The following is a 72,089-nucleotide window of genomic DNA, read 5'->3' as shown; positions in this document are numbered from 1 at the left end:
TCTTTTCCCTGCCACCTTTTGGGTGTGTTGCCATTAAATGCCTTGGAATTGCATGCAGAGAACCCCTCTCGCCTCTCTGTCTCCAGTTCCTGCACAGACTGTGAGTGTGAGCGGCTGTTCGCAACCACTGACGTTGACTCTGGTGAGGGAAGACATGCAGACAATCAGTGTGATTGATAATGCAAGCTTCAGTTTATTGAAATCTAAGCTCTGCTTTTATATACTCAAATATGCATACTTGTCACTTCTCTATTGACGCTGGGTAAAAAGCTACATGTTGCGATTCGGGAAATCAGGGTTCTTCCTCATTTCTCATGGTCAGTACATCTTGTCAGCACGTCCTGCTTTTTATCTATAACAGGATTGTCAAGAACACTATGTCTGTGTCCTTGCTCTCCTTCTTTATTCTCATGATTTCTGTTCTCATGATTTCCTTTTGTTTGCAGCTTTAGCAAAAGGCTTGCAAAGGCCTGCTGATTTCTGCAGTTAGCAAGAGGCCTGCTTATGTCAAGCTAAAAAGGTGTTTGCTTGTACAGCTCTTCCAGGGACCCATGTCTCTGATCCTCCAACCATTCCTCGACAACCACCTGCGAAGGAGAGATCGTGTGCACGCGTAGGCACTGGGAGAGCGCTGCCTGAGCGGCCCACGAGGGACCCAGCAGGGACGAACGCGGCATCGACCCACCGAAACCTGCATTCAGTAGTGAGTGAATGAGCTTTTAGTTGCATTACTGTTGGGAGGCAGTGACCCTTCTCACTACTAATGTCATACTGGCTTGTGGGCAGAATGACATGGGGATGAACAGGAATACTGCTGGCAGTAATCGCTTGTTGTTGCTCTATCTTTACTTTCAGACATCTAGTCACCGAAGAGAGGGATAATATCCCATGGCACAGCTGATTTCTCACTTTATACAGACTGAGAGTGAAATTCATATAGAAACCTTTGATTGAAAACTTTATTTCTGTATGATGTGTAAATACTACATTATCACTTCACAATTGACGGGTGAGCAGAAAAATAAACATCTTTGTAATCATTTGTTTGTAATACAGGCAAATCTGTTCACATTATGAAAGGAATAAATTTTACCAGCTTCTGGGTATCTTTTTTTTTTTTTTCATTGTTTGTCACACTTCAGAATGGAATAAATCTGAAAGAACATCATAGAAAGGCAAAATACAAGTGCTGAATAGAAAAATTGGCAAGGAGTTAGGACTTGTCTATCATTTGTCATCCATCAGTTGCAGAGGAGGCATAGATGACTCTTGTTAGACTCCGAGATGGTTTGTATTGACAGAGTTTGTTGTGTTTAATTGCATTAAAACTTTCCATAAGACAATATATTTCAGCCTTGTGTACTCTGAGTTTTAGAAAATAGTTGTAGATAGAATTTCCTAGAAATAAATGATGCTGTGGGTTGATTGATACATATGAACCCAAAGCCCTCTAAGACTGTTTGGCAGCTAAAAAAGCCTCTAAGGAATCAAGGACAAGTGCAAGACTTTTCTTCTTAATAAATCTGTTCTCATGAGCCATGAATAATTCTGATACCTAGGACAATTTTTTCAGGACAGAGAGCATCATGTTTCAGTGTTTGATATGGTTACACTTTCATGTCATTTGTTCCTGTACATAGGAAATAGCTGTACTGTGTTGAGGGATCTGGTTTTAATACTGTCAGAATGCGTAATCAATGGAATTTTTAAATACTCTTTTTTTTTATAACTTGTGGGAAGTTATGCATAATGCAACATGTGAGAATACCTTTAGCACTGCTGCTAATGAAAATCCATTTTTTTGAAAATCTCAGGCATTAATGAATGCAGGAATGTGTTATTCCTTGCAGTCATTATTTTGAAGATTATCCCAGGTTATTAGATTTGATTAAAGGATTTTATGCTTGGCTTGCTTGAGAGCGGAGGATTAAGCAATAAGGAGCTTTCTCCTATGCTGTATCTTTGGGCTTATCATTTCATACTGCAGGGCTTTGATTACTTACCCAATTTTGTAAAACATACAGATTTTGTTAGTTTACAGCTTTTTAGATCAGTCAGAGCTATTAAGCCTGCTGGGTGATATCCTGCCTGACAAGCCCTATTATGGGCTAGGTTTGCTTCTGCTGGCTTGACCAATGTATGCCCTTTGTCAATACAGAGCACTCAGCCCTTGTGGGGATCCCAATCCCTCCTACAGGGACTTCAGTGTTCTTGGGGATTGAACTTGCCTCCCTGTTAGCAAATATCCAGAAAGTTTTGGGGATCAGAAGATTTTTTTTGACTTGTATGAAGGATGTGAGGTTCTTCAGCTTCATCCAGAGACAAGGACTGATACTAAGATGGTTCAGGGGATGCCTGTCTGGATTGTTTGTCTACTTTACTGTAGAACTATCCCTGATCTGCCTTTGCATAAGTGCAGGCTTCATCCAGTGCTTTCTTACGGGGGGTTTGGAGGGAAAGGTGAGGAATCCAGATGCTCATTTCACTGTTACAATGGTTTACAGACAAGAGGACAAATGTGTTTTCACTCTGTGGATGCTGCAGACAAAGGATATGTGTGTGTCTCTATGTCCTCTTTCTGAAGACAGTGCAGAGGTGGTCAGAAGATCACTGTGAATTACTCTCCTGAGGATAAAAACCCATTCTGCTCATGGTTCTGCCTCCCATGTACCAGGAGTTAGGGCTATAAGAGGTCTTCTCCACACCAGTGTGCCTGGCTGTTGTGCTATGTTTATGCTCACCCACAGCCTGTGCACTGGAGGTGTCCAGGTGGGAATGCTGTCACTCATATCCTCCAGCCAAACCTGCAGCAGTTTCAACAGATGTTCTGCTGAAGGTGTCTTTGTAGCCCAGTCTTCTCTGATACACTATCAAAGAGCAGGTCAAATTCAAGGGTGCGGGTTTGTGTTTTGGGTTGGTCTTCAATACCAGAAGATGCACGTCACGTTAATGTTGTCTTTGTTCATGGCAAAAGACTTTCCTTGTCCCTAAACAGCTGCCTGAAGGATACAGGTTGTGTTTCTCAAACACTCTCTTTTGCTGGTCCTTCCGCTCATTTCCAGTGTGGGATGAAGGACCTTGGTGTTTAGAACAAAACAAGACCTCTGACTTCTTCAACCCAACCTCCCACACAGAGACTTCACACAGAATGAGTCCAGCAGACTGCCTAGGCTGCTTTTTGATATTTAAAGACCCTGCATGTATATAGATTCCCCTGATGTTCTTTGAAATATGTGGGCTGGTGGTCACTTTAGTGTTAAACTTAAGTGTAGAGCAGCAGATAAATACAGCTTCTGAGCTTTCACAACCTCTAATGCATTAATTGTTACTGCCCCATCTGACTTGATGTTCCCACTTTGGTCTATGATTTTGATTTTTTTTTTTCCAGCTTTGACCTCTTTTCCATTATCAAAGAGCTGAAAAACAGACACCATTCTTTCACTTTTTATTCCCTGTGGTCAGTTCATAACTTATTCAGCATATTAATTGCATGTTACACCGTGCTTGGCTTATCTTTCTTCAAACAACTCATTTGCAGAGCTGCAGTTCAATCTGGTTCCAGTTCTCGTTAGAAAGAAATTAAACTTAGATTGAGCAGAAATCAGAGTCCATAGTTGTTAACCCATGGGAGTTCAGGGAAAGCTCTGGACTGAACAGCTTTTGTCAACTTTTAATGTGTAAGGTGGTCCAGGAGGTGATGAGACATGGAATTCGGTTATAGGAATGCCAGAGGAGAGGTATGAAAGGAAGCCAAGACATTTCTAATGCTGTTGACAGTGTAGATTCCTTTCCTTTCCTTACTTGCTGTTTCTTGCCAGGATCGTCCTTCTTCTTTACATCCTGTCCTTGGTAGAAGCATTTTGACAGGTGGGACAGTACAAGGGTGAATGTCTCAGAATAGTCTGCTGAGCTAATTTCCTCTCAGTTGTCCTTTTGCAAGTTTGGGAGGTGTGGACCTGGGCAACCTTAGGGAATAGGGACAAAATTCCAGTGACTAATAATTCAGAAACCCCTCCTGAATGAAACACAGCGTATTTGTTTTTGTTTTGGTGTTGTTTTTATCAATCAATTGAACTTACTAAAATGTGAACCATATTCAGACATTAAAAACCTCTCACCTAAATTAACTTTTGATAGAACCATTTTATTGGTGTTCTTAGACCTCCAACAAGGAGTAATGATGGTAAATCATTAATATATATGCTGCCATTTTAAAAATTAAATCTGTGCCCTGATATGTTTTACTGCTTTATAGCTATTATATGAAGCCCCTTGGGATGTTCTCATAAAAGGTGCCCCATAAATTTTATATAGCCTTGTACTGCATTATATTTTATTGCAATATTCCAGCTTTTCAAAAAACCTCCAAGGCATCGTTTTTTTTCCCTGCAGGCCTCCATGGGAGAAAGACATCAAAATTTGTGTTGGCAATTTCTAGTGAAAACACCTACCATTTGCAATTGTCATCTCTGTTCTCAGTGACATATTGCCTTCTGTCATTTTCGATGGAAAAAGCTTAGGTGTAAAAGATACAAATGGAGATGGATCTGTAGGAATGAGAGAGATCTATTTTGTATGTACTTCTTCTGTCTCTGATTACACACCAGTTGGTTTCTCTCTGCTTGTTTTACCCTCCTGCTGAGCTTTTACAGGCTTTCCTGCAGTTTAGCTACTTCTACAAAAACAGCCAGGGCCACATCCTATAGGGGAGGACAGAGGCAGATGCTAGGTGGGGTCCATATGCTCCCAACTCCTAATGATGGCCCCTGGGGGTAAGGAAATGAACCCTGAGGCAGCATCCAAGCATGGGGAGATTGCCCCATAACCCCTCTTGGTAGGAACAAAGAGAGAGATGCTGATTTTGTCAGCCCTCTGGAGACTTGTAGTCCCTACAAAGGAGAGAAGGAATGATCTCCTGGATGGTAGCCTGAAATTTAGTACTTGGGGTTAATTCCCATATATACCACAACACACTGTCCATGTATTGGCATATTAGAAGAGAGCAGGTTTTTAACATTATTTTGGAGGCCTAAAGATGCAAATCCTCTTGTGTGTGGAGATCTGAAATGCTCTGGGGTGCTTAAATGATTAAAAAATGGAGATGGGTGTGTGGAGAAGAGTCTGGGACAGCTGTCATCTCACTCTGAGTGTGCAGTGCCCAAGGCTGTGGTACCTGAAGAGAAGGGAAGGAGTCCTTCAGGAAAGCCACAGTGCTGTTCCTGCATTGCAGCAACAGCAGCTGCTCCATCTCCAAACTCCGGTGAGGAGGGATTGCAGAAACCCAGTGGCTCAAAATAGACTTTTGCAGGCATTGGGGAATACAGAGGAACTTCCTCAACACTGTGAATGTTCTTCAAAATCACATCAATTGTTTCTTAATGTGGAAATTATTTTCCTACTACTGCTTTTCTCAAGGATTGAAATTAGTCCTTGCTTGAATTGCTTTGGGGCACGCAGAAAGGAGGTACATTCCAGGTCTTTCAATTTCTTCAAGAGCCATCAATGCTTTTCCTTGAAGCCTTACTTGCAATGTTTCTCAGTTATCAAATAAAATGCTCTCCTAGATTCCAAGTTAAGATAAATACTTAAATCAGAATGCTTAAAGCAAATGATAATTTCAGAAAGGTCCCGTGAGTTTTCAGGCTCGTGATGTTTCTGAGCATTTGTCATCCTCTTCAGTTATTTTTGATGGGACCAGTGATGTGCCAACAAATTCTGCCCATCAGCAGATCTGACAGTACAGGATGTATCAGAGTTCTGCCTCTGAGCAAACTACTTGAGAACTAATGCCTCCTAAGCCGTGCCTTTTGAATGATGCATGTATCTTCTACCCCCTTTGACACCCACGTCATCTGTGATCTAATTCAAAGAGTGAACTAAAATGGGAAAAGGAAAGAAAATTTTGAAACATGGTCACTTGTAATTTTGCCTACTGAGTTTTCCCCTTGGGTTCTGGTTTTGCTCTTGTATTAGGTGTGCTGCTGGTCCTAATGCCTCTATAAACCCATTTACAATCTCACTCCTTGCTGTTTGATTCTGTTCATCATTATTATCCACCCTTGTCAGCAATTTTAATCACAGTGATGAAACCAGATTAGAACTATTTAAATATGCTAATATGGTGACAGGCAATTGAAGGGCTTCTTATAAATGACTCAAAATCAAACATAACTTCCTGTGCTTTGCTGCACCTTATTAGCTGTGATATTTCTGCTTGTCAAATATGTTATACTGCCTCTTACTTTCTTTGTGGTCTGATTTACCCTTTTGATTACTCTCAGTTTATTTCAAATTCTTCCCAAATTGCATTTGTGCATTTCTCTCCTCACCAAGGTGGGTGTAGCAGGTCCCCGGTTTGACACCGGGCAGAAACACCAATTAGAGTGTAGTGGTTTGGTTCAAAATACTCATTACTTATTTACCTTCTGTGAGATAAGAGTTAGGAGAAAGCAAAGCAGGCACAAAACTTAAGAGAATATAAAGAAGTTTATTAACAGAGCTAAAAGAAAGGAAAAAAAAATCAGACCGAACCTTCAGAACACTTCTCCTCCCCCCACCTTCCTCCCTTCTCCCACTGACAATGTAAAAAGACAACCCTTGAGATTTTCAGTCAGTTTACCACTTCTATAATAACCTTGTTCAGTTCACTTAGGGAGAGGAGTCTCTCTTGCTCATGCTATGGAGACATCTCCACAAGAAATTCTCTCATGGTTTCAATGTCACAGCGAGCCAGCCGCCCGGGTTGGTTCTCTGCTCATGTATGAGAGTCCCTTCCCCCAACTTACAGCTTTCCCCACAACTGCTTTCGAGGGTCCAATCTTGAGCTACTGGGGTACCATTTTAAGGTTGAGCTGTTCAGAAACAAAAGTTCTCTTCACCCATCTCTGGGAACATTTTCATCTCTAGGAATGGAGGCCCTCCCCCTTCCCTGGGAGCAAAAGGGTCCTCATGGTCCTCATCATCTTCATCTCTAGGAATAGAGGCCCTTCTCCTCCCCTGGGAGCAAAGAGGCCTCATCAAATTACAGCTACTGTCATTTGCTTATTTCTGCTCACAATTACAGTTTGAATACTCCATCCCATCCCCCCATGCTTTCATGAAATTACAACAGGTACTCTGATGTATCATAGTCCATCACCATAGCTTTACAACAGAATTTCAGCTTCTAAGCATCTCCTCTTTCATCTCCCTCAGGGTTTCAGCTCTTCCTTCTTCACTGACTTTGGTGTCTCTATGGTGTTTTCTTCACCTTCCCTCTTCCTCAGACTCGGAAGAGGATTAATGTCTGCAGGCTTCATCTGTTCTGGAGGAAACTTACAGCACTAAAAGGATTAATCTCACCCAGGCCCTGCAGCTGGAATTTCACTTATCGCCATTGGTCACATGAACTTTGCCAGGCAGCGGTGCAGCTTCAGCTGAATCTTTGGCTGCACTGGAGGCCTGCCTGCACGGAGCAGGGCTGCAGGGGCTGCCTGCACAGAGCAGGGCTGGGGTGGGCCGTAGATGGAACAGGGCCATGCCACGGCTGACCCGGCTGGGCCGAGCAGGGCCCGGCCCAGCCCCATTGGGACGCCTGCAGGCTGCCCCCACCCCACTACATGTCCGAAAGCTGGAATGCAAGAGAGCTTTCCCAGCCTCTGTTCGTTCTTAAATGTGGGTCACAGAGGCGTGTCAAGCTCTTTAAGTGGCTTAAAAAGTTGCCAATATTCAAACTAGCCAGTTGATAGGTTCTGTTAGGTCATAGAGGAAGCTGTAAGCACCTCTTTGCAAGAGAATCACTTCCGTAGCTATGCTAACCCATGACAGTGGGTTTGTAAAACTTCACCCTAAACTGCACCCAGTGGCAATGCACTGTAACCTACCAGCAAAGCAGGTGATCAGCCTGGAACAGTTAAACAATCACTGGAGGTCTTCAAAGACTGAGTCAAGGATTCTTCTCATCTGTTTTGCAGCTATGGAGGCTGGAGGTTTAAATGTAAGCTTTAGAAACCACTAACCAGCAGAACACAGGAATACAAAGGTATCACAGGATTGTCAAATCTGCTGGCGAGGGGCTTTCAGCTCTACATCAAGACACTTTCTGCATGTTAGGAAGAAGTTCTTTATTCAGAGGGTGAGACACTGGCACAGGTTGCCCAGAGAAGTTGTGGACACCTCATACCTGGAAGTGTTCAAGGCCAGGTTAGATGGGGCTTTGAGCCACCTGCTCTAGTGGAACGTGCTCCTGCCCATGGAATTAGATGATCTTTTGAGTCCCTTCCAGCCCAAACCATTCTATGATTCTATGATAGTTACAGGACTGAATTTATTGCCAAGCTTAATTTGGTCCACTAGAAGTATAACTTCATTTCATGTTTCTGACTAATCTAATTATGGTAGCAAAACATTGAGATTAGCAGTCTCCTGTGTAACCCTAAATGAAAAAGACAGCCTAGATCCCAGTAGAGATCCTGGTCTGTGTTATAATTCTGGCAGAGTGGGAGGGAGTGGGAATAGAAAAGCCGTGTGTCTGTTTTGTGGCTGAAGCAGAAATGCTTGTCCTACACAGACTGACATGGGAGGTAAAGACTTTGCTAGAGGATGGGGTCTCTAGACATCTTTCCTCAAAAGGAAAGACACTGTTTTTCCCCATGTTTACAAACCAAGTTAGTAAAGAAACTGATTGCAAATTTGTAACAGAAAATTTGAATATATTGATTTTTTTTTTGTAGGGGTGTATAGATTGCATGTTATTGAAACTAATTTGTGGCATTCTAGAGGGAAAGTTTTTCCAGATATTAAAAAAAAAAAGTAGGAAAACCTAATTTTAAGCATTATCTTTTTCTGAGATCTTCATGACCCTTGGTGTACTGAGCTATTCTTAACTCATGTGTGTGGCTGGGAGATGCATGTACAGGTGATTTGGGAGAGACTGAACGTTATAGCCAGCAGTGGTGAGATCTCAGCTGAGTGTTATAGACACATATCAGTGAGACATTTGAAGAAAATGCTGAGCAGTAATAGAGACTCTGAAAAATGAACTCCAGAAGGAGAGGACTAGAAAATGTGACCTGAGTCTTCAATTTACTGAAAATAAAGAAGATTAATTTTGCTGTGGCCTAGGAACTGGACAAGAAGTAGTGAGCTTAATTCTTCAAAGAAAGGGAGGTTCAGGTTGGAATGACACTGAAGTTAAGAAGAAGTCTTTTGGGAAGAGCTGTGGAGCAGTTTGGGAGATGTACAGTTTCCACCACTGGAGGTCTTTGAGAAGCACTCAGCTCGGCATTGCTTGGGATGATTAAGGCATGGCAAATCCTCACCTGGGACTTAGCTTATAGATCTGCTGGAGTCAATTGCTATTTACTGAATCAAAGGGAGTAATACGGAAGTATAAACCCCCAAAATGCCATGATAATTTATAATTTCAAATAAAATAATAAAAAAGTAGAATATTGTCCTGGGTTGCAGTGTATTCTATTACTATCCTCATGAGCTGTTGAAATCAGGTGGGGCAGTGTTTCCTTGCCTCCTCCCCCCAGACTATCTTTCTGTTAATTGCCCATCATTGTCCTGCCGCCTGACTCAGAGATAACTCCCTCCGGACTATCTTCTGTTAATGAGCCTAATCAACACTTGGCCTCATGACTCATTACCCCATTGTGAGATGCTCCACCCAGAGGGAGGAACCAAGCATCCCATCGTGGATATAATCTGAGATGCTGAACACCAGAGACAACCCTTCCCACTGGATTTCCAGAGGACAGGAGCTACACAGCCACCACTGGACCTGAGGAAGAGCAGACCCATTTTCTACAGGATCACCACTTCAGAGGACTGCGGCCACCATTCTACCAGACTGCTACCACCACCCTGACTAACAGGGTGTCAGGTTGTATCTTGAATCTGTCAGTTTGAACCAATGTTTTCTTTTAGATTTTCCTTTTCTTTAATTTCCCCATTAAATTGTTATTCTGACTTGGTGCCTCCCACTGGTTTGTTTTCAAACTAGTACAAATATCTAAAAGGCTAAAAACTCATCTACCAAATGAGTTCTCAATTCTAGACTCTGGATAAATGAATGCTAGATGTATCCCAAGCTAAATTTGGAAAGTGCTAGAGAGATTAAATCACACACATGTCATTCTTTTCAAAGCAGGATGTCATTTGCATGTTTTATATCAAATCAAACACTATTAAACTGCAGTGGTTTGTAAAGCCTGTCTTCACTCAGACAAAAAAGTCTCTTACTGTCATGTATTCCAAAATAAACTCCTTGAGAGTGAGCTGGGAGAGAGTGAGTGACCTTCAGCAGAAGAAGGACATAATGTGTTGAGGATACCTTGGGATGCCTTGTCTTGTTACATCACCACTGCAGGCAATGAAGAAAGCTTTTCAAGAGGTAACCAAAATCCAGCTCTTAGAGGGATTTACAGTCTAACATGATAAATCACGTTTGCTACCCAGGCATGGGAATAATCTTGATGTTATTTCTACTACATAGTCTTGATGTTATTTCTACTACTCATAAAATCAGAAGCTTGCTTTATGTAGGAGCAGGCATTAAAACTGGGCTAATAATTCTGCCCTGCCATGCATAAATATAGCAAAAATCTATATGTCCAAGAAAGCAAGATTTGCCTCTGAGTTTAAAAATCTAATGGAAATAAATCAGTGTATGTAAAACCAAGAGAGAAATGTAATTAATGCCTCTCAGTGCACTCTTCTCCAAATAAGAATCCCCTGGCAAAAACTATGCCTTCAAGCAACTGGGTAATGTAAAGTGTCACTTACAGCCATCACTAATGGAGCTCTCAGTACGTAAAATGATGAGCTCCCAGCCACAGGGTTTATTGAAGATGTTTAATAGTTCAAAGCACATAAACACAAGTTGAGCTGAACTTGCAGCTCGACTTTGCCAAGAGATCTGCAAAAGGAAGATTGAAATGGGTGACGGCAGAAAGCTGCTACCCTGGATCCTCTCACCCTCCCCAGCCAGGGCAAGGATCTTCTTTAGAGTCTGTTTTCTAGTGGTTGTCTATAATCTGTGATTGGAAGGGACAGATCTGAAATTAATTATGTGTTGTTGAGTGCTGAAATGTTGTTTTTCCTTTGCTGAATTATTGTTGTCTTGCTGAGTTGGGTCAGCCAGAGGTTTATTTCTTTTTGTCACACAGATTTATTCCACAGTATTCTGTGATTAGAGCAGTGGGGAAGGTGCATTTCAAAATCTGCCAGAAATCTTAATGTAAATGGACTTTAAAAACATCATGCCTTTTATCATCATTTTACTGAACTCCCCTGAAATTATCAACATCAGCTTTGAATTTTTCTACTTCATTTTCACCTATTGATGTTCCAACATGTAGCCTGAATAAAACAAATTGGCTTTTCTATTTTTCTTTTCTGTTCTTCTCATTTTGTACATCTCAAAAATTTATTGCTGGGGCCCAGCTATGAAATGTGGCCATTGATTTAAGTTCAGTTCCCTGAAAGACAGAAGGTGGTTGTGGTCTTAGAAGATTTGCTTCCCTGAGGTTTGGTTTCATATGTTGGAGGAAGCTCATCTATCTCTAGGAATGAACAGCACTAGCCACAACAGAGTCTTCAGGATTGTTTAAGTGAAGGTAAATACTAATAAAAAAAAAGCTAAGAAGAACATAATTACAGAGCTATTACTCAGCATCCACAATCAAGTACTTTCCCTGACATCATTGTTAACAGTGTTCAGCTAATCCTCTGGAAGAGTTTTTACTGCTTAAACTCAGTACAATTTATTTTCCATTTTCACTTCTATTTATCTGTTTTTATGATAATGAGTGCTTAATCCACCATTCATCACTGGTCTTACTATGATCCACTTTTGAACATTTCAATCTGATTATACCAGCTATGTAACTCAGGGAATTAGCACACCAAAGTGTGAACAGCAGGACATTATCTGGCTTTTTATTTTTGTGTGGGTAACAATTTTCAGGTGGTGTTTCTAAATTTTTTTAACAAAAATAAATGAAATGGCTGCTGAAGGGGAATGTAGGAGAAGGGAGGATTAGGCTTTAAGGTTAAAATGGGTTAATAACAGCCAGGAAGAGTAGTTTTGTGAGAGCTTATCAGCATCACTCCCTCCGTGGGTGTGAGAAGAAGCCTGGAAGGAGCCTGGATACTGCAACAATTCAGCTGGGGATGGCTCCACAGTGCTCTGGTGGTTCATTTTTACTGGTTCTGTATAAAACCACAGAATTAGGAGAAATGTCAGAAAATAAGATATGAGTAATGCTTTCAAAATTGATAAGCAACAGAAGAGACCAGACCTGTTTTTGATGCTACACCGACAATCCAAAGCCAATGTCTTGTTTTTTTCCAAGAAAACTAAGACCTGAAGGTTTGTGGTTGTTGGCCAAGGTAGTTGTATTTATGAGTCTTTGCAGGAAACTTGTATTGGGGAAGAGAAGTTGCTGCTGCCACAGCTTATTCCTTCCCCTTGAGCAGCACAGCAGCATTGTCACATGTGCAACACAACCACACTGCAAAGCTTTTGTCAGCACAGCTGTGGGTCACAAATCACAGCTTACCCTGCTACTGGGTGAAACAAGAATTGTAGCAACAGCTGGCGGCAAAGATCTCTGCTCCAGGCCCCATCCCTCAAAAAAAACCCTCTGGCTTTAGCAATTCTGGCAGGACAAGCAACCCAAACCTTTGCTTACACCAGCGTTGTTGCTCTTAAAAGTTGTTAGGTAACAACTAATTACAGAGCTATTTCATTATAAAGTTGCTCCATTAAGTTGTGCTGGGAACTAGTTTGCAAAGTTCCTTTGGACATAGGTGGGTCAGTTCTCACCAGGAGTTTTTGAACCTTGCCCAAACCTTTCTTTGTGGTTCATTCTTAATAGTGATATGTTATTGAGGCACCAAGCAACAGAGGTTTATGAAAATAGTATTGCACAATACAAGAACATCACAGGTTATTTATTACCCAGATAATATTAACAAGGTGAGAATAATTACTTGTTACACATGGAAATTAAAATAATGGCCTCTTCCCAGTAAAGCACTGTGGCTTCCTGCTGCACAATCATATCCTGCTTAGTTCAAATGCTGTAGGTGGTAAGGAGAAAACTGGGAGGGGTGCAAGTTGGGTGGAGTGTAGGGGCATGAGAGAAATAATAAGGAAATAGATCACCTTGTAGGCAGATTTATGTAGGAACTTTAGAGAAAAAGGTGGAAGGTCTGGAGTTGATCTATTAGAGAAGAATACCTGGATTCTACTCTTGGACTACCAGTAGGAGAGGAGATTTATAGACCTCTCTGGGCAATGTTCAAGACCGTTGCTTGTTGTGTGCCACTCAACCAGCTGTTTCCCCTGGCCATTCTATACTGAAATATGGGCCTGCTGAGAAGGTAATGGAGAGTGGCCAGAGAGGCTACAGAGAAGGTGGAGAGCAGCCTGGGTAAGGCTGATGTGAGTGTGGGTAATGGAAGAGGCAATAACTGGGTGCTGAGGTCTCGAGCTAGCTAATCAACACCTTTTTGTAAAGCTGAAATCTCTTCATTTTATAGGCAAGAGGAAAGAATCCTGCAAACTGATTAATCTTTCCAAAACGGGACTAAAAGCTCATACAAAGGCAGAATTATGTCCCAGCTCTTCTGCCACGAGCCATTGAACTTATAGTGAAATATGAAAGTGCCATTTTTGGCCAGATTGGATTAGTAAAACAACCACATCTATTAGCAAAACTTAAGGCACTGTGAGATATGGTTATCCTAGAGAAAAAAATGTGCTGCAATATAAAAGGTAGGTTCATTTGGCATTCTTGATACGTAAAGTCATTGAAACTGCTTTTGTTAGAACAGCACAGGGGGAGGGGGCTTATGAATAGGAACAAAAATTCTTTTTTGTTTATATTAACTATGAAGTGACTTAGGTATCATACAGAACACAGTTTTTCCTTCCTTTTCTTTTTCTTTCTTTCCATCCTTCTCAGTGAGTCTCTTCCTTCCTTGCGATGTTGAGATAAATAGGATGGAAAATAAATGTTAGGTGAAGGAACAACTTATATCCCAGCTTTGTCTCATTTAATTTTACAGTGACCATATCCCACCTGGGATAGAGGACACAGATACCTCAACTCAAATTTTTAGAGTAATTTGGTTGAAATTGAAAAAAAGAATTTAAAATAACACTATTACAATCTCATATTTTTACATAAACAGGAAAAAAGCATTTTCATCCCTGCATTAGAGATGGCTACCCAGCTCTGACTGAATTTACCACAGCAGGTGGCTTGCTGGGGCAGGGCAGGGAGAGCTGTCTTGAGCAGGTGGAAAGGCTGGGTCTGCCTGGAGAGCTCCATGGGGAGCCCCAGCAACAGCATTCCATGTCAACACATCACAATGGATCCTCAGATCAATACTGCTTTGGTTTGCATACGTGTAAGGCTGAATGATTAATTTAGCAAACAAATATAACAGAATGACAATTCCCTACTGGAGACTGTTAGAGGAGCAGCATGTTTCCCTTTCCAGTAAATCTGGAGGCTTGTGTGTGTTGTTACATCTTATTTTCAGAGAGTGCTGCTTGGGTGTCTGCTTGATCAGCTGAACAAGAGTTGATGGGAGAGGGACTCATGGTACTCACACATGAGGGATTGTGTGACCTCTCCAGTCTTGTATTTCCACTGGATAACAGAATGGGACAGGGGTGAGCATCTCAGTGCTCTGCCTGCTGAATCCTTCTCTGGATGGTCAGAAAATGGCCTTAGAAATTCCTGTGCCGTATTCATCCTTTGGGCTGATTTTCTTTTTTTTTGCACAGCTTTCAGCACATTAGTCATTGTTCAGCTGCCCCTTGAGATAGAGAGTCCAGAATTTTATGAGTATTTTATACTCCCCATTCTAAATGTGCTCTATATTTATAGTCTGAAATTCACAGAATCATAAAACAGTTTGGGTTGGAAGGGACTTTTAAAGCTCATGTCATGTAGTCCAACCTCCCTGCAATGAGCAGAGTTGTTTTCAAGTAGATGGGGAACCTCATCCAACCTGACCTTGAATGTTTCCAGGAATGGGGCATCCAGCACCTCTCTGGGCAACCTCTGCCAGTGTTTCACCACCCTCACTGTAAAAAATCTCTTCCTTAGCCTGAATCTATGCTCGTTTTATTTAAAACCATTACCCCTTGTTCTATTACAACAGGCCCTGCTAGTAAGTTTCTCTCTATCTTTCATGTAGCCCCTTTAGGTACTGGAAGGTGCTCTAAGGTCTCCCCAGAGCCTTTTCTTCCCCAGGTTGATCAAGCCCAGCTCTCTCATAGCAGAGATGCTCCATTCCTCTGATCGTCTTCATGGCCTCCTCCAGACTCACTCCAACATGTCCATGTCCTGCTTCATTCTGCCTTAGACATCTCCTTCTACTCTCAGAAATCCCTTTTCCCTGTGGGACACAAGGCTGACACAGCCGCTCTCTATGAGCCAAACTAAACCCACACCAGGATCCCTGAACTAAGTAATTTCAGCTATGCCCACTGAACTCCTCACAAGTGGCCTTGTGCCTGCAGCTGACCTTGTGAACCTTGGTTCTCAGAGTTGGCAGCTTTGACTTTCTGTAGCTTTCAGTAGGTGATAAGGTTGAGCCTTCCCCCAGAAACCAATTTAGAGCCGCTTTTGCTTTTCAGTCTTTTACATGGAGCATTGTCTCCCATAACATCCCCTTCCTGGAGATGCTGTCCATCTGTCAGATGCTACTATCACACCTTCCCCTGGGCTGCTCCTCAGCATCTCTGCTGTCACACCCAGCTACCCTTGACCTTGCTGTGGACTTTGGAAGTACAGACTGAATATTGTCACACAGGGGTTGTCTGACATTGAGGTACACAGTGAAGTGATGACAGGAGATTTGCATTTGTTGTTGCTTTCATCCTCTGCTCAGGGTGACTGCAGCCCTTAGGAAATGTAGTTCTTGGTGTAGAAATTGTAAATACTTAAGTGGCATCAGTTTTCAAGAGGAGAAAGGAAAATGGTGATATTTGAGGCACTTGTTATGGTAAGTTCTGCACTCTGCATAGAAATGAGGACACAACAATGTGCATGTGTATTTAATACCTCTGGAAGCGGGGTGGAGCTTGTCAGCTTGTACTTCAGCTGAAACAGGTTCAAATCCCAGCTTTGCCTGGCTGGTAACAGTACTAGAGTACTTCCCTATCCTTGTCATCCTGAATGTGGTAGAACGAGAGCTGAATTTATCTCTTCAGGCATCCAACTCTACTAACATCTGTGTTTTCCACTCCCAGCCTCTGGCATGAGCTGCAGGAAATGGCAGAACCCTTACCAAATTTTCCTTCTGATCAGTTCTGTACAGAGGAAATATTACAGACAGTTCATTTCCAAGGCACGTGGAGAAGTGGAAATAGCTCCTTCTAATTAAAGATTAAATTGCCACTTAGGTAGTCAGACAGGCATTAAGCCACCTTCTGAGCTCAAGGAAATGGCTCCATGTCAGAAAACAGGCATAAATCACCTGAGAATATGATCTTGAAGTAGCTTGGTGGATTGATATCTAGAGAACAGCTCTTAGAGCTGTATTTAGTTAAAAAATCAACATGAATTATTGAAGGGATATGCATAAGACAAGCACTATTCAGCTTGATTCAAGAGTATCTTCAATAAAGGCAAGAAAATCTGTATCCAGGTGACACAGGAGGTAAGAGCTGATGTTATGACTGTTCTCATGGAATGTCACTGCAGGGGAGCCAGAGAAGAATCTGATATGAAATTTATTTTGGTAGACACCAACTTGTGAATGTCAAAACTTAAGGAAAAAAAAATCAAGAGTTAAATTCAAAATGGGGAAAACATTTGCATTTAAACTATTGGGCCTTTTCATACTTCTCCAGTTAACTGCCATAACTTTATTGAAAGATTCAGAAATACAAAAGATATTCACCACAGGTTTCATCTCTATCACTTTGCTAGTAAAAGATTATTTATTCCAGAAGTGTCATTGCCATGAGCCACTGCCCCAGGGGTCTGATCTGTGGATAAGACTCAGAGAAATCATAATATACCAGTGGAGGAAAGTAGGAACAGAAATGTCAATAGAATTGGTCTCAAATATCTGAGGATTGAAGTAGACTTCTAATCAGAGGGATTATCTTACTCATGACCTTAAGTCCCTTACCTTATCCTTGGTGGGTAGTGCCTCCTGTACATGTCTTCCCAATAAAACCAAAGGTGGTTTGTTTTCTTTTTTTGTGTGTAGGTTGTGTGGAGGACAATGGCATCTGAAGGTGGAAACAGCTCATGGGCTCTCCCATGATCAGGCTGAGACAATAAAGAGTCTATCTGTATTTTTTTTCGTGCTCAGTGGTAGAAAGTACCAAGTTGTGCAGAGCCATTAGCATTTCAGTTGTATTAGTGGTTCCTTCATGCGTGTAATCACAGCCATTGCCACTGCTCCTCTTAGTGAGAGGAAGTAATTATCAAAAGGAGAAAGGAGACCTCAAGGTCAGGTTTATATCTGAGTGCTTTGTGTTTCAGACACCAGCAGTGTCACAAGCCCTGAGAGCCTCCCCCACCTAAAAGTAAATGTTGTGTTGGTGGAGCATGACTACACGTGTCCTCCGTGTAAGGAGAGGAAGTTCAGACATCTGCCTTGTACTTGTGACTTCCAGAGAATTCCACTGGAGTGGAATGAACCCTTCCTTCAATGAGTAGCATGAATTTCTCTGCTCTTCAAACAAATATATCTTTCAAGGAATTGGGGAGTTTGCTGACAGTAGGGTTTCACTATGCCCGATACAGATCAGTCAGATTAGAACTTACAGTTTTATATGTATTTCTGTATTTTAAAAGAAATTAACAGGTAAGTAAAATAAAATGACATTGGCCTTGATTTTCCTGTTTGGGGCTTTGTCCCATTTTTTAAATCTCTGGAAACTAACTTTGTAATTCTGAACTGCACTCAGCTCTCACCTGTCAACTATGTCAAAAAGTGACATATGAAGGAGGAGAAAAATTATACCCTTAAACCTAATGTATGGTCATGAAATAGTCTCGCTTTCTTATATGACTGCAGCTCATTAGCTGTGCTGCACAAAAGGGTGTGACAGCCTGCTTTTCTGCCACCATTAAAACCTCCTCCGTTTTCTATAATGCTTCAAGCTGGACCTTCCCTGGGTAGTTGCCTGTCAATTGCTGTGCCCATTGCCTTTTAGTAAATATTTTTCTCTTTATATGTCAGTCAGAGGGGTGGGAATTTTCAGAAGAAGCAAATGCTGGAGGAATATTTTGGTAACTTTTTGTGGACTTTTCCAAGCCAAAGTCTTTCTGCTTTCCATTCATCTGAGAATTAGTGAAGGTTGCCTTGAAGATCTATTGTTGTTTATGGTAACCCTGTGGAATAGCAAGGCTTGAAACTTCACTGGTTTTGCTATCACTGTGCTCCAGGAGACGTGCTGTGAGGATAGGGACTCGACATAACATTTCTTCTCCTGTCATCTCTGATGACGCAGATGCACAAACGAAGTTCTACTTGTTTACTCGCATGTTAATTTTAAGCTTAATTAGTAACACAAGGGGTGCAGGGAATTAGTGTTTGACAAATAGAAGAAGACACATTTGGAAGGAGAATGAAGCAATGTTTGTTTTTAAGCTCCTAAGAGGATGTTGCAAACTGTGAAGAGAAAAGGAAAACAAAGTTGAACTACACGAAAAGTACTGAAGAGTGTGTCCTTTCAAGTACTCCTTCCTCTAATTTAAAAGGGCAGTGACTGCAAATATAAAGAGCACAGAAAAATTTGTCCTGTATTTAATTTTCTAGAGGAACAAGAGCCAGTATGAACCTGGCTGTTCATTCCCCAGGGAAGACATCGGATTGAGTTTTCTTTGTAACTTGGGTATAACCCACATAGTTTTATCCATTGGCCCCTCTGTGATTCCTGCAGTCCTTTAATAGTCTTTAATATACCAGCCTTATGTTGGTTAAACAATCAACAGAAGAGATCACTATCTAGCCACTGCTGAGGAACAGGGAGAATGGCTTTAAGGACCCCTGCCAATTTGCTTTACCCCTAATATTTCCCCTTCCCAGCTGAAAAGCAGCCCTTGTGGAGGATCTCACCTTCTGATATTTCTAAACCCATTCTTAGACTGCAAAATGGCACCAAGGGTCACATGAAAGCTGATGAAGAGTCAAGACCAGGTCTGAGGGGTGTGATCTGTATTACGAGCACCAGGCAACCGCGTCAGTTGTTCAGGAGATAAGATTTACCACTGGCTCATGTTGTACTGTTGTTCCTGGTGTGTTTAGAGGCAGTATCTCCTCCTTTCCTGCTGTGCCTGCCATCCCTCACCTGGAAAAACAGAGCAGCAAGATCAAAGCACACGAAGCAGCTACACTGCACTTGCAAGGTATTTTAAAGTCTTGTGTCTCTGTTCTTGGTGAGACTGCAAGCTGTCAGCTGAACAACTTCAGCAAAACACGGTGGCCTGGATCCAGAGCTTTTGATTCTGAAAGTCTCTGGAGGACAAGAACTCGATTTAGAGTTGGAGGAAAATCAGTAAGAGCTGGTGAAGGTTGAGAATGACTGTGCAGCCCCTGCATGAGAGCTAAAGGGTCATGGACCCTGCAGCATACCAGCTTTGAATGATTATCTCTCTGGAACAGTGCTTTGCACAAGAAGCATCTCTCAGGTCCTCTCAGCAGCTGGAAATCCTTCTGGTTTTGTTTAGTTTAAAATGTAATTTCAGCAGTGCTGATGAGCAAGGGCATATGGAGAGGGCACACGCTGCCACCCATGCTGCAGGTCATGAGAAACAGATCAGCACTCCTCATCCCCAGAAAGGCTCCTTCCAGCCCTTTCCTCCAAGGGGTTCTCTCAGTGCATCTGTGCTGTTGTGTGGACCTGTTTTGCTGTTTTGTCTTGGTTTTTCCCTGTAACTGTGCCAACTCTGCGGGCAGAGGGAAGCACAGCACCTCCTGGTTTTGCTGGTCCCATGGAGGGTTCTTGTGGAGATAGTGGGCCCTGCTTCCACTTCCCCCACTCCACAGCTCTGTCATCAAAACTTCAGTGGCCAATTACTGCCAACATTGGCTAGGAACTTTGGAGTTTGGCATGTTTCTTCTTGCACGTTCAAAGAGTTGAAGGGTGAAGTGTGAATCTCTGCCAAGTATGTTTGGGTCTTGTTATTGGTTTTTGTTGTTTTGTTTTGTTTAATTTAGTTTAGTTTTGGTTTTTTCCCCTAGAAAATTACAGCTCTGCCATTGGGCTCTCTTCTCTTCCCTGCTAAACTGGTGAGCATTTAGAGAAATTTCAGTGTGACTGCTAGTGAAGTAAATTTATTCTGGGGTTTCTGAGCAGAGCATCTGGCCCTGCATAGATCTATCTTCATTGCCCTGCATGAGCTGGTCTATACAATTTTAATTGTGCTGCTTTACACCTCCCCTGAGAAACCATTTGCTTTTCCTTAAAATAATAAGGAGTGCAGTGGAAATTGGATTGGTTCCCAAATGCCATAAATCTTTTCCCTGGTTTTGGGAGAGACTTCCAAAATCATTGACTAAACTAAAAGCAGAATTAAATGCATATTATAGACTTCAAGAAATCTACCTTTAATAGTTACACTGTGTCAGCTATCTTTATTTCTTTTTCTTTTTAATAAAAAGTCTATTACAACATTCCTCAGAGTTTCAAGTTGTTAGTGCATTCTGTAGTTATTTATAGATAAATGTAGTATATGGCATATCTAGGGAAATAGTAGCCTACAACAGCCCTGTGCTCAGTTGCTTGAAAGGAAAAAGCCCGTTTCATGTTTTAAATTTACTAGCTTTGATATACGTAAAAGGCATAGAGAGACTTCTCCTTTCTTCTTCAGACTGAGCTGAAGCCAAATATTTTTTGTCTTCCACCAGGGACCAAGTGAAGGATGCTCAGAGCTTCCTCAGCAAGGTTTTCTGAAAGCACAGGAGAGACTCTCCTTGTCAGGAATTCAATTCAAGACATCAGCACAAACCCTGGTTCTTAAATCAGCACAAAATAATACTTTCCTTTTTGTATAAAGTCAGCTTTCTCTAGACCAAAGAGGGACTTTTCTAGAACTAAGAGGCAGGTAAGGATACATGTTCTGCTTATATTCTCAATGCACAGGTTATCTGAAGTTTTTCCAAAATATTTCTGGACTGCTGTTGCAATGTTTTTATTGCAGTCTTTTATTTTTCGTTTACTTAGCATTAGGAATTGACCTGGTTGTTTCACCAAAAGTGTTGAGATGAAAATTATAAATCTATTTCCTTTTTCTGCAAGGAAAATGGTGAGGTTTGGTTTTTTTTATTGATTAAAAAAAAATAAGTATCAGGATATAGCTTCTGTTTTGCTGACAAAGTTTTGGTCATAATCATTTTTTGAGTCCATGGCTATCATAACTGAGTTGAACCTGACAAATTTTTGACAGTGTTCTGCAGCTGAATAATAATTCCACTGAGGTTCATGTAATAATTCAATCCCACTTCACCTTCGTTTGCCAATCACTCATGCTCAAATAAATCTTATTAATAGGACATAATGCTCCAGACCTGTGTTTTGATCCTGCTCTTCTTTAAGGAAAACTCCTGCCCCTTTCCCTGTGATATCAGTTTCCTGTTCTTTGTTCTACTACAGCTAATATACTCCAAGCTTTTAAGTTTAGTCTTTTTGCTGTACTTCATTTACGCATTGTTTTTGTAAAATTATTCTGCCCGCATGATTGAAATTATTCTTACAAAATTTCTCTCCTCGAGTCTCTTTGCTTTTATGAAAGTTTGTATTGCTCCCCTCAGAGAGACTCTTGTCTTTGATTTGCACAGTAATTTTCCTGTGCACTTAAATTTTTCTCCTAGAAAAGGAATTTGTATTGTCCCCTGGCCTATGTGTTAAGATTTTGTTTTGTTTAATCCATTTTAATTTGGAGAATGAAAAAACGTCATTCAACTTGATCCAGATGGAAAAAGACAAAGTTTTTGAATTCCAGAGGACATTTCTGTCAAGTTGTTACCAAAACTCATCTTTATTAATGATGTTCTAGTATCTGGGTACTCATTTAGGGACTATGTTACCTCCCCATATTTTATAACATATATGGAAACAACTATTAATTTCCTCATTGATGAATGCAGTGCTATATTCAATTTTGTGCATTCATGCTTATTCTTTAGCATCTTTTAAAGTTATTTATGGAACAGGATTTCTACCTACTTTTACGAAAACAAAAGTGTTATTTTCTTCTTTCTTCAACAGACTGCTTTGCCTCTAGATGGAAACCTAGCTGTTTCCACTACTTCTTTTCATGCAGGAATTTTTTCCTTTCTCAATACTTATTTTAAGGGAGTTTTGCTGGTTCTGTGTCATCTAACCCAATAGTTCAGGCGCCTCGTGTTAGCCATCTCTGGGTGGCTGCATTCCTGTCTCTATATGTGATGCTATAGAACTGCTTATCAAGATGAGAGATGAAAATCCTGGCCCTGTGGGATTTAATCAAAAATAGTAAGGAAGGATGGAATGGAAGGGAGGATGAATGAATTAAATTCAATTAAATAAATAACTTCTAAAATAATGATGTTTCCTGGTCTGCATTCTGTATGATATTCCCCTAACAGAGAAGACATTACCCTCACATAATTCCCTTTTATCCCCAGTTAACCTCCTGTTCTTCTTCAAGTTGAGGTGCTCTGTGTCTTATTCCTGTGTGGTGCCACACAACAAGGACTAGGAGCAGTGAGTGATTCAGACTATGTGGGGTTTTGCCTTGCAGAAGGCTGTGAGTGGGCTGAATTTCTCTGACTCATTGGAGAGGCTGTGTGTGTGTGAGAAAGGGCTGGCACTAGGGTAGGATAGCAGAGCCTTCCCTTGGGGTAAGCTCCTTTGGGAGGGAATGACCAAAAGAGCAGAGCCATAGAGCTGGAGTTTTAATTCCCTCAGTGCAGAAGATGGTCAGAAAGAACCACCAGTCTGATGTTAAACAGTTCATAGAAGAGTGCTAGAGCAGGCTGGTCTTTCTATTTACCCCTGCCCTGAGCCACTACAACACACTCACTGTCTTCTGGACCTACATTTTATAGGTAATGATCCTGCTTTATCCTTTGGCATCTTGCCTTCCCTGGGGCAAAGTTAATTTACATTTACTTTTGCTTCCTGCACTGCTGTTTTTCCTTATCATGGAGGAGCCATGGTACTTTTCAGTGTCTCTTATCTGGGTGTGTTGAGGAGACCGAAACAACGCTGCCTCTTCCTAAATCTTCTGCTGTCACAGGTAGTGCTCCAGAGGCAGACTTAAATCAGGCCTGATGACTTTTCCTTCTCTGTTGTAATACACCTGGCTCCACTAACTTCAGACCATGAGGCCCCATCTTTCAAAAACCATCACTACTTTGATGTGTTCAGGTCCTGATGTGAAGAGCCTGGTGCTGAGGAAGGAGGGGAGCCACATCCCACCCAACCTTGTGAATGTTTTCTTCCCTGAAAACACTTGTGTTTACTGATGCTGATCATGAGGACAGGGCAACTCCAAACAAGGAGCTCAGCATGAGCTGGAAAAGAAGCAGTTTCAAACGAGACAATTTAGAGCAATCAGCAGCAGCCCTAACAGATAACTCAAGGAGTCAGTGCTCCCTTCCCATGCCATTAGCATCAAGGGCAGCCACCATGTGGAGAGAGACATGACGTCCATTTGCTTTCCAGTCTCCCTCTGTGGATGAGGGCTCTTTCCTGCTTCTACCCATTTTATAGCCATGACCAGTCCCAAAAAGGCTGGGAGATGAACATAGACCTCCTGGTTCAAAAGTTGCTACTGAAAGGGCTGTTATCCTTTGCGTGTCTTTCTCCAAACATTGGGTTTGATTCCTTTTTAGGAAATGCTGAGTAAGTAAACATTAAAGAATGAAAAATGCATAAATGTCTTGCTTTGTAGCGCTAAAAAAAATACCTTAGCACAGTAGTTCTCTCCCCTGCTGTCCCACCTCTGTTATCTGAGGATGTTGTTATAAGGCAGTTCAGAGCCTGACACACTTTGCAAATATAGATTCTTTCCCTGCAGTGCTGCTGTAAAATGTGTTTTTGGGAGGAATCTCTTGGTTTCCCCTGTGATCTCTCATTTTAATCTTCCCACTCTTCAGCTCTTGTTAGCAATAACTCTAAGCCTTGGGGAAGACTGAATGGCCACCAGAGTCACCTGCTCACACACTCTAAAGTCTTTAGACAGATATCAGCATTCATATTGAGCATTCCAAAATAAAAACCTCTTTGCATTTCTGTGCTTTCTCTCAATATTCTTTCGGTACTGGGACACAAATAAATGTTTTTAATCCATCTGAGGACTTTCAACTATCATTTGCTGATGAACATGTCTATGAAAAATAGCAGTAGGGCACTTGTATCTGTGCCTTCTTCACTGTATTTCTGTGCTTGAGCTACAGCAGCCTAAATGAATAGTGACATAGCATAGGTGGAGTAGCGTGATCAGGGCACACTAATTTGGAAGCTGTCCCCAGAGCTTGTGTGATGGGGCTGATGCGATGTGGTGTTGTGCAAGGACTAGAAAGGGTCTGATAAACCCTCAAATGGCTCTTGTGTACTAAAATGCCTCCAGTTTTTCAGCCCTGGAAAAGACATCTCCAAGTCTATCCAGATTCACTGATGACTGAATCATCCCATTACAGGAGGCTACCAGAAGCACATCTCCAGCAATAATCTCAGCACTTCTGTCAGCAAAAGAACAGCAGTTTCACAGTCTAAATAATTTGCTAACTCAAAAAATTTACTACTGAAACAAGTGGTTAAAAATGACAGCTTAAAAAAGTGAATCTCGTAAAAGTAAATTGAGTTTAGGCAAATGAAATAAGATGGTCTTTTAGTTTTTGGCTTCCCCAAATCCTGGTAATTTTGGGTCCTGGTCACTTAAGTGTTTTACTTAATGAGATCACTAAAAATAATTAGGTACATGTTGCTGATGTAAAGGAAATTCCAGCAGCGATTGTATATGAACTGATAAAGATTTGCTGCAGGTGGAGTTCTTGGAAATAGGAGTTTAAAAGAGGATAATTACTGTAGAAATCTTGTTGACTTTAGTCAGTGGTTACATAAAACTGTCCTGATCCGTTAAAGGCAAACCTTTTGCCTCAGAAATAAGGCAATATTTTCCCAACAGGGGTATTGTTTGGCATTGCTGATGCCATTCATCTAAGAAAAAACCTGTTCCCATCATGGAAGAAAAAATGTAACAGGCTGCCTCTGTACACAGGGAGCTAGAGTTTGGATAGGACTCTGTGTCAGGTAAGACAAAAGGCACCTGAATAATCAAAGCTGGGCTCATGGTTTTGTGCAAATTCTTATATTTTCCTGCAAATATCAATAATATGAAAACTGCATCTCAATACACATCATTTACAATATTGTAAGGAGCCGGTGCTTTGTAATAACCACCAAGGATTTGGGGAATTGGGTGCAGACGCTGGGGATACAGGTGCCATTACAGAAGCCTCTAGGGCCATGATCTGCCCCTGGGACCAGCCATCATCAGCAGAGGATTTGGAGGATGAGGCAGATCTATGGGGAGCTCTAGGGGATGGCCCTGTCTAGCCCAAGGACCAATTCTCCATGGTGCCCAACCTGGGGGCACCAAGTTGAAAAAAAAATGCAAAAGAAGACAGATTGGACTACCCCTGCTAATGTTCTTCCAAACAGCTCTCCCCGAGGGTGGTTTGCCATTAGCTCAGGTTTTTTTTGAGCCAAGGATGACCCAGAATCACCCTGCACAAAGGTTGGTATCTGCCAGGTGAGCCTCTCCATTTCTCCTCATGCTGAGGTGCCAGAAGGGCCGCAGGCTTGAGCGTGTCCTGCCTGGATGCACAATGAGCTGAGTAGTTTTCCCTGGATTTTTGGTGGATTTTCAAAGTAAGGCAGAGCTGTTCTTCCTCTGCTGAGGAGCTGGGCAGTAACAGCTCTGTGAAGGGGACACCTGGAGACTCCACGGGGCAGGAATATCCTTGTGTTGTCTCCATGAGAGTGAGTTCTTCCTCTGCCCTTCTGCTCTTGGCTGCTACCAGCTGCTGGTTTGGTGTGACCCAGAGAGTTCTCAGCCTTCAGAGCTGGACAAAGGGCTTTCAATCCTGCAGTCTGCTGCACAACAACTGTGTTCTTGTGCTGTCAGCTTTCATACAGACTGATAACTTCTTGCTGTTTTGAAAGCTGTAAGGCTTGAAACTTTGGGAGGCTTAGGTTCGCCTTGTGACAGATAATTGGGTCTGTGTCACTGAACTCCAGATTCTTAGTTTGATTCAGTGTTCTTCCATGAATTCAATACTATGCTTTTGTTTGTTTCACCTTTCCCCTAACAGCTTGCACGCCTTCAGTAGCAAACTCCAGGTAAAAGGCTTTCTTTAGAGTGGCAAAATGCTGTCTTCAGTGTGGGTGTTAAAAAGACAAATAATTGCTGCAAACAATTTCCCTAGCACTAATAAGGGTAATTGGAATTGTTTGGCTTAGAAGAAGCACGGTGGATTTAAAAGCCTAAAAGCTACAGCAATCTGCAAACAGAGAGATCCTCCTCAACAGGGAATGATTTCATTTATTATAAAGGTATAAACTCCTTCTCTGGACAATAAGTGCTGAGAGCAGCAGGCTTAGGAATATTATGGCTTTTAAATAACTGGCCATAATAATTTGAGTCATAGAAAAGCTTGACTTCTTGAATCATGGTCTTCAGAAAATCTTTGTGTGAATCTTAAGAACAATTTCTGCTAAGTGTCCAGTTACACTGAGCTCATGATTATAAGGAAAAGAGGAGCATGAACTGAAATCCTGATTTCAGTAATAATAATACTGTTATTTTCTTAGATGGAAGATATTGCTTCTGAGACTTATGTTGGGAGAGGGGTGATGTGGTTTCCAGTTATTCTAAAAAGGGATTTCTTGTGTAAAATTAATCCAAACTGTCAAAAATGCCTTACTAAAAAACAAGGAAAAGGCTGCTGGAAAGTGGCCTAAATGTTAGTTCATAACTGTGGCATAAAATATTACTCTATTTATCTGAAAAGACCAGAGAAGAATAGCAGAAATAACTGTATTGGGAGCACTTTAATCCTGGTAAACATGAGATAATGAGGCTTAAGTTTCTTCCATTGAGATTAAAATAACTTTTATTACACTGTACTTGCAGTGGGCAACAGTGCCTGTGGATGGTTATCAAGGCCCAGCTAGCCCATGGTAGCTGTTTCTCGGTCACCTGAGTGTGCAGGTTGAAAGAGAAAGGAAAAAAAAGAAGAAAAAAAAGGAAAAAAACAGGTCTGAGCACTTCATAAAGCACCAGAGGTAGTGGGACTGGGATTTTGCTTTACTGTTATCTGGAAGATCAAAGCTGCTGGCTGTCTGTTTTGTCTTCCCCTCTCATACCACAGCAAGCTGCCCATTTACCCCATAGGTACCTAACAGATGATCAAAAGCTTTTATGCTTTTTCCAACTACATCAGCCAGTCTAATAAAAATAAAGTCATCTTTCCCTTTATTTCCTGGTATCCTTAAAAGCCTACAGCATTACCACCACCATATCCTTAACACATTCAAAATGGGAGGGAAAACAGCTGACAGATGGGAAATTAACCCTGTATCATTCATGTCTGATTGATGATAACCTGGTACCATTCCTCCCCAGTCAGTTAGAACAGTCATTTAATAATACTGTATCTGTGTTAGTGTTAAGAGTATTCAGGTTTATTTGGGTAAAGTATTGCTGTTTTGATATCACTTCCTTCACCCTGGTCTGATCCACGGCAGTCTGAAGCTGACTCTTCCAAGCCCCATCTGCTCAGAATGGTCTGCAGCTCAGGTGGGAGACACTCATGTCTGTAAATATTGTCTTTCTCCTTCAAACCCTGCTGTGGCTGACATATGCTGTTCTCTGCTCCCTCTTTAGAGCCTGATTAATAATACTGAGGAACTCAACATAAGCCTGACTCCTTTTGTATTACTGAGCCAGTGACTCCTTTTCTAATATTGAGCCAGTTAACCTCTGATCTATTAACATTAAACTATATAATTCAATAAGTAAGGGCTGGGCTTTCAATAATTGAGAACAGGCTACAGGGTAATTAGATATTATGAACTGGGGGTGAAGAAGCTCTAATAATCTGAGGAGACATGCAAATCCATAGTGAAAACTTTCCTGGAGGATTACTCCCTTTTCATTTAGGGCTGCTAGGGAGGCTGTGCAATACCTATGCCTGCAAACTACTCTGCCAATACTGAGTGGGTTCAGGAAGAAAGTAAGTATAATGCTGACATGACCAATATGGAATATGTGACAGAGTCTAAGTAAGTTGGATGAATATTTCTTAATTAGTGTAGGAAACGTTAATGCAAATGTATGAACACTGCTAAGCATCTTCATGATTTATTCATGAATATTCCTAGCTGCTGTGGAAGCAAACCGTGACTTACTGCAGACTTCTTAGCTTCCTGTTGATAACAAAACCAAATCCTCTGGTAAATTACTCTGTGGAAAGTCCTGGTGCCCCATAAGATTTTTTTCAGGAAGCACTGCAGGAAAAATGTTCAGATCGCAATGGATCTGATGGAGTTAGAAGACTTACTCAGATCTTATAGGATCATCAAAGTTGGAGACCCCAAAATTTAGGGCAGGGACATAAGGCCCCTTGACAGCCACCAAAGGGATTCTTTTGACACAACTGTGTTTAAAATCAAGCTTTTGTGTTCGTGAAAGCCACTGGTGTTTGAATCCAAACATTTTCAAGGAAATCTTGAGAAGTTTGGTAAGTAAATGCTTTTTGCTGTTCTCTCCTGATGTTTGCTTGCAAGAGTTGAGTCAGTTTGCTTGTGCTGTGGAAATTGCCTATGATTATCCACCAGTTCCCAGCAATTACTCAAAATGTGACAGAACAATATTTCAGTATGACTAAGTCAAAACAGATTCTTACTGGGCTTAGGCATTTTGAACTCAATGGGACTGCTCATGTGGTTAGAAGTAAGTTACAGCTCCAAAATTAGTCTAGATTTCACTATCAGTTTATTCACCTCCTTTTCAAGGGCAGATGTGCAAATTGCACGTCTCAATAAGGGGCCATGAAGGGCACCCTCAAATAGTAGCTTTGAATCTTTGTCAGCACTTTATTGAAAAAAAACGGATTGGAAAAAGGGGTGTTTACTGCTCCTGAAAAGAGCAGTTCATCTTCCTGAGTACACACTGTTCCTAAAGCTGAGAGAAAATCCTCCAGACAGTTGAATTATTGACATCTCTCACTAAACCAGTCATCCTGTGCTTCTACCATAGTATCTGAGCTGAGGTGCACTGAATCTCTCCATGATTCAGTCTATTCATGTGTTTGAGGTGTTACAAATACTCATTCCTATAGCCAGTGACATCCTGGGAAGTTGTACTTGAACTGCTTGCAAAGGAAAGCAAAGGATTATATAATTTCCTGCTTTCCTACAAACCTCTTTCTGTCCAGGGTTCCACAAAACAATTGGGGAACTCTTAATTTTCAGCAGGGAAAACACAGATTCAATGCCAATATAGCAGCTAGTCTGGTTCACATGGGCCATTTGGAAAACGTTTGTTCACATGCAGAGTGTATTCATGACTGCCTTGTGATCTCAATAACAATCCTGAATCCCTTGGGCAGCACACAGGGCAGAATCTCTTGTCTCAATTCTATTCGAGGCTTCCTCTGGAGTCCCAAGTAAAATCAGAATGATGTCAATGTCCCTGGAAAGCATGAAGGGACAGCTTTGGAGGTAAACTCAGGATCTCAGCTCAGCTTTGGCATTTATTCATTACGTGGCAATTCCCAGTGAGGGTCTTCAAATGTTCTGCCAGAAATACACACAAATGGAAATTCTCTGAAAGAGGGAACATCGATGCTGTTTATAGATTAAAAGTAGGTTATCAGGAAATTAAATTATTTTAGTGAAACTTTGGCTGAAAATTGTCAAAGTCTCTTGGGATGAGATAAAAATAGAAAAAAATTGCATGGAGTTATTTCTATCAGTAATTTCTGATGACTTCCATGGTCTGTAGAATTATGCCCTCTGTGTCAACAACATTGCTACAGAGATCCAAATGAAATCATAGTCCTCACTTTGAAAAGTAGACATAAATGCTATAAAAAGAGTAAGAACACAAAACATAAAAGAAATTTCCCTCTTTAATCCACTTTATATCTATGCTACAAGCTCTGCTTCAAGACTCTTCATAGTGATGAGTCTATACCCTCCTTTCACAGCTAAAGCAGAAAAATTAACAAATCATTCAGCTTTTATACCCTCTCCAAATACAAAGCTCATCTGCTTGTTTGTGGATCCTTTCTTTGCTCCCTCTTAATTGCATCCATGTGTATCAGCAATCACTGATGACTCTAATAATGAGGGAAAACTTGCAAAGGCTGAATGCTGAGAGTGGCAGTTCTGAAGTGTGAGTCTCCTTGCGCACTGTGTTCTTGTTTTTTGTCATGTGGGAGTGGGATTTTGTTTTTGCAATGTGCTGCAGAAGTAGCACCCTTCAGGGATGAAGAGATTGCTTGTTGGAACCCTAATCAAAAGAAGAATCAGGATTAAATAAGAGGGTTTCTCTTTTTTTCTTTTTATTTTTAAAAAAAATTATTATTTCAACAGTTGATTTTCTGTGAAATAAGAAAACTTGCAATACATGTTTAATGTTGTATTTAAGCAGACAAAACATGTCAGGCATTGCAGTTTGGGGTGATACTAGGTGGCAATTTACTTATTTATTCATTCCAAATTTCTCCATGCACATTAATGGAGTGTCTCTTCCTGGATCTAGGCACCTTAACAGATACTTAAAAATCCAACCAAATGAAGACAAGAGAGAGCACACACACTCCCTGAATGTCTGAAACCCTGTAAGGACCATCCCCAGTGGGATTTTCGTGTGCCCTCAAGAACAGATCGGGAATCCTTTGGAAGCAAAGAAAATGAGGATTACAAGCTGCAGCATTCTCAGAGAGGATATTCCAGTAGTATTTTCCTTTCTTATGTTCAAAGAAGGGTTCAGCACTTCTGTTGGTCTTATCCGTGGGAACATGGCGAGAGTGTGTTGGATCAAAAAAAAGTTGTGAAGAGAAAGTACACTGCTACAGTAAAAATGGTGCTAAATCCTGAAAGAAAATACTTCAGACTATGTAGAATTATAAAACTTGTACCCAGGCATTTTAAAAGACTGGATATATGTATATTTTTTCTTGATATAAGAAGCCATGGAGAACTCCTTCTCTACTTGTATGTACATGCATTTAAGCTGCTCAATTTGCAAAATCAATATCTCAAGAAGTTAAGACATGCCAGTATAAAAGAATGATATTTAGTCTGCTTTTTGTCACTGTGGGCATATGATGCTATGGTATGCACTTTAATAATTTGTAAGCATAGTTGATATTTTAATTTCCACAGGATTTTTACTTCTGTGTTTCAAGACCAACAGTTTTCCCACTAGTTTTTTTTTCCCCTTAGGTGTCACCTGGCTGAAGAAGGAGTAATGAGAGGGAAAGTTTTGCTCAACTTCTGCAATTTTTAGACCTTTCTCAGTACAACCAGTATATTCAGAAATTAGATGCACATACATGGTTGCACACCAGCTTGTGTTGTAATCTCTAACCAGATTCAACCTCTAAATTCCCATGGACATCTGAGTTGGAGTGAGGTAAAGTGAGTTTTGCACTGAATTTGAAGGGAGGCTTTGGGAAATACCACAGTGCCATAGATGGATATCCCTGGCTGACGCCTGAATTCTTCATGGGGATAGTGGTAAGTATACAATGCCACGTGGTGTCCTGTATGGCTGCTTTCTGAGCCACTTCCAATTCAGGTGTGATTTACAGCCTGCTCTTGCTTTCTTCCTGATCAATTGCATGAACTCTGTAATAATTTGTGCTGGTGTGTTCTTATATGGTAAAATAATCCCCTGTATTCTTCATTTCACTAAAAGCAGGTACATTTTCTGTGGAGCTCTTTAGTCACAGAGTGAGTGAGAAATAGGAATGTGACATGTGAACACATCTGGTGGCACCATCAGAGGGTGTGCTGGTGGCTGGAGAGGGGATGTCCAGGTGTCAGGTGTGCAAAGAGCAGTCCCAGTTTGCAGTGACCTAATTAATGACAGTAGAGCCCCATGAGAAGAGAAGCCTGAAGTGACCCACGAGAGCTGCAAACGTGCAGCTCTCAGCTGATGGTAGCATGGGTGGGCTGCTCCTGGTGCTATCCAGAAAATGTCAGCACCCTGCAGGGGTTAAAAACTGGATGGTTTTGTATTATGGACCTTAGATCCCTCTTGGATAACTGGTCACTGAAGATTATGATCTTTGCACAGGAATTAACAGGGAAAGAGGGATTTAAGGAGAGGAAACATATATGAAGGTGTGTCAGATGGAACTGGATATCAACCAGAAGTTCTGACTGGTACTGTAAAAGTAGCTGGAAAATACGCTGTGGTGGTAACAATGCCAATATAAAGAATGCAATGAGAAACTCATAAAAAAAGAAGCAGAAATATGAATTCACAAATTATCTAACCTGAAATACTCTGAGGTACATGAATAGCAGACTGTGAGAGTTGCCTCCCCCCACAAAAAATTCTTAAAGGACCAACTCTCCTTCAGCTGAACCAGAAAAAATGTGCATTAGAACATCCTAATCCAGTTTGGATTCACCTTGAACCTCTTGTTAAAAAGGTAATTTTGTTTCTGTTTCTCTGCCCTACCCAACAACGTTCTTCCCCCGTGATCAACATTCAGATCATGCAGCTGAAAGACTGTGACATCCACCAGACACTGAGACACCTCATGGAGAGGCTACTTCCTTTGGTCTGTAAAGGCTTGGATTGGGCAAGAGTAGCTGGATACTAATCATGCAAATGACATCCTTAACAAGTCTGTGCAACAGAAAAGGTGATTTGTTTCTGCTAATTGCAGCTATGTGGCCCCACAGAAAACTGCCCTGGATTTCCAGCACGACTCACAGGAGCAGAACTCAACCTACTATTTGTTCTCTTTGGTTTGTTGGCTTTGTTCTCTTTTGCTTCTCTCTTTATTCTATCTGCTTTCCTCCATGCTCCACGCCCACCTTCATATTTTAAAGCATCTTGAAGTGTTTCACAAATGTAGGTTAATTAGCAGTTTCAGACCAATCTTTACAAAGAGGCAGGAACATTTATCTAGCACAAGACTAGAGTGGTTTGCTCTGTCTGCTTTGGATCTGAAGGACGATGGCTCTGCTGGACAAATGGACACGTGCTTATTGAAGCTGACACAAGGAATGATGTTTTTTCTCTGGTTCAGGGTGAAGTTTAGCTACCATTTTCTTAGAAACCTGTAATGATGACAGTCTAAACCCCTCCTTACAGTCTATTCCAGCTTTTGAATATCTATCTCCTAGCTACAGCAGGCATAAAGAACAGCTTACTAATATATTTTTTTCTTGTGTGTATCTTTTATGTTGTTGATGTTTGTTTTCTTTGTCTCCTTTTTCCAAACTGAACTGAGCCCCAAGCCTTTCCTATAAGTCACATTTTCTAGAGCTCTTGCTGTTATTTTTCTCTATTCTCTCTGATCCATGCATTCCTTGAACTGTGATGCTCAAAGCAGAAGAGTGTTTTCTTAGTCATTTGGTCAACTTTGAGTTGCAAAGAAGAAATTCTGTTTGTATTTCAGGAGTTATTTTATGTTTTTCTTCCTTTTTTTTTTCTTTTTAAGAAGTTTGACATTTACTTCTCTTTATTTCCTCATCCTCTAAAAACCGCAAATCCTTTTTGTAGAGGAGCTGCATAATCAGTTGCTTCTTATCTCTTATGCAGTTGATTATTCTGTGGTCTGCATCACATCCCTTACAGGCTGCTTCTCCAAGGGGACAGTCTTATCAATTCTTCCCACGGAAAGGCAGAACATACTTAGTTTATAGATAGGTTAACCATATTCACTGTAATTCTGGCTGGTTCAGTGTCCAGGGAGAGTGTGACTGTATCTGCAACAAATTTGGATAATAGCATATAATTTTTTGTTTCCTTGAGCATCTTTTATCCCAGTGGTGTGCGGTACATGTACCTGCTGCTAAGTACTATCATGGAACCACTTTGGAACAGAGCAAAGTTCAAATCTGAAAGGATAAGGGAGGATGTATTTCATTGGAATATTTTTTTCTAGGACAGTTTTACAGAAACATTCAGAACTTGATGTCCTGGTATTTCCTGAGGCTGAAGTCACAGACTATAGTATTTCCCACCAGCTCTAGATTAGAGCTGAGTTACAGCAGGGCTCCTTTCACATGCCAAGTTGTATAGGAGATTCAGGAACTTCATGCTGTCTCTTTGCATGAGCCCAAAAATGCTAACTACTGGTAATTAGTAACTAATGGAAATTAATACATCACTAATATGGGAGAATAATTTAGGTCCTACTTACATTCTTCTATAATGAACAGCACTTGCACCTTCATGGTTGCTATTATCACAGTGTGAGCTCTGACAGAATATGAGAACTGGGAGTATAGACCAATTTGCAATAATAATAAAAAAAATTCAGTCTGGAGGAAACCAATTCAGTGATTGAATTAAGGGAAATGCAATACTGTTCAGTCAGTGACTAAGCCAAGTTGGTGCTGTATAAGTCAAATGTCGCAGCTGTCATTGTCTGCAACTTCTAGTAGGACAAAACCCCCGCAAATAAATTGAGTCTTCTGCAATCTGCATGGCTTGTTTCTGTCTGAATTTTCTCTTGATTGTGTCCCCTTTCTTGGATGTGGTTTTGTGCTCTGATGTACAGCAGCTGCCCTGAGCTGGTGGTTTCAGCCAGTACAAATCTCTTCTCCGAGCTCACAGGCTGCTCTGTACTGTCTGCTGGCAAAGAGTAGCATCAAATCAAGTTACTACAGCTCTCTCTCAGGTGCCAATTAAGAGTGATCCTGAAATGAGTTGTGGTACACAGCCTGGGAAAACTGACAGCTGTGTTATGAAAAGCAGGAAGATTAGCTTTTCCCCCTAAATCACTGAGATATCCCCAGTGACACGGTATTTGTGAACTAAGAAGATAAATAATATATGTGTTTTTTACACATATGTTTTTAAATATACAAAGAGTTTAGGAGTTGGAATTATATCTCTAAAATCCCTGTGAACTTTGCTTTACTTCTTCGCATCTCAGTAGCATAAATCTTGCCTTGGGGAACTATTTGCAAGCCCAATCAGGGGATTTCAAGCCTGTGTGAGCACCTCCTGCCCATATCACAGTGGATCAATCAATACCACAGCAGCGCGATAATGCTCTGCATCAAAAATTCTGCAGAAGTCTTATCAAGACCTACCAGGGAATGAAACCAGAGAGTGTTATTTTGAGTGCAAAGGCTAGCCACACATTTTGAGATGAAGGTTGTTAATCTCAGCACTGTCAAAAAGTGTGGTACCTGGGGAAGAAATGAAAAAATAACATCAGCTTGCTTTTATTTTTGTATTTACAGCTGGGCAATGCAGTATTTCCTTTTGTTATTCCTGCTTCTGCCTTCCTCAACAGATTTCCCACCACTGTGACATAATAAGTCAAGTTAATAACTGATAATGCCACTTGGTTTGACAAGAAGTTGGCGTATTTTTTTTCCCTATCTTCCTTTATACTTTTGCACGTCTGTCCATTTGTTGTATTCATATTTTGCAGATTATCCTGCAGGGCATGTCTCCCGAGGCAGAAGAAGGACAACGTTGTTATGGGATATTCATACCAGTTATGCACATTTTGAAGCTGACTCTCCAGCACCTTGTTGTGATGCAGCCACTTCTCCCCTAAAAACCAGCTGTAAAGTGCCTACTACAAATGCAAATAGCTGTAAGAGCATGCAAGGCAATACACTACTTGGCTCTGTGGCACTACAATTTTGAGGGGGAGGAAGCAAAATTGTAATTTAACCCACAAATCATGGCTTGCTCTTGCTTCTATTTGAGAATATATCATCATAATCTCTTCCAAAACCACTCTTATTAATCTCTCAGCATTTGTGTTAATCACAGCCATTCATGTGATTCGTGTAGAAATCAAGAACCTATGATGTCTCTTATCACAGCATCAGTGTGATGGGTAATTAAAAGCCAATCAAGTGGTCTCCCAGAGTTCTGGGCCATCATTTACCATGTAGCCAGCATGATGGATTAGAGCAGTAATTCAGCCTGAAAAGATAGAATCCATGTTATTTTTCCTGATTTTAATTCAAATGGTAGAATTTCATCCTTTTGGTAAGATGGATGATGCCATTTCAGAATATTTTATGTTCGTGGGTAGATTTAGGAGGGGGGGATTTAATAATAAGGCACAGGAAAAAGAGAAAGAGGTTGTTGACAGAGCAATAAAATACAGACAGCAGAGCAAGGTGGGCAAAATAGCAGTCTTGAAGCTCAATCCCTTCTGAACACAAGCTGCAGTTTGGTGCAGTTCAGCCTGTGGGTCCTCATGGATGCTCTGAGAGCTTTGTTGAGTTTTTTCTGACAGAAGGAATCCAGTGTCTTTCTTTCTCTCCACCTCCTAAACTCCTACTTCCTATTTCCTGCTTTCTTTCCTATGGGAAAACCTCACTCATTTGGAAAGCAAAAGACCAAAGCTCAGAAACTACAGGCTAGCTGGTGTAAATCTTTAAAGCACCCCTGGAGACCTTGTTAGCCATTAGTGTGCTCTGTGATGTGTCTGTGAATTGTACAACTCCCTGGGTTGATGGGGACACACATGAAGGTTTGCACTAATTATTCTCTTGACTCAGTATTAATTTAGTACCCTGGACTCTTCTCTATTAACACAATTGGAAAAATAGAGCTAAACCATTGAGGCTCTCACATTCAAGAGTCTTCTCTATAAGGCAAAAACCACACAGTGTAGACCAATCATGGGAAAGGCGGTTTTTTAAGAATCCTAGTCTCTTAAAGGCCTTTGTGAAGTGCAATCTCTGACAAGAACATGTCTTCATTGTCTCTCCTTAAAGCCCTGTTGCTGGGCTGCTTGTGTCAGTGAAGGAAAAAACACTCTCTTCTCCTCAGCAAACTGTCAGACTGTGTCAGTAAAAGTGATGCACAGCACTGACAAGCTCAGGGTGGTATCAGTGCTTGTTTTCAGTAAGTGGTGTGACCTTGCATTTGACTCTACTACATTTGTCATTAGGGATAATTAGGTGTGTTCTGCATCCCAGAGCTTCCAACTTTTCTTTACCCAACTTTTCCCTCTTCATTCTCCTTCACTGCCTGATTTTCTGGAGTTCTTCCTAGAGCACATTGTACCAGACACACATGGTTATTTGTACTCAAGATTCTACTTGTATTTGATGAAAAATATGAAGCATATTTTTAGCTTAGATTAGACTGAGAATGATCAACTATTAAACAGCTGCAGGTCAGGGCAGAGGTTCATCTTGCTCAGTACTCTCTCAGAGTGGGCAATAGTAGAGGCAAGAAATGCAGAGTGATATTTCCCAGCACATTCTTCCAGCCTCTGATATGTGACTCAGCAAATTCCTTATCCAGAAGTGGTGCATCTTTATATTTAGCACCCCTTTCTCCATTAATTCGTATTTTTGTTCTGAAATGTGCCCTGAAATTTTATGTACAAGGATTTATAAAAATTCCAAAGGCTAGACAGCTCCAGGTAGTGTTGGATGTTGACCCCTGTGCCTTGCATTACTCCAGGAGGAAAGACAGTGTCCTACAGACACTGACTATATTAGATTTTCTCTTTACAGTGAGGGAACTGGGGGTAGGTGTTCCTCTTCTCCAGTGCTTGCCAGCTCTGGGCAGCCTTGCATGTTGTTCCTCAAGGGATTGACTGTTCTCAGGCTTTCACCTGTGTGAAAAAGAGGCTTTTATGGTAAAGCTCTATGTTGCTCCAACAAACTGTGCACTGGTTTCTCAAATAATTTATTTTCATTTGGTTCAGTGCTGTACTGATTCTGCAGTATAGCTGATTTTATACTCTTCCATAGCAGTGACTGGTTTCTTAACAGGCAGCAGTAAAACTTGACCTATAGCCCATGTTTTCCCCCCAAATAGTGATTATATTTTAATGTGGAAGGAAATGTTCTCATGGAAAATATTTCTCAAAAGGAGCAGTAATAAAAAAAAAAAAAAAAAAAAAGGAGACAAGAAGGAATGGGAAGAAAATGGGACTTACTCTGGTTATTTGCTCCCTGTGACCTGACAATAATTTATGTGCAGTATTAAGTAAAAGAGAAGTTACCATAAAGTTTCATATTGTCTTCTTCTTGAGGGAATCATAATTGTAAAATGGCAAAACCCAACCCCAGTTTGCTGTTATAAATGGATTGTATATATGAATAGCTTGTGGAGGTAAGTGGTGAAACTGTTGCTTATGAAGGTGCTTATTTTATATTGCTTTTGTGTGCAGGGCAATCAGTCTCCACTTGTTTGTGATTTTTATTAAATATGATGCCCGCTGATATTTTATGAGAAATATTTAGGCAAAGTAATCTATTTGATTCATCATCTGAAATTTACCTAATGAATATATATTGCATATGATTAATCTTCTTATATTTCACTGTTCCAAGCATTTAAAAAAAAAGAGAATATAACCAGAATGGGCAGCTTAATGCTATCCAATAAACTGCAAATGAATAGAGGCTTTTAGCAAAGGTGTTTGAACTTGCAGCTCATGGCTGGCTGGCAATGTTTCGCTTTCAGACAAAATGAGTTTTCTCAAAGAATCTTTTTCTTCTCCTTGTTCTCCACTAAACTGAACTGAAATGCCTGACTTGCAGTTTATATGATTTAAGAATTTGAACTGTGTAATTGGGTGGGGTCTGCAATTTGTTTCCATCCTGTGATTGGGTTTGTCTCTTCTTGTTTCATCAGATGCTGCAGAGGGAGAAGCTATCCCTCTTCATAGTGCAACAGAAAACACCAAAAATGTTTAAAAGTTTGGGCACCTCTAGCAAAGCCCTTTTGCTCTCTAATATGTTCTTATAAATTAAAATGACCCAGAAGCTGTTTTTCCTATCTGTTTTACTAGGGAAAATGGTGGACTTCCTTTAATACACACTGGGATTCTCTTTTAATGACTGTCCCTTGAGGTTGAATTTTCATAAGCTCTGCAGACAAAGAGTGATATGTGACACCTTTTGTGACCCTTTTGGCTTGGAATCAAAGTTGTTTATTGGAGCTTTTGTTCTGTCTGTTCCCCTTCTACAGCTTTTGATGCAGGTGGCCATTTTCATCCAATGATGGTGTGACTCTGTCCCTGCCAGCACTGATGAAGTCACATCTCAGATCTTGTGGTCAGTTTTGGGCCCCTCACTACAAGAAAGACATTGAGATGTTGAAGTCTGCCCCGTGATGGGCAACAGAGCTGGTGAAGGAGGTGGAGCACAAGTCCTGTGAGGAGCAGCTGAGGGAGCTGGGGTGGTCAGCCTGGAGAAAAAGAGGCTCAGGGGGGACCTTATCACTCTCTATAGCCACCTGAAAGGAGGCTGTAGCCAGGTGGGGGTCAATCTCTTCTCCCAAGGAACAAACGATAGGACAAGAGGAAATGGCCTCTAGTTATGCCAGGGGAGGATTAGATTGGATATCAGGAAAATCCCTCATCAGAAGGGTTGTCAAGCACTCGACCAGGCTGCCCAGGGAAATGGTAGAATCACCATCTCTACAGGTATTTAAAAGACATGTAGACATGGCACTTAGGGACATGGTTTAGTGGGGGCTTCACAGTGCTGGGTTAACATTTGGACTTGATGATCTTAAAGGTCTTTTCCAACCTAAACGATTCTGTGAGAATTAAAGACCTTAATGATACCTTTTGATACTTAGGTAAATAGAAGACAAAAGAAGAAGGAATCAAAGGGTAGACCAAAGAAGGGGGAGACCAAAGGGAGACCAAAGAAGGAACAAGGGGACACCCACTTAAAGAGGCATTTATGACCTCATATATCCTGGGGGTAAGAGCTACCCAGCCAGTGCCCACTGGCCATGTCACAAGAGCCCCAAACTGCTCTGCTGGAAGGAACTGGAAGTACTGGTTGGGGAGCATGGGAAAGAAGGCAGAAAACCTGACTGCAAGAAAACAGTCTTTCTTAAGCTTTACCATTCATGAAACAGCTTTTGTATTTTGGAGCTGGATTGAGTTTCTGATATGGTTAAGGCCACGCTGTGAATCACTGTTGACAAGCAGGACATTTTTTGTTCATGGCTGACAGTCCCTATATTGCCAGGCAAGCTGCCAGCTTGGAACAATTGAGTCTGTGGCAAAGTCAGGGTGATGGGGAAGCAGAGATGCTGATTAAGATATGGATATTATCCCAATGAGTAGGAAAGTGAGGGAAATAATCCCTTTTTCCATAGGCTGGAAATTTAGAGTAGTATATCCCATTATTTCCACACCTTCTCTAGTTTTCATAGAAATGTATGTAAGTTTGGTCTTGTGGTTTGTTTTTTTTCCCCAAAGTAGGTAAGAATATTGTTATTAAATATATAAGAACCAGCATTCTGGGCTAGATTAAAAGCAGGTAGTGTCCAATACTTTCTCTGTTTTTAATCAGTGATTCCCCTGGGTGAGGATTAACAGGTTGTATGGGAAACTATTTTTATCTGGTATATCCTACCAGCTCCTGGCAAACAGCAGTTCAAGGAATTTCTGAGCCACTATTCATCTGCAATGACATATTCTTTATCAGTGAGATTAAACTTTTTTTATGAACCAGATTTTGCTTTTGTCTCTACAATTTCCTGTGGCAATGAGTTACACAATTTAATTATAAAGTGCATAAAAAATAATTTCTGTTGGTTTTGGGTTTTTTTACCTTCCTTCTGATCATTGCATTTCACACTGGCTTTTTCTTGGGCATCATGAATAATGATTTGCAACCTTTCTTGTCTGCACAGCTCCTATACAGATCTCTCCTATCCTTTTCTTCTCTTTCTCTAATTTCTATAACCTATAATTTTGTATGTGTGGTTATGTTTTTTTCCCCCAAATGCATTAATTTGTACTCATTAGTATTGAAATTCAGCTGCAATCTTATCACCCTGTCATTCAGCATTGTGAGCTCCTTTTCTGAGTCTTTGAAATCACACAGAATTGACTGTTCTGAATAGTTTTTTGTTATTTATTCTTCTCCCTAAACCATTTATGAATATGCTGAGCTGAACAAACTCTGGGATGGACCCTCGAGGGACTTCCCTGCTAACTTTACCTCCCTCTCTCTCTCTCTCTCTCTCCAGTTTTTTGTTATTCCTTTTGTTTCTTGTGTTTTAGTGTGTGCATTAATCTGTAAGGACATATTTGTTCTGTTGGTCTGTCCATGCCTGTGGTTCACTACATCATTTCCCATCCATTTTCACAGGCTCCTCCTCCAGATGAGGTTTTTTCTCACCAAGGCAGACCTTCCCTGTGGATTACACAGAAGTGAGCTGGGAGCAAGGCCAGCGGAGTGAGGAGCAGCGCAGCAAGTCTAGAAACCCCACTGACAAAGGAGGCAGTGATGCTTTTCTCTTTCCTTCATTACCACTGGAAGAGAAGAACAACTCAAGCTACCACACTTAATGCAGCCTGGGCTCCGTGCTGCATCAGGAGAAGGCAAGGGGAGAGCAGCAGACCTGGCTGGCCATTAACTGAACCTGACGAGTGTTTACATGAGGAATCAGACTGGCAGTGCCCTAAATGCACTGATTTATAAGGCTATTGATTAGCAGTGACCAGTCAGGAAGAGCAGTGGCAAACTGCTGCTTCAGCATTGCCCTTAAGGGCAAAGATCAGTGCAAGCAGCCCACGCCTGTGTATTTATAGCTGTATCCATGCACTCATTACCATCCCGGGCTTCTATTAATATATTCATATATCTCAACATCTGTGCATTCACCAGACCAAACCCATGTTCTGTTATCCTTCATATTGATTAGGTTTTTACACACATATTGAGACAGATGTACTGGATGTACTTGTTTTTAGCTGATACATATTTATAAAGGAAGACGACTAAGTGTGTGCCTGTGGTCACAGTTTATCTTTTGCTGCCTTGCTTTCCGAGGGATACAACACAGCTCTCTCCAAGATTACTTCCCTTTTTATTGGTATCTCATCTTCCACACTGAAACGGTCTCTAAAGTCCTTCAAATTATAAATATATCTTAACACTCCCTGATGTAATGCATCGTATTTATGCATCTCACAACCCAAGTATGAAATAGTCTCTTGGCCTACTCGGGTTGCTGCACATGGAATATTTTAATATTGTAAAAACCAACTATTCTCAGGTAAATATTTTTTCATCTCCTTAATATTGGAGTACTCTTTTTAGATATATAAATAAAATTCAGTGTCTTAAAATCCTCATTTATAGAAATGCTTTTGAACTTAAGTTGTAAATACAATGTAAAATGAGGTTTATCATTTGCCCTTTCTCTGATAGCACAGAGAAATATTATATATCAAGTCCAGTTTCAAGTCCAGTGAGCTTTCTGTTCTGATGAACTTGTACCTCCTGAGATGTCAGAAGCCTCTAAACAGAAAATTCCCTACCAGTTCTACTGATATGCTCTGTGACTGAAGCCCTGCAATTTCTTTTCTCCATCTGTGCTGCATCTACCTATCTACCCAAAAAATGATGGGAAATGATGGATGCAGGACCCAAATTCATTTGAGCCCTAGGGAGCGTTCTCAGTAATATCAACCCTCCTCATGTACACAGTTCATTCATATCACTTGTTATTAATATTTGTTGTTTTCCTTCCTCCCTTTGCACAGCTTGGCAATGGTCCACAGCCCTGGGTCTGGTGGCTGTGGAATCAAGAGGTGTAATGCCCTTCTGCACTTCCAAGCTCCCCCTGCCCATGCATCAAGCAGGAATTTCTACTGCTTCCCATCACTAGGTGAAGAAGTTTTTTGTTTCTGCTCCTCAGTTGCATCAGACCTGACTTTGAATCCTGATTTCCATTCCCATCTTGTTTCTCAGTCTCTCTTGGAGAGATTTAGCTGCTGGCATGTGCTTTCTGGAGAGATTGTGGCTGGAAGTTGTCTGCAATCTCAGGATCTTCCTTTCAGAAGCAGCATTGTGGATACTGAAGTCATCCAGAGACAGGGGAATACCCAGTGCAGCATGGGCACACTTTGCTTCCTGCGCAGCTTTGGGAACATCTGGGTCTGCAAGCAACTCAGAGGTCACCACATTGTGTCTACAGGTTAGATACATCACCATGAAACTTTGCTTGAGGCTCTCAGAGGGACCTGCTGGTTCAGATTTTTGTGGCACCAGGGAGCTTCTGGGATGGGTGCCGTGAAGTGCAAAATGAACAATGTCCTTCAGCAAAGAGCTGAGAGTGCAAACTAGGGCAGCCATCAGCACAGTGCCACAAATGCCATCTAGCAAAACCAGCCAAAGTTTAGGTCTCTCTGCTGAATAAATAAGTTAGAGCTTTTGGTTACCAAAGATCTCATCTGTACAGAAATTGTTCTGGCCTTTAGCATGAAGTTTGCCTCGGATGTTGCAGAAAGAAAACACTTAGAAGTCTGAACTGTGCAAATGGGCTTTAGAAGCGACCTTATCTGTATTTGTAAAGATCAATATTACAGCCATACTTGTAGCTATACTTTCACTGGACTGCTGAGAGCCCCTGAAACAAAGCCACTGCTTTGCCCTGTTTTGGTCTGTCATGGCAGCTCTCACAGCTCCAGACAATAGCATCCATTAACCAGGTTAGGGGCCACTGTGACCAAGGTAAGGCTGACCTGTGAGCTGCTCCTGGGTCCACATCCCTAATTCTCCTCCTCTGGAGAACTAAATGAGCTTTCTGGGGGACTGGCAGGAGCCAGAGTTGCTCATCCATGAGAATGAGGACCCTTTCTGAATTTCATGCTTCTACTACTTCTACAAGAATCTTTGCAGGAAGCTGTGAGTTCTGCAACTCTATAAATTGTTCTGGCAAGAAATCAATAAAGACTAAAGCCTAATGAACTGGGTTTCCATGAATGATTTCATTAAAAGCCCCAAATCAGCCAGGTGCTTAGATAGACTTACCTTTAAGCATCTGATCAGTCTTACTTTTAGTCAGCTCTCTGCTGTCTTAGCTCCAGTCATGAAAGCAGCTCAAGTCAAGATGTCTTAATGGAATAAATTTATGTGTATGATGAATCACAATAATGAAATATGTGCTTTCTGCTTTCCTGAGTACAGATCTAGCAACAACAAAAAAAGAATGTCAGCTTCTGGTTTGTTTTTGCTTTGACTGTCCTGTGTGTGTATAATGATGTCTGCTATTAACTTTAGGGATTATTAAAATTCCCTGGGCTGTATGAACAGAGTAGTAACTAGAAGAATTTTCTAATCCAAATTAGCTTTACTGATGGGGAAAGTTTAGGGACTACAGCTTGGCTCTTCAAGAGTCTATTGTGAATGCTTTTTGAACACTTGTCATGAACAAGGCCTGGGTTTCACCTCTCCACCTGTCTGCTACCCCTCCAGCTTGAGACGATGATGGACAGCCAAAACTTCTGGTCTTGGAGGTCATTTTACACTAACAATCCTTTCAGCCTCCACTAATCTCTAGGAATCACAAATTGTGTTTCTTATTAATGCCCTCAGAGAGCCTCAGTTTCCTTGACTGAGGCAGAGTGTTGGAAAGAGACAGGATTTAAATGAACAAGAGGAACGGAACTGGAATACAGCTCTCCCAGTTTGCGAAGTCCATTCAGCTGTGACTGTTGTTTTGCATATGTCATTCTTGGTTTGCAGATACATAGCAGCACAAATGGATTCACATGTAAATTTGTCCCATGATGATGCTGTGTAGCAGAAATGAACATAGCTCTCCAGGGCTTATCTGCTTCAGTTCAAGGGGTAGCCAGTTCCTCTGTAAAGCTGGCTGATATGCTCAGTGTTTGCAGGAGTGAGACCAGGGGAAAGAGTGAGAAATTCCTTTTTTGCTATCAACTTTGTGCAATTGCCAGCAGCAGACACAGCACACATCAGTGTGTGTGAGGGGATAAAGGGGCACACTTCTGTTAGGGATTTCCATTAGATAATCTGCACTTCGGAACCAATACTGTCCCCACCACTGTTTAATTGCTGGGGCTCATCCACCAGGATGCAGAGGGCAGGCACTGCATGACTAACGGGAGCAAAAAACAACCCAGTGTTTTTAAAACCACACTCAGCTCTCCTGGGCTGAGTGATGGCACACTTCTGTCTGCAGGATCATTTAGCCAACTCCCCCTGAAACCCAACTGTCTGTAATGGAAATGCTGGTATCTTATCTTCAGTGGCAATAATGGAGGAACCATGAAATATGCCCAGGGAGTCCCTTTATTGGTTTTAAAGTGACAACAGAGACACATTCACAACTGTAATCTGCTCAGGACACAAATTTGCTCCTCGTTATCTGTGGGTCCAAACTTAATGCCTTTTTAATTGCCTATTCACCGCACCTACCAATTAAGGCAAAATGATATCTCTTAGTTTAAAAAATGTATGAGCTTTACAATTAGAAGTAATTGTCCTCGTTAATTGAAAATGCAGCTTTATTTTCTGTTGATTGTATTTCTTTTTTTTATTAAAGGTTTGTAAAGGCTTTTGGAATCCCATTAAAGGGCAAATGCTATCCTGCGCTTCCACTGCAGTCACAAAGGACAAACTCAGGGGTCAGCTCAGCACCTGGGGGCTCTTTAAGCTCTGTGAATATTCAACATAAAGTTAGTGATGTTTAAATATGCTAAACTGTGCCAGAGGGTAACTTTCTCACTGGACATCTTTTTCTCACTGCTATCAGCAGCACTCAGATTCTTGCCTCTTGGGACAATGGCCATCTCTACATTATGTGTAAGTGTTATTCCAAGAAAAATAGTGCCAAGCTCTTGTGTGCTGCTGTTTGATGAAGGAATGGTAAGTATATCTGTACTGCATGAAGAAGAAGACTCTTGGGGAACACCAAGAATTTTGGAAGCCCCAGAATACAGGACACAGGGTCAACAAATCCATAGCTGGATCAGGGAACCAGCCAAAATGGAGCACACAGCACAGGAACCATAGATGGTGTTCACATCAAGGTTGCAGGAGCTTGGTCTAATCAATCTGTATTTCAAATAATAATCTCATTCAGGGGACAAGGGACATCTCCTGCCTATTGCTCTCATATCTCATGCTGAGGATGTTCAGAGTAAAGGCAGACAGAAAAAATGATGAGCTCAGATGAAAATGCTGAAGAAAACTTTGGGGATGGAACCACCAGGGCAGTCCTTGTACATTCTGAACATCTCATTCCATATAAAGAGTTATCTGGGTTATAAGCTGCATCATGACTTTGATAATGCATCACAACTTCAGTAGTGGAATTGGGACATCTTCAACATCCAGGCTACCCCTGCCTGTCAGCGGATGCCAGAATTAAACTTCAGTGCATGAAATCAAGCCTCACTGCTGTGCAAAGATCCTGGCCAAGAGCCTCAGAGTCTCTCTTCCCCCTTCAGCAGAGAGCTGGAGCTTGCAGAGATGCACTGACTGACGTGCAAAGGCATCTTTCATCTTTCCCTGTCCATGCGTTTGCAAATGGAAGCAAATGGACACAGCCACGCTTTTCTTCTGAAAACCCTCTGCCTAGTCTTCACATCACCTTTAAATGACTAGATCCCGTGTTCCACAGAGCAGCTCAGAAGAAAGACACAAGGCAACTGCTTCATTTAACACTGCTTGACAAAATGATCTCTCATGACCTCCCAGCAGCAACCCTCTCACTCATTTTAAGTACAGTGTAATTGCTGGGTGTCTGACTCACCTCGCTGTTTTTCAAGTGCACTTCTATGGCTACATTTTTAGGCATGACTTTAAAATATACAGTTAAATGCTCTCTGTTCATATTTCTGTGTTACTCTGGTGTTCTGGCTGGGATGTGTGTCAGTCAAATGGACGTTTAACCTTTTCTTCTGAGGGAAGAAAATACTGAAGGATAATATTAATTGGTTTGTGTGAAATGAGTGCTTGAAAGCTGCATGCCTCTGTGTATGTGTTTGAGTGTAATCCGATTTAATGGGACAATGCTTGGATTGCAGCTCCCCAGACCTGGCAAACAGCTCAACCCTTTGATTTGTGGGTTTTTCAGTCAGGGTCCAGTTCAGTTTGAGTGGTTCACTGCCTCTCTGACATGGGACTGTGTATTCCCAGCAAGATACTGGGATACAAGATACAGACCCACTTACAGACCCACTTGTTAGCAAAACAAAAGATTGAACTGTGGTTGTACTCCTCATTAAAGCACAAATATATTGTTTGGGCTGTATTCATGTTCAGAAGCTCTCAAAATAATGGTCCTGCTTCCAGCTGAAGCTGTCAGGGAGTGAGAAGCATCCAGAGGTATTCCATCCTGTCTTAACAGCAGTGTCTGAGCAAGGGGTGTGTGTAACTCTCAAGGGCTGCCTCTCTTTCCTTTAATTTTGATGGAAAGCTAAAACACCAGCATAGCTAAATAGTTGGTATCAGCTAAAACCAATTCCCATCATGCTCTCTATATAATCACAGTGTGATTAATATGTTGGAAATACCCCATGTAGAAACCTACCTTTATTCTACAAAGGAAATTCATGCTGATTCTTCTGACATTTACCATAAGATGGGCTAAAGAGCTCTGTTGAGGTGCCCCTCTCTCCACCCTATTCAAGGACCCCCAGAGTGGAATTCCAGATAGTCAGAGCTATCAGAGTAGTAAGAGCAACCCCAGTCTAGCCTGGTAAGCCATATTTGGCCACCTATTCCTTAGTTGCAGTCTTCATGTATAGCTTATTTTTCAAGTTTTAGAGAATACATATAGAATTTAAATATACTAGTGGAAAACGATACTATAATAAAATTAAAAAACTTGTGGATAATATTCCTTTAAAGTTATTCCAGGGCTTTACAGCTTGTGCTCCTTTTTTGCACTGAAAAGATTAATCTTTAAAATCCATTGTTAATTCTAGATTCTCTTGAGGAAACTGTGGAATTAATTTGGACCTAAGGGACAGATTCTTGATGGGTGCAAATGGGTGCCTGGTCCTGTCATCAAGTGTCTGTTTTTTTGTCTTAATCTTGAAATTAAAATGCTTTTCAACCCCAAGAACAAGTAGTCCAGTGCCCAGGGCACTCAGGAGAAGCCTTTGCTTGTTTTCATTGGTCTGCTGAGGTTACTTGGATGCTGCAGTTTTCTATCTCAAAGCTCTTCCTTGCGAAACAGATCCATCCAAGACTTTGCCCCACAGAGTCCTGAGTCTTGTGGGAGCCCTGGAAACTAGACCTAGCTTCAGTGGTCTCCCACAAGCACTGGGAGCGCTGAGTGCCTTCCAGCAGAGAGATTTTAAAAGGAGGGCTTGCCTCCTTCCACAAGTCCTTGTTGATCTCAATTTCCCCAGTGTTCCCTCCCTGTATAAATAAGACCTGATCCCTAAAACCAGAAGACAGCTTTGCGAGCAAGCGATTACATGAGGTCTTGTTTGCATTAAAAATTATTAAAGTATGATGAGAATCTGGACTGAAGCAACAGTGCTACCTGCTAAGGCTTGAATGGTGTCTCGGATTAATTTATATTAGCTCAGTCCTATATTCTATAATTCATATGGATTTTTGATTGCCTTCAAGAAATATACTGTGATGTGTGATTTTTATTTTATTTATGTCTCCTGTCATTCTCAAGCTGGCAAGTAGGGAGTAGGGAGTGGATCATCTTTGATCAATAGGCTGGCAATTGCCATGTCTCTGTGTAACTTGGCCATGAGCAGTAGGATGTGTCTGACTCAGTGTAGACATTGAAATGCAGAGGAACCACTTGACTGAAGCTGCCCAGGGTAATGGTGTGTGCTGGTTTCATTTTCTTCACAGTAGCTACATGGGGCTGTGTTTTGGCTTTTAAAGATTGGGATGGAAACATCCCTGTTCTTGAGTCCGTGAGGACCACGGCCAGGTTCATTTATTTTTAAACTATTTTTGGAGGAAGTTTCTTCTTGCCTACATTCTTGCTCGTTCTCATTATCTTTTACATGCTGAATTTCTTCCACTCCTCTGACATTTCCTTTCTCTGCATTGCTTTTCCCTGTGCTACACATCTGTTATTCTGCCTCTTCCTATTTATTTCCTCTTCCTACTTTCTAAAATCACTAAAATCCCCCCCTCTTCCCTCTTTCTTCTTTTCCAGCAACCCTCAGGCTTTCTATCTAATGATCTGCTATCCTGCACTTTGTCTTGTTTTATTTTGTTGACTTAAGAGGGGAGCTTAGCTGTGCAGGGGACTTGTCATTCCTGCACTGGCAAAGCACAGGGCAGTTAAAATGGTATGAACATGTTTTGCAGAAATAATCACCTATAATATTTATATTTGCATGGCAAAATATTAACTGGAGTCAACTTAGAGACATAAATCCTGAAAATGGCAGAAATTTCTAGTTATGTGCCTACAGCAAAGACTTAAAAATACTGATGACAGTTCTGTTCCTCTTGTGTATGATGTAAGAAAAGGGGTAGCAGAGACCTGTTACAGGTTTTGCCTTTTACATTACTCTACCCTTACCAGCAGAAGCACCACCATCCAATTCAGCACCTAGTTGTCTTTATCACAAATGTCTGAGGTCACAGCTGTGCTGCATCTTACAAAGCATGAGTAGGTTTGTAGTCATATTATCATGTAGCAGAATATCAATAAAAAGGGTGAAGGCAAGAATTATTCTGGTATACTCACCATGTAGAAAACTTGAGCTCTAAAGGTTTTAAATCAGCATTTTCTTTTATAGCAGGTGCAGGCTGAACAGCAATGGGCAGATCCCATATTCTCACTGTGTAAATGGTGACACACATCACTAGTGGGATTTTCAAATGTGCCTCAGGAATAAATCTTTTTGAAAAGCAGACTCTTAAGCATTTAGGTTCTGCTAACATCACATCCAAACAAAGTTCGTGTGGGCACGCATGAAAGCAAAATCTTCATATAATAATGTGGTTTTTTTATTGCCCCTCGAGTATCTGAACAAATCACTGAGGTATTTTTTGCTAACAAACTATCTCAGCACCCCAGCATAAAAAAATGCTGCTTACACACATGCATGAGTGATGCACATGTGTCTGCCTGCACTGCCATGTGCACACAGAGGAGGGAGGAGGGAGAGGACGCAGAGGGAAAGGGCTCTTTTTGCACCATTACTCTCAAAGATGTTTTGGAGCAAATTCAGGGAGAAGTTAAGCTTTGTCTGCCACATTAAGTCAATGTGTGTTAAAGGCACAATAAAGATGCAAAGACGTCAATGAACGCAACACAAGAGCCGATGCAGTCAGAACTGTCAGGCTGAGGTCTCTGGAATAAGTGATTTCTTCCCTTTAAAGGTTTTTTGAAAAGCAGCAGTAAGCATAATTAACTGTCATAGCGAGATATAAATTGTTTTCTGGAGAAAACACTGAGCTTTTGCCTACATATTTCATGCAGCTGTGGTTATGGAAAAGGAGGTTTTAGGAAACTGGCCTCCTCTGACTGCATCCTTGTTATAAATGTGTTCATTTCCATTTCTTTGTTTTGTTACAACTGCAGAGACATTTTGTGATTTAAAAAAAAAAATTCAATCAATAATTATTCTTTAATCAAAAAAAATATACTGTAAGAAAGTGATTTCTTTTAAACAAGATTCCTTATCCAAGTTTTAGTCCTTTAATCATTAATTTTCTCTCTCACTGATGAATCTTACCCTGATGATCATGATGGGGACAGACATGTATCTGCAACATAGAGCAAGTGGTAGGGGCTGCTGGAATATGTTCAGATATGGCCAGGTATGTCTGTCTGAAGTCTTTGAGGTCTGCATGTCCCCGTCTGAGGGTAAAATTAGGCCTTTGCTATGTTCTGCATGGAGCCAAGACTGGAAGTAGTGTGAGTCACGAGATGCACAGAGTTTCAGCAAATGAAACACATATTTTCAGGTCACAATGTCAAGGATCACAAGTTTACAGCTTACAGCCTGGATAAATTAATTTTCTCTGATGGGCCATAAAACTATTACAACAGCCATTACTACAAGAGGTGCAGCACTGTGAAAAACCTGGCCACTTTTACATCTCTGGGTCAATAGGCTTGTTCAGTTTTGCTATCCTCTGCATATACAGCTGCTTCTTAGGTCTGGCAAAACCCTGCTCAAATCTCCTTTATTAACTGATAGTTCTGATGTTATTATTCTCCTGTATCCTCTATCATTATTGATACTTTTTTCAGGGCAGGGTGTGCAGTTTCTTGCTAATTCCAAAGCTGAAATGAATACTCATGTTCTACTTAATTACATTTTCATAACAGTGCCCTTGGATTGATAATTTAGAGCTAAAAATACACATAGCTCTTCTTTCTTTTACTAATGGGCTGGGTATTTAGTGTCAGTACAGATTCAGGAATCTTTTATTTTGAGACAGCCAATGGGGAAGTCAAGGATATACTTTTTATTATCCTCAAACAATGGCAAATCTTAAAGCCTTGAAAATAAATTCCTGCTGAAAGAAATATCTATGGCATGGAGTCTAGATATTCTCTTAATCCGAATTCTTAGTAAAGTTAGCATAATGCATCTATTGTGTAGGGAGATATTCAGAAAAAGCAAATCAAACTCTTACTCCAGACAATCAAAAAACCATTCACAATTCACTCTCTCTGGACAAATTGAGTCATAAAAGAAATTCCCTGCTTGCAGGAGCTTCCCCAGAGACAAGACATCTCAATAACAATATGGCCAATATGGCCTTTCTTCAACACTTTTGCATTCAGAGAATTTATAAAAACAGGTGTGACAGAGTGTTTTACAGCCTCTCACAGTAAGAAGAGAACAAGGCTGTGTCTGTGCCAGGTAGGCAGGCAAATAATTTACCATTGTTTGACACTATGAAAATTAGAACAAACTGAACTTGGGGTTTTGGGGATGTTCTTAGCTTCTTCTGACTCTATTCATTTGAGAAATAACTGTCTTTCAGCTCCTTACTGGGAAAGGACAAGTTCTTTCTGGAAATGCTCCATAGTCTGAAGAGATTTGTTTGGGTTTTCCTACATAATGAATGGCAGTGGGGAGACCTGTGCTGAGAAAATAATGTCTGCTTAACTGTAGTAATTAAAGATTTTGTTCCTTTTAATTTTTTTTTTTAAGCTGAAAATTTAATTCATCGCAAACACAAAGAAAATGTTATTAAGAGGGTGTAAGCCTCTGGCATATTTTTTAGTACACAGCCATACCATGGGGAAATATTGTAAGGAAGGTCCATTTGTGTTCCACTTACTGGCTTTTACTCCTTGGAAAGATTCTTTAATGATAAATGTGTTTAAAAATCCATTACAACGGGTACATTGGGTTGTTTTCAGTTGGAAAGGGGGAAAAAGCAGCATAAACAATTTTGTATTTCAAATGCATTTTGTGCTGAAACATTCTGCTGTGGCAGAATTTAAACTGCAGACAGATTGGAAAAAATAATGCAGAACTGCTTTGTTTTAAAATATTGGTAGAGATAAAAAATGTATTATTCAAGGGAGCTCTTTGGGCTAGTTCTGAAATAGCAAAGAGTGAATGCAGATGGTCTTAAATACATATGTAAGAGAGAAATTTGAGGGAGACATAGCACATGGGACCCAGCTGTGATCCCTTCAGATGCTCTGCAGGGATGCTCTCTGGCTTGTAAAGTTTATTTTTCCTTCCTCCTTGAAATGCTGTGGTAAATATTTTCTGTTTCGTATCCTTTTGTCTGCCCTCCTTATTTAATCTTCCCTTGCCTCTTCCTTCCTAGACATCCTTGATAAGAATATGATCACTGGTCAGCTTGCTTATACTTTTATTTCTTCTCTTTGGTGTCACTTCCTTTGAGGTCTTCATCTGAAATCTGTCTCGAGTGGCCACAAGGAAGAAATCTTGTCTGCACCCTACTGTGGCAATCTCTATGCCTCATTAGAGTGTTTTTTAATTGCTTGGAAGGTACTTGGGACAGAGTCTGCTCTGAGGCCTCTGTAACATGCTGTTGGTTGATCTGAAAGGAGCCAGTCTCCCTCATAATACCATGTAATTCCAAGGTCTCCCTTGTAATACCATGGACATTGTTTAAACTTCTTGATGACCAGCCTTCACAGAGAGGTGGCAGGAAGAGCTTTTGTGTAAGAAACAACCTCAGCCATCTTGTGTTTGTTCCCAGTGAAGAGTCCTGTTCATCAAACAGGTGAAGCAGGTGGAGTTTCTCCATTTTCAGAAAACAATGGTGGCTTTCAGAGCTGTGGGGATTGCTCCTATTGCTCTCACACACTTCACAAGTGATAACTCAACAGCAATGACACTTATATTTCACATTATATTTCTACCCTACAAGCAGCTGGACCTATTGCACCCTGTGATTTTTAAAGCAGGGATCAATAACACTTGATTTTGCAGCACAAACACTTCAAGGGGAAAGCATCAGAGTGCAGGTCATACTTTATGCCCATCCCAGTAAATTTTTAGCCCGGGGCTCATGGAGAACCTGTGTTAGTTGTTGATGAGGAACTGCACTGAGGTCAAAGCTGTATGGTCAGAAAGCAAGGAGACAGCGTGTCTGAAGGGGTTTGCAGTGCTCATGTCCCACTTCAGGCCAGCGTGCTGCCTGAGAGGCTTTCTGGCACTGCTGGCTGCCAGGGGAAATGGCAGTGTCAGGGTTCCAGGCCGGTGAAGCGTGGTGGTGACTGCAGCCTGCAGCTTCCCTGCATGGCTGTGTGTATTCCCTGCCTGGAGCCAGCAGCAGCTGAGCCCCCTTCTCTGACATCCATCACCAAGCACATTCCCTTTCCCATTCCCAGCACATACATGGTACTGGGAAGGCAGCTGGGGTTTGATTTGCTCCATCACAGGCATCAGAACCAGTGCTAACAAACAGTCAGGTCTGCACTGGGGGCTGCCTGTAAAGAAGTTGTGAGGGGCCCCCAAGCTGGCAGGCACATGAGGTGGAGCTGGAGACAGCCTCAACCCTGGGCAGCAGGCACCTCCATGGAGACAGGCTGAGGTCAATACTTCAACAAAAAGCACTGTGGTTTTGCATTCAGACTCCCTCTGGGAGAGGTGGAAGGCATCTCCCACATGGATGGCAGGTATCTTTTCAACCCTTTTCATGTCCAGCAGCTGTAGTTGGGCAAAATTATCTCAAACTCTACAGCTTTCTCTGCCCCCCAGCCAACATATTGATCTGTTCATGAGTAAATTAGCAGGGGGATACCCTTCAGCAAGTGTGTTAACTGCCCCCAGGCAAAAATTACAGTGACCCTACAAGGGAAGCATCAGTCGTTGCCCTCCGTGATGATGTGAGTTTTAACTTTCCTATCTCCTGTCAATAAATGGCAGCCAAGGTTTTCTGACCACTTGAGACACTCAGGAATAAATTACTCCACCTGCCATTACAATCAATATTGAGGCCAAAAATATAAGGCCAGTACTTTAGCCAGAAGAGGCATGGAACATGCTGTAGTTGTGATTCACACCTGTTGCCATGTACTGACATGGGATGAGGCTTAATTTTTTCTGGGCTGGTGTGAATGAGGGGGTTGGCATTTCCAAATGTGCCTAAAGGTAGTAGTGCAAGGACCTGCAAACCTGCTAGGCACGGGGCAGTCTCTGTCTCCACAGTGAATATTGACATATTTGTAGCTGGCTGAGAATCTTGTGATAGAATTGGTGTGTGAATAAGAGATGATGTGGACTGAAATGCTGGTGAAAAAAAATCAGTAGGCAACACCACAGAAAGAAAAGAGTATACTCAACAAGTAAACACAGTAATTTCTGTGTTTGAGAGAACTGGGGATGGGAGGGATGCTTCAAGGCAAAGACTGAAAGGGGTATTAAATTATTTTATCTCCCTGATGAGTTTTGCTGTACATTTTTCTTCCACCCTTTCAGCCAAGGAAGCTGTATGTCAGGTGACATTTAATATAAAAGCAGCTCTCACTAAATAACCAGACAAGATTGAGGGATATCTTTAATATCACAAATGTGCCTGAGAACCTTTAATAGGCATGGCACCAGCTGTAAAAGCGACTGCTCCTTATGAACACCTCAAATTGGCATATTGTGTAGGATCCTTTTGATGTGCAGATCTAATCTGTCTCTGAGCAGTAATTGTGCAGCTCACACAATGATATTAGCATGTAGACCATGCAGCTTGACTCTGTAAATGTATTCTGCTGCAGCAGATGGAGTAGCAGCTTGTTTTTTTAAAATTGAGATAAAATATCAAAAACCAGAAGCAATTTTTAAAAATTACTTTTTTTTTTTTTTTTTTTTTTTGAGGGGAGGGGGGTGTGAGCGCTGTAATTTTGGAAGATGTCAAGATAGCAAGATCAAGCACCTGGACCCTCTTTAGCTAAAACTTTTATCACCACGAGATACAAATGTTGATTTATTCTTCACAATATCAGCGTTTTCATTTTCAAAAACAACCAGTTATTTCTGGTGCCCCAGTTTCTAGTTTCCTATTTTTTTTTTCACTATACAGAGACCTATTTTTGCAAGATGACACTTCAGAAATCAAGCTTCTTCAATGAGATTTAAATTGGACATGCAATCTCCTCAGTTATTTGGAAATAATTTGAACCCAGATAGTTCTAATGTAAATATCCACCATTCATCCATATCAGAATCAGTTGGTATCAGAGAAAGCATTGAAACTGATATCAAGTCATTGATGTTTCCTGTGTATGTGAAAGGAAGGAGTAAACTATACTTTCTGTTCACGCTGGGCAGAAAGAGATGGGATTAAAACCAACAGTCAGCACTTGAACAGTTTATTTGGGAGGTTGGGCAATTGCTGTTGTTTGAAGATTTTGTGAAAAGCTTAGATGCCTATCAAGAATGATCTGTTAGATCTGGTCCAGCTTTGCAGAAGAATATTCACTAGGTGAGATCACAAGGTCTTTTCCAGCCTCATTTTCTACCATTTTGTCAATGTATATATCATGATATATTATGTATATATATGTTCAGAACTTCATTTATATGATTTAATAGATCCACCTGATTCTGTCCCCACATATACACATATACAACATACTAGACCAATATATATAGGTAGCTTGCAGACATGGCCTGATGATTTATACTTAGATTTACAGTTTTTCATGCTGTGGAATGAAAAGCTAATCAGGGCAATAATATTGAAGGCTGGCAAGTGCAGAGCAGATGCAGAGGTTTTGCTAAGGAGCTCATTCCTCCTTCTCAGCTCGAAGAAAAGTCTCCAGATGGGCCACAAGGTGGCAGATGAGCTGCAAAGATTACAGATTAATAGCTACAAAATAAGATTGCAAATGACAAGTTTTAAAAAAAAAAAAAAAAAAAGGCAACAATTAGGGATGGAGTCGTTGCTGAGCTTTTGGGTGCTTTCCTTGAAATTCAGCAGTGCTTCTCATTTTCATCACATAACAAAGTAAACCAAATATCCTCATCTCTGTTGCAACAGGTTTGAGTTCTGATTATACTTGATGATAACAAAATCAACCACAGTAATTTTTTTGGGCAGGCTCCTTGCCTTGGGCAATATTCCAAAAAATTTACTGGTTTTGGCCTTTCATCAGTGTTTGGACCGAAACAGCTCAAGCATGAATTATTTTACATCTGATGGTTTGGAATTGTAGTGAAGAAATTTCCTTGGGACTGGAGAGTAGCAAATGCACTGTGTGCTTGTGCTGGAACCCTCACCTGCTTGTTTAAATGCCTTTGTGTGTCTGGTGTTTGTAGCAGAAGAGTGATAAGAAACTGGCAGCACGTGTTTTCTGCAGCTCAGAACTGGTGATCAGAAACAGTGAGCAAGGGATCCTGGCTCTGGTCCTTGGCTCCTCTGCTGTCTGGTAGATCATCCTCTTTCTGCAGTCTCACCAGCTTATTCCTTTTTCTGAGCTACAGTCAGTCTGCTCTGCAACCTTACAACCAACATTAAAAAAAATCCTCCTGAACTGCTATAATTTTCCTTCTGGGATGGACTAAATTATTGGTATTGTCTGAATCACTGCCCACCTCAGCAAACACACAGCAGACAGGAAACAAGCTCTAATTAATTTCGCTCTTCATTTCAAGAAGACTGAGTTCTCCTTCATCTTTGTCTCTGAGGCTGATCTGAGCCTGTTCTTGTAAGAGCCATTTGAAGCACAGATTAGCTCTCAGAGAGTGACAGCCCCTCACTAGCAGTAGAACACCTAACTGGAGCAAAGACACTCTGCTTGTTAATGGGAACATTAATAATGGTTCCATTGCTTTTGTAGTTTTAAATAATTTTACTGAATAGTTAAACAGAAATTTCTTCTTTTTGTTTTGAAAGCAGTCGTCTAATTTTTCAGCTCATGTTTGTTATGCTGTTGTTGATTTTCCTGTGTTTGGTCTTATGTTTGCTATAAGAAGGATATATACTGGAGTGCTTCTAAAATGTAATAGATAAATGAATTTGCTGGCTATGGTCTTATGTAAGGCTTGGCAATTTTGTGAGTGAATGTTTTGTTATAAATCAGTCAGTATTAATCAAAAAATCTTGTTTAATAATCACTTGGTTCCATGTCTTCTGTTCATTAGTTTTCCTCTTATTAAAATAGTCATAAGTTATAGGAACTCTCTGAGCATATCCCAGAGAGATCCAGTGACAGTCAGAGTAAGTGGCTGAAAAAAGATTCCTGTCAATGTTTTTTCAAAGGCTTACTGTGTTTTTATTAATTTTCTTAACTCATTGTCCTAAGAGCAAGAATGGCCAGATTTTCAGAGTACAGAAGAGAAAGGTTTACAGTGTTTTTTGCCTTATGGTTGGTTATGGTGGCATAATCAATCAAGACTATTTAATGATGAAAATAATCAGGATTCTGAAAAATCAAGAATTTATATTTGCTTCAATTCAATTCAATTCAATTAGCTTCTACTACAAATTCAGCCTATAGTCAGAGAAGGAAGGCAAAAAGGGTTTATGAGATTGGCCTGGTTTTGTCTGGGATATAGTTAATTTTCTTCCAAATGGCTGGTACAGTTTTGTATTTTGAATTTAGAATGAGAATAATGCTGATAGCACACTGATGTTTTAGCTGTTACTGAGCAGTGCTTACTTTAAATCAGGGTCTTTTCAGCTTCTCACACCAGAAAGGAGGCTCAAGGGGCACCAGAAGTTGGGAGGGGACACTGCCAGGACAGCTGACCCCAACTGGCTGAAGGGATATTCCAGACCATATGGCATCACACTCAGTATGTAAAGTGTGGGGAAAGCTGGCCAGGGGCTGCTGCTTGGGAACTGTCTGGGCATGGGTTGTGGGGTGGAGAGCAATTGCATTGTGCATTGTTTGTTTTGTATATTCTACTTATTTTATTTTTGTCACTGATTATTATTTTTATTCTTTTTCAGTCCTATTAAACTGTCTTTATCTCAACTCAAGGATTTTAATTTTTTCCCCCAATTCTGTCTCCCATCCCACTGTGTGAGGGAAGGAGGCAGTGCCTGTGTGGTGTTCAACCACGACATACAGAGTTTCCTGGGATCTCTAAGATGACCAACATGACTGGTAAATTCCTGGTCTAGTGGTGATGTGAGCATCCATCACTTTGGCTGGCTTTGGGGGAGACAAAGGCATTCAGAGCCTCTCAGGTGTGGGCACAAGTCGTGGAAGAATTAGCAGAAGGGTGTAATGGCTCTTTGCTGGAACTGGCACAGCTGATTTTCTGATTTGGAAGAGCTGATTTTCTCTCAGCTGTAGCACTTACCCTTAATGAGACAAAGTAATTTCATTCAGGTAGTAATGTTCACTCTGCTCTTTTGCATTTCCTGATTTGTCTTGGTTAGTTTTTTCTGTCCCTAACAGTGGTTCCAACAAAGCCTCATCACTGCAAAGAAGGGGTTTTTATAGTTATCACAAACGTTATACAAAGTGCTCTTTTTTAATCATCTCTTTTGGTATTCCTCATCAAAAATGAACCCACTAGGGATTGCCATTTAATAAACTCTTTTCTTAGGGGAGAATCACATATGTTATTAACTGTATTGAAATTGAAAACTGAATTGAAAAAATTACTTTGAGTATTTAAAAGTTTAAGCAGGGGGAAAATGGCAGTTAAGCAGTTATGAGGAAAACATAGTTTGCTGGACATTCTCAGTCTTCTAAATCATGTTTCAAATTTTGTTTGGTATCCTGAATAAAGTCAATATTCTTTCAGAAAAACTCAAACAGCAAGACTTTGTGCACAAGAGTTACTTCATAGATGACTACAGCTGAATTAATCTTCCTTGCCCTCCTTTACAGGCACCAGAGTCAAAACATGGGACTCACAGAGTGCTATTCTACTCATCCCAAAATAATTTAAATTAATCACATCCTTGAATCATCTAATTCTTCCTGATGACCATAAAGATACACTCAGGTATTTGTTTGGCAGCTGACATCCTTTCTGTGGATGAAATGCCACCCACAGAGACTTTGTGAGATAAGGCAGGAAGACTTTGGATAATATAGATATGTAAGAACTGAAATGGTGCAAAGCTGAATTCATTGAATGAGTCAGTGATGCTGTTGTCGAGGTGTGTGGAATAGCTAAATCAATATAGTGATAATAGAATCTGACTTTTTGCATATTTTTAGTTACAATACCATGATTATACTATTATGCCATAGTTACAATAGTAACAATATACTTAGGAGTTATTATACTATGATGTATTTCCTAGGTCAGGAAAAGGAGGAGAAGCTGTCTCTGGAAAACTGAACTGAAATAATTATTAACTTAAAAGTCTATGTCTTTTCTTTATGGATTAGGTTTAAACAGAATGTTTATAATTTAAAATGGGCACTTATGAATTTTTGCTCAGAGTCCTATCTGGGGGATGTCAGGTATTTCATATACTTCTTATAAAGTGCTAATATGAGAAGTGAGGTGGAGAAGCTCTACCTTTGTGATAGCTGTGGCTGAACATTATCCCCATTTTATAACCTACTGTATGTTAGTTACACAACAGAATAAATGGATATTGTACTTTGAAGGGAAGTTTTTTCTGTCATTGTAGGCCTGAATGTATATGAAAAGCTGTTTTGCTGATGGACAGTGGGATGGAGAGAAAACCAGAAGATGGGGTTGGCAGTCATGGCTCTTGACAATCTTGGTAGAAGACATCTTGAAAATGAGGTTACTGCTAAATCAAGGTAGCATCAGCATTCCTACATCTGCTTACTTAGAAATGAAAGCTTCAGTGTAGGAATCTGTGAAAGGAATGGGAAATGTTACAGGAGACACTTAGTAAAAGGCAAGGTGGAGGTGATGATGGGTTGGGAATATGTTCCCACGGATCCTGGCAACCCATACCAGTCAGAATCTCTCATTACACAGGATTTCTTGCCTCAAACTCCCATTTTTCTTTCATGTAAAGAGTCTGCAGGAGAATACTCATGGTATATTGCAGTAGATGAAAGACTGCCAAAGTTGATTAGCTGGAGTCAGCCTTCTCCATATAGTTTTTGTTGGAGTTCTGAGATTAATTTTATGTCCTTTGGTGTTGTCATTGCTGTCTCTTCCAGTGACAGACTATACAAGGGAGGGTGTTTTCAGAGATGTAGGGTATGTATACTTTTTCTTTGCTATCTTCTTTCTGAATAGTTCCTCCTTGCAGTGAATAATTTTTCACCAAGGTATGAGCTGGAAAAGCTCTCCATGAGTCATTGTTGTACAATGCCGATAAGATGCTATCAACAGCTGAAGCAGTAGCATATTGGTTTTTCTTCTCACATCCTACACTACAGATAAAAGATACACGTCAATTGAAAACATGTCCATTTGGAGGAAATGTTCTTGTATAAATCTTTATTATCTGTTTGATTCTTTTTGTTATTATCGCGCCAAAACCTCCTCAGACTAATGTTTATAATACAGGAAATATAGACAAGCAGTTGCAATATTCTTCCCTCTAGTACGCCTGGCCGCTCTTCAACATGCAGCAATGCCACTTGGAACTGACTTTTATGACAGGAGTTTTCCTCTGGACTGGATGAAGATGTGCTGGGAGACAGATCCAGATCCTTTGCCTCCAACTGTTTGGCACTGGCACAATGTCCATGTGACACAAACCAGTCCATGTGCATATTGCCAGGTTCTCTCATGTTCCAAAGTAACCTGCTGGGAACGGTCAAATCTGCCCAGAAATCTTGAGAGATTCTGGGAGATATTGGTCAAAGCTGCCCTTGGAAGCCTTCTGACAGTGCACCAGGATGGACAGCATTTCAGTCTGGGGACATTGCTTGGCATATTTCAGTTTTGTAGTAGAGATACAGCTTCTGCAATAACCAGTTTCATGTATTTTGTTCTCACAAATGTCAGTACTCAAAAAGCTATCTCTATCAGCAAACTTAGAGTTATGTGCCTGTTATATATGCTGTTGATAAAAACCTGGGTTTATAGTCTCTGAAGTGGAGGATTAGAGGAAAAATTTATGATTCAAGAATTCAAAACCTAAATTGTTCTATTAGATATTGTTCATTTTTGACAAATACCTCTAAAAGCCAGAGTTCATATCGTTCCACGGCTGTCTCCATACACAGGTACAGCTGCCTCCCTTCAAACATCCTGCCTATTGGTAGAAAGTGAATCTATGACTTTGTGGCTATTGGTGGGAAGTGAATCCTTGACCTTCAACACCAAAAGAATAAGAAGTGAGCCAAAAGTGTAAACCTTGCAGCTGTAAGAAATCCGGGCTATTACAGACACTGGAGCTTGCCTTTAGATGAAGACATGATTATACACTAAGCCAGTGTATTATTACACTTTCATTTTCTCTACTGAAAGGTCTATTACCCTCTGTAGCATGATCTAATATCTGTTGAAGTCAGTGTGAGCTTTTCATTGAGTTTAATCGGCTCTGATTCATGATCTAAATGTGTGAGCCTGTTCATACCAGCTAGAATTAAACAGGGTATAAGAAGTGTGAAGAGGTAATCTTTAAAATCTATGTGTTGATCTCTAGATCTGCCTCTCCATATACATCTGTTTTCCATGTAAACACTTAACAGAACATCTATCTGAAGGTGGTAACATAAAGTGTGAAGGAACCCAGTCTAAATTTAATCAAGTGGTTGTAAAGGGCAACTTAGGTAAAGCTGATAGAAAGAAAAAGGAGATTTTTGAGTGAAAGGAAAAGAAAAGATAGCAGTTTTCATGAGTAACCTTACAAAGAAGGGTTTTTTATCATCAGCATATATTTGTTTTGTTTGAGGTTCATTTCCTACTTTTTCTTACTCTGTCACTGCAATGAATATGTTTTTTTTTTTCTCTGAGTATTTTTTTACAGATACTTTCATCACTGTCACTAAAGGGTGGTTCTCTGAAGGCAGAGTGCACCCAACTCAAATCCATCAGCAAGGAATCAGCTCTCTGAGGCTGTGCAAATAATATGGAAAATACTCCCATATTTTTAATCTTGAAGGATGTGATATAGGCCCTAAAGTCTGAATTTTTAACAATTTCAAATTTTTTTCCAGAGCAAAATGCTGTGATAAGGACAAAACTGGAGCTTTAGGGCAGTTTTATATTGCAGGAAAGGGCTCTCAGTCATCTTCAAGTACTTGACCTGAATCTGCTAATTCTCCTTTTGCTGCTGTGTACATGAATGGCCACACTGGTCATACCAAAAGGTTGTTGAACAGTTCATCCTGTGGCTGATATTCAGTAGGTGCTGATATTCAGGAAACATTTAGGAGACCAACATATGTTGTACACAGAGCTGTCCTGCATCGTGTAGCCCTCATCTTCTCTTAGTCAACAGTTCAGCACCTTTCTGAGCTGTAGTTTCTTTAGTACTGTTATGTTTAACACCCAGTCTCAGCCCTCCCCTCTGGTTTTCCAGTAAATTTTCTAGCAGAGTAGGGGATTTTTTAATGTATTTATTTCTTGACAACTCCAGCTCATTTGCACATATTTTAATGGCAATTCATTCACTAGCAACTTAGTTAGACTCCAAAATGAACTGTATGTGCTACAGTTCTGCCCACACCTCACATGTCCCTACTTTCACTAACTGGTACAACTGCACAATTACAAATCTTCATTGTGACAGCCAAAGTTTCCACCAGTGGGAATTACCTCTGTAGGAAAGCAGGCAAGGGTATTTTCCTGCAAATTGTGGTTGATTGCCATAAGGAGTCCATCCAAATGAAACTGCAGTTGCTCAGCTACAGTAGTAGATGGATCATTTTCAATCTATAGTATAGACAAGTGTAGACTATAAATCAGCAAAAAATTCTCAGTAGACAAGCTATTTCAGCCACAACTATTTATTGTGGTGGAAATTAACATACATTTGATGTGTGCATATAAAAGGTGACAGGATATAACGACTGGGAGAGCATTACATGGGATGTGGCTGTGGGCTGCAGACTGCTGGGAGAAAATTCTGTTTTGCATCAAACTCTCGGAGAGACTAACACCACTCAAATCCTCTACAGTTTGTCACTGCCAATAGTGAAATCACCTGGCTAGTACTGTGCTTTCTATAAGCAAAGGAAAATGATCATGAATCAGCCACTAGCTTTTAAAATAAAAAATATATATTTTAGTAATAACACAGTGCTGACAACTTCAAGCTCTCTGAAGGGCTCACAAACACTTTCATCCAAAACCCTCTGCAGAGAGTAGAAATAACCTAAGGATTTGGGGCCAGGCTTACTGAATTTCCCTATCTACCCCTTTATCTTCCAGTCAACTGGCATCAACATCAATTACTGTGCATACTGCAGGAAATGCTTTTCATACTGTATTATTGTTCTATAAATCATATTTTGATTCAGTGAACCTAGAAACTCAAAATGGAGGCTGAATCATGTGTGAGATAGCAAGAAGGCAGGTGGAGAATGGGGAACACTGTGGCTTGTGTCTCTACTTTCTTCCTGCCAGAGGAAGGGAGTGGCCATGGCACAAACCCAGAAACCTTCCCCCTGAGGGTCCCCATGTTTGCAGAGGCCCTGCCAGAAAACACTTTTGAGGATATGGCCCCATCCCACAACTTCCCTCTTTGCCATCCATCTCCCATCTCCTGCCTCTTCACCACTTGGTCCAAAGAGGCAGAGGAGCAGAAAGCAGTGAGAGGAGGCTGGAAAGCACATTGTCTGGAGGTGCAGAACATATTTGTGTGACAAAAACTGTGTGCCTTTTGGGCACCCTGAGCTATGGGATGTGTCCCTGCTCTGGACTTGTTTCTTAGATGTTTTTTCTGACCTAAATGATTCTATGATTCTCTGTAGCACGTTCTGCTTGCCCCACATACAGCCAGAATAACTTGGATTGTGACATGGGTAACACCAAACCTGTGGATGAACACTGCTCATTTGAGAATAGCATAAAATTTCTACTGCAGAGAACCAACTTATTAATTAAACTTTCTCTTGTAACAACATGACATCCCTAGGGAGCTGGTTCAGACAGGAAACAAGGATAAAAAGGGAGGAGATATAATTTAGGGCAACAGTAATTTTTTTTGACATTCCCATTTTGATGCACTTAGCAGGGGTGGGCAGGTTGTCTGATCAAATTTACATTTGACCTCATGACCTCAGTCTGCCTTAATATCAGTGGAGACACGTAGGCACTGCAAAGGCATGACTCACCTCATGAAAGCAGACATCTGAGTTAAGAGAAGCCCCCAGAAGTGCCTATTTCTTTCCATTGATTATACAGGTCAGATATAAGTGCTCACATTACAGATGTGTAAAGATGGGGGTCGTGAAGACATTGCAGAAAAGCACTTTCTACCTGTCCATCCACCAAATACAAAATAAGCCAATCAATTACATGATTAAATCTTTTGGGCAGGAAAAATCTTCCTGACATGCTGGTGCAGGTAAAAGTCTGGGAATAGCAGTAAAGGCTCTCAGAAATATCAGAAGAGAAATAATAATAATTTATGTGTCTTATTACACAGGGTGGAAACTCAAGTGCTACACTGAGATCTGTCACAGGATCTATGAAATATGACTGACATCAAAAGAAAGATAAAAAAAAGGGTAATTTGGTAACCTCATAACTATTCTGGGTTAAATTAGTTTTTATCATTTTAGAGGATTAGGTTTCCACATAAACTTTTATTGGCTACAACATCTTTATTACTTGAATCAAATAGGGTCTAGTTTTCTGGATCTTATTTTGGTCTTGCAGAGATACTTAATTTTATTAGATTGTTTGATCTTGTCTAAGTGCAGCTGTTAATCAGTCCCTTTCTACATCCTCCTTTCTTCCTCTGCCTTTTCTGGTAAATTATTTCTGCCATTAAGAGCGCAAAATCTGCTAGTCTTAGTAAAATTCATCTTGCCCAATACTATAATAGGAAAATTTAACATGATTTCCAGAAACCCAGATGCTTTTCAAAGGGCATCTATCAGGTAGATCAAGGAAGATCTTGGTTATTTTGGGCAGCCTTGTTTCGCTTGCCTCTGTGTGTTGTTTAATACTCACTGGTCATTAGCCCCACACATAATTGGCACTGGATTTCTGAGGATTTAGATCTCCTTGCTTTAATTACATATATAAAAATACCAGACTATCTCAATATTTTTTGTACATTGCACTTAAATATATATAAATATTGTTAACAGGGGCCGTTAATAGTGAGATATTTTCTATTTTGTGTTTCTTCTCATATACAGATTTTTTCCAAGTTAACCTAGTCTCAATCTTTTTGAATCTCAAAGATTTTCTAAGTGCTTTTTTTCTGTCTGTCTAATGCAGAAATAAAAACAGCCTGCTAGAAAAAAAGGAACAGGTATCTGTTCTCTATAAATAGAAAGTTGTTTTGTTGTTTTCCAGATTGCTAGCTATCCAGTGCTACACTGTATAGAAATATATTGCCAATTTATGCAGAAAATCAAGGAACACAAATTAACAAGGAAGATGAAAAGAAAACTGATGGTGGACTGGTCTGTTCTTTCAGCATCTACAGTCTGATCTTACAAAAGTCCTAATCTATTTATACACCACCTAGGGTGTAAAAAGCCAAAAATGTAGTTAAATTAGCCATTGTATTTCTCTAAAACACACTATGTGCATGTATAGTTTCTAAGAAAACACCAATATTCAGCATATACATAAAGATTGATAGGTACAGTTGAGAGTCTGCTGTCCCAAACTGGATTAGATTCAAAGAAGATAATGAGGTGTTAGAAAGGATGCTCTAAAGTTGTTTATTTTATATTTATTGTGGACCTCTAAGGACCCCCAAAGGGCATCGTTAGTGGATAGGCAGTCAGTCCACATCATCATCTGGTTATAATTTTGTTCTTTGCATCAGTGAACCCAATAAGTGATTGTAAATATGTAAAGGGCTCAAGAGCTGCTGTAATTTGTGGGGGGTTTCTGTAGTGTTTGTTTTGGTTTTTGTTTTGTTTTCTGTTCACTTTTGTTTTGTTGTGTTTGTCTCATATGATGCAGTTTCAGCAGACAGGATGTAAATAGCCAGACTTTCTAGTTTGCCCCTCAAATAAATCAGAGTTTTTCTCTACCACCTCTGTGTTGGCCTATGGAGGGTACTGAAATCCTCTTTGTAAACCTGGCCATTTCCACCCATTGTTTGTGGAGGGTTGTGTTAAGCCAGGTAACATTAACTGAGGTCAGCAGCAACACCCATCCTCCTAATCTGGTCCATTCACAGCTGTGCACACTGTGTGTCTGAGACGGCAATTTCCCCCTGATTTTAGCTGTTTGCAGCATGTTGACTTCTAGGATGGAAGAAGTGATGCTCAGCTGCAGTGACCCAGCAGTGTGTGCTCCTCTCTCAGCACTCTGGCAAGTAAATCAAGAGTGTCTCTCCCTTCCAGACTGTTCATCAGCCCATGGGCTCTTGCAGCCCCTCTGTCATATGTTTTGTGCACGTAATATACTCTTTGCAGCCAAGAATTGGGCCTGAAAGGAGAAATTGCTGCAGCAGCTCAGTGACAGTTCTTCTGTAGCTATATTTTTCTTGTCCTTACCAGTTCACTCCCCTCCAGAAGTTTAACAGGCTGAGCAGGACTTTGAGTTAGAAAATCTCAGTTCTGCAAAATGCAGTTTGAAAAATTCCCTACAGTACAGAAACAATATTAACAGTAGATGATAATTAGAGTTATTGGAGCCTGATTGTTAATTGAGCTGTTACAAATATAACACATGGATCATTAAAAGGACATCAAACATGGTGGCTTGCAGTAGGGACAGCAGGCTTTGGCAGAGACAAATTGTTCATTAAGGCCATATGATGACTATAAATAGTGGTTGTTAACACCAAATTTCACTCTAATGGGATGCTCTTTGGTGTCTGGATAATTTCCCTTCTTATCTTCTTGTGCTTCTTTAATGGGCTTTTGCTTTCCTGAGTGTTGTCTTTGGCTTTGTCGCTGTCAGCTGTGCTCACTGGTCCTGACAGTCTCCTGGCTGGTCTTCTGTTTGCCTGTTTGTTTGTGCAGCCATTTCTTAACTAAGTCACTGGTGTACACCAGACACATCAGTCCTTTGTAGCTTGGTGGGAGCACTCAGTGCTCATGAGAGTCTCCTATTTCTCTGTATTATCCTGGTTGTTTCTCTTTTCTGTTCCACTATGGTTACCAGCACAGCCAAAGTCCCAGACTTAGAGAAATACCAGTTGCTTTTCACCCAAACTGAGTGACCAGAAGCAATCTCACCAAAATGACAGAATGTAATCTCAACATAAGCAAAATCAGGAACAAGGGTCAGTAAAGAGATCCTCCACAAATGCTGAGGTGGTATCATAGTGCTCTAAGAGAAAGTTGGTTCTGGGGAAGCATTTTAGCTAGGATATCTTAGGTGTTTTAGACTAATTTCAGGATAGACCTTTATTTTTCTGGTATTTAATTTCCAGGGGAGTTCTGCACTCAGCAGCATTTGGCATGATGGACAACAGGCAGCCTGCTCATTAGTCCTGTATTTAAGTGTTTTTTAGTCACACTCTCAAGCTTTCCATCCCTTCAGTTGCACAGATACTTTTATTGAATTTCACTTTCTTTTTCAGACCTTTCCAGGATTTTTTAGCTGTTGCTTGGAGAGAAGAAGCCTCAAAAAAATTCTAAGGGCATGGGGCTGGCCAAGAAAAGGATTAAGAGGGGACAGATAGTCTGTTCCAGGTTTGTCTCAAATAAGTGAAGGAGTACCTGAAGGTGCCTACCAGAAAGCTGGAGAGTGACTTTTTGCAAGGGCAGGTAGAGATAGAACAATGGGGAACAGCTTTAAACAGACAGAGAGTAGGTTTAGATTGGATATTAGGAAGAAATTCTTTACTGTGAGGCATTGGAACAGGTTGCCCAGAGAAGTTTTGGATGTCCCATCTCTGGAAGTGTCCAAGGCCAGGCTGGATGGGGCTCTGAGAAACCTGCCCTAGTGGAAGGTGTCCCTGCATAGACAAGGGGGTTGAAACTAGGTGATCTTTAAGGTCTCTTCCAACCCACATCACTTTAGGATTCTATTCCATGACTTCTGGGGCTCATGGCAATGTGCTTTCAGTTTAATTCATCCTTGATCACCGTCTTATGCTGTATTTTCACATCCAGTGGGATCTGGCTGGGTGCAGCCATGCCTGGATGTGAGCACCTGCAGACCCAGCACAGGTAGCTTTACGAATTGACCAAATGTGTTCACGCTTGTGCAATCCATATGAAGCAAAATAACCAGGTACTGCTCTGGGGAATGGAGCTGCCAGTTTGGCATGCATCTCTCCTTGAAAAACTAGACTGAATAAATTCATGTAGACACCCTGACAAGCAGCTGCTGCAGCTGTGTTCTGAGGAGTCTGAGGGTCATTGGTGTCCTTTAGAGACAAGCCTACAGCAGACATGAGGTGTGATAACAGCATCCATCCCCACACAGGCCTTGATTCTGCTGCTGATTTTGTCAGCAGAAGTGTTTTCCCATGAGGAAACCCTCTGACATAAGGATTCCCCAGGCTGGGGAATCTGCAGGTGACCTGTGCTCTGTGGGGATAGAAATCACTTTGATAATAGACTTGCTTTCAATAAAGACAAAGTGATAACTTCTCTCTTGTTGGTAAGATTAATACATCATATGTATTCTAAACACTGTCTCCTAAGCTGTCTGGCTTGAATTTTGGGTAATGCAAATGGTATTTTTTTCTTCTTCCTGCTTACAGCACCCTTCAGTTGAAGAAATAGCTTTTCACAGGAGAGACCACATTTTGCAATGCTTTAATCTTTGTAAATGTGGAAATCTGATCTTTATAATCACTTCCAATTATTTCTTACAGCAGACCTTTCTAACCCTAAGAGGTTATTGATGTAATTGTGTTTCCTCCTTGTTAGGCAAATGATACTCTGTAAAATGTCTTGAGCAAAATTAATGGCTCCATTTTTTATTGATCTGTTTGGCTCATGCAATTGATTTGCCTTTCAGTACTGATTGGCTGATGATACTCACAGTAAGAGCTGATAAATAAATCCTTTTCTTGTGCAAAGCATCACGAAAGAAATTGCCCACTGAAATCTTTCTCTTTTCAGTAGGTGTTTAACTGATGCAGAAAGGAGACTTGTCACAATGAATAAAAGCTAAAAGCTGTGGTTTTTTATAATGGGAGAAACTAACTCCTGACAATTTAATCTGCTTTTTCTTGTCACAGGCAGACTATTCCCTATGGAAAATACCCTTCTCCCTAAAATATCCTTCCCTTGTAATTTTAACTGATCATCAAGTTCACTAAACCAGTCAAAGAGGACGAAAGTTGGGCAGTGGATGTGTAATGATACAAGACGCGAAGCTTCTCTTTTCTGTGATGTTACCAGCAATATCTTGGTGTCATCCAGTCAGGAGTCCAGTATGGGACATTTTAAAATCAATCCTTACCCCCACTGAAAGGGGTGTACCAGCCTGGAGATTCAAAGGCAAAGCTTCTTTAAGACATTGGAGACTTGCTCTTTCCTTTTCCTCTCTAATCATCTTCAGGACTATCTTTTAAATGCTGAAGATATCAGATGCATACAGTACAAAATTTTTCCAAAAGTGTCAAAGCCTTAAAAACATAAAAGCAAAGACTTGAAAAAAGGGGTATTATTGTGCAACATGAATTCAGTTGTGAAATGTGCTTGGATCCACTGGCCTGTGGCAGTCCTGCTTTGGGGGACTGAAAGGGTCTGGAGACCATTTCCTTGCGAGCATTTTAACTCTCTGGTCCCAAGTAGCAGGCTTGCATAAGATGTTGACAATTCTTACCACCTCCAAACATGAACAAGAAGTGTTTGTGCTCAGTACTCAAGCCCTTGGCAGTTTTTCAACCTGTACAGCATCACAGGGAGTCAGAATTCCAGAGCTAAAGTATTAGGTGCCACTGACGTGATTTTAAAGGGTGTTATTTGAAATCAAGAGTTATGCTGTCCATAGAAACATACCAGGAAAATGAGGGTCCAAAACCACCTTCCGCATGCTGAAGTTAGCAGTATGACACCTTTTTTTCAGGAGCAGGACATGAGAAATCTGCTTCCACAAGAGTTGCTGAAGGTTGGAAATGATGAGATAATCAGAATTGGGCCCTTTGATTTTGTCTTCTGTTCTGTTCTAACCTTCTAACCTGCTGCTTCTTTCCATCAGAAAAAGCAGAGCAATATTAATTTCTCTCACACAAACCACATGCTCTTATTAAACAGACTCCTGCACCTGGCTCGTGGCTCCTTGAGGGCTCCTTTGCATATCCCACTCTCTAATTGCCAGCCACAGTGACCTTCAAGTGCTTTGTGCAAAATTCTGGAGAATGACCAAGAGCAATGTTTTAATAACTTCACTAGCATGTTAAAATGTGGGGGCTGGAAAAAGTATACTTTATTTTGTGTAACAGCTGGTACCCATTTCAATAGGATTTACTGAAAAACTTTTTTGCTTCTGGGTTTAGGATGACTCATAATTGATCCTGAGAGGACAGCTCAACTAATCTCTGAACAAAACATAATTATGATAAGTATTTCGGAAAATTTAATTATTCTGCCCTTGGGAACTTACAGTCTTTAGAAGAGATCTGTTTCTTACCACATTTATTTGGACTAGTGATTTGTAAAGGGACAAATAACATCTAACTCCCATCATAAACCAACTTTCATTTTGGCCTCATTAAAAAATTAATCAAGGCACATATACTTTACTCTGAATGGCATTGGTGTGTGGGCCAAGACCCAGTTCCTCAAAGGCATACAACTGTCCAGATAGAAATTAACCATCTAATACTTGGTGATTTTGATGGAATTATTTACTTAACAGCCGTTGTGGGTCTGAGACAAAATCCTGGGGAACTGGGTACCAGCTGGCATCTGTGATGCTGCATAAATGCTGATGTTGCACAGCAGTGACTGAGACACTGAGAGAACAGCTCTGACACCGTTGGCTGATAAATGTGGGAGATGATGGTTTGGGCAGCAGAGGCAGAAAGCAGAGCAATGCCAATGCCATCAGGCAGAAAAAGGAAACAGTTTCACACAGGGGCAGCAAAGACCCCACTCTTTCAGGCATTAGAAGACATTTTCCGTGATTCACTATTTCTCCATTGCTCAAGTGTATTGACAACATCCTCTGAATGGCATCAAATTTTGTGGGTTCAGACATTCTCTTGAGCACCTGGCAAAAATATATTGGGGCAAAGATCAGAGGTAAGGGGTTAGACATTAAAGTAATAGCAAATTTTTCACAGCCAGGTAACATTTGGATTTTGGTTTCCACAATTCCTGTTGGAGATGTGATCTCACCAATAAAAATTTCATTTTTCCAGCAAATGGTGACTAGAACAATATATTCTTGATTTGTTTTAAGAGGGACCTCTCAGAGTTAAATATGGTTTCTGCTCCTAGACTCTGGGAAAGACAGTATAGAAATGTTTTAAGTGAAAAAAAAAAGATTACTTGATACAAGAAAAACCTTTAGAATGAAAAAAACCTAACAAAAAACCTCAAATCCCATAACCAACCAAACTGCAAAACAAAACATAACAACAGCAAGCGGAAAATATATTTTCTTCTGACTTAAAATGAGAATTCATTCTTTCTGTCTGTGATAAAAACAGTCAAAATAATGGAAAGAGTTTATCTTAGTGTGCCACAAAATTAGTGCCTCCTTTATTTAAACAGTGTAAATATATTTCTGCTTGCAAGAAAAAATATATTGTA

General features: G+C 40.7%; 2 long non-coding RNA genes across 2 annotated transcripts in view; both read left to right on the top strand.

Annotated features, from left to right (window-relative positions):
* LOC121671871 overlaps positions 1 to 6,418 on the top strand; it is a 22,663-nt gene extending 16,245 nt beyond the window's left edge. The window contains exons 2-3 of the long non-coding RNA XR_006018647.1: positions 537 to 703; positions 856 to 6,418. This is a non-coding gene — a long non-coding RNA (uncharacterized LOC121671871). The remainder of the gene's footprint in view (positions 1 to 536; positions 704 to 855) is intronic.
* A 26,261-nt stretch (positions 6,419 to 32,679) lies between these two features.
* On the top strand, positions 32,680 to 42,324 carry LOC121671960. Its single transcript, XR_006018685.1, has 2 exons — positions 32,680 to 32,910; positions 41,336 to 42,324. It is a non-coding gene; the product is annotated as an uncharacterized LOC121671960 (long non-coding RNA).
* The last annotated feature ends 29,765 nt before the right edge of the window (positions 42,325 to 72,089 follow it).

This window comes from Corvus kubaryi, unplaced genomic scaffold, assembly GCF_017639235.1.
Source record: "Corvus kubaryi isolate FWS band 111438036 unplaced genomic scaffold, C.kubaryi_AGA036_p1.0 37398, whole genome shotgun sequence".
Taxonomy (NCBI): Eukaryota; Metazoa; Chordata; class Aves; order Passeriformes; family Corvidae; genus Corvus; species Corvus kubaryi.
The sequence above is the reverse complement of the archived record's forward strand: the minus strand, read 5'-3'. Positions and strand labels throughout refer to the sequence as shown.